Source organism: Medicago sativa, chromosome 5 (genome assembly GCF_051527215.1).
Source record: "Medicago sativa cultivar Bolivia chromosome 5, Bolivia_mono, whole genome shotgun sequence".
NCBI lineage: Eukaryota > Viridiplantae > Streptophyta > Magnoliopsida > Fabales > Fabaceae > Medicago > Medicago sativa.
In genome coordinates this window covers 30,213,483-30,284,842 of record NC_140753.1, presented here as the reverse complement: position 1 = coordinate 30,284,842, position 71,360 = coordinate 30,213,483, and the positions used below count along the sequence as shown (strand labels likewise).

General features: G+C 33.4%; 8 protein-coding genes and 1 long non-coding RNA gene across 10 annotated transcripts; 4 read left to right on the top strand and 5 right to left on the bottom strand.

Annotated features, from left to right (window-relative positions):
* Window positions 1-608: 608 nt before the first annotated feature.
* Window positions 609-2,937, top strand: LOC146921679 (uncharacterized). Its single transcript, XR_015010789.1, has 2 exons — window positions 609-909; window positions 2,636-2,937. It is a non-coding gene; the product is annotated as an uncharacterized LOC146921679 (long non-coding RNA).
* A 1,923-nt stretch (window positions 2,938-4,860) lies between these two features.
* Window positions 4,861-6,315, bottom strand: LOC146921678 (heavy metal-associated isoprenylated plant protein 1-like). The gene is made up of 4 exons (XM_085711363.1): window positions 6,301-6,315; window positions 5,856-6,062; window positions 5,676-5,760; window positions 4,861-5,583 (listed from the first exon to the last, which is right to left on the bottom strand). Exons 1-4 carry the CDS (start codon window positions 6,313-6,315, stop codon window positions 5,381-5,383), a joined length of 510 nt encoding a protein of 169 aa, XP_085567489.1. The 3' UTR covers window positions 4,861-5,380.
* A 7,873-nt stretch (window positions 6,316-14,188) lies between these two features.
* On the top strand, window positions 14,189-18,631 carry LOC146921677 (uncharacterized). Its single transcript, XM_085711362.1, has 6 exons — window positions 14,189-14,549; window positions 14,942-15,245; window positions 15,354-17,310; window positions 17,446-17,665; window positions 18,154-18,497; window positions 18,611-18,631. The coding sequence occupies exons 1-6, from the start codon at window positions 14,189-14,191 to the stop codon at window positions 18,629-18,631; spliced, it is 3,207 nt and encodes a 1,068-aa protein (XP_085567488.1).
* Window positions 18,632-28,163: 9,532 nt separating this feature from the next.
* Window positions 28,164-32,589, top strand: LOC146921676 (uvrB/uvrC motif-containing protein). 2 transcript variants are annotated; one of them, XM_085715005.1, is made up of 9 exons: window positions 28,164-28,248; window positions 28,723-29,120; window positions 29,398-29,457; window positions 30,146-30,240; window positions 30,497-30,669; window positions 30,846-30,958; window positions 31,316-31,361; window positions 31,992-32,032; window positions 32,113-32,589. In XM_085715005.1, the coding sequence occupies exons 2-9, from the start codon at window positions 28,803-28,805 to the stop codon at window positions 32,266-32,268; spliced, it is 1,002 nt and encodes a 333-aa protein (XP_085571131.1). In that variant the 5' UTR covers window positions 28,164-28,248; window positions 28,723-28,802; the 3' UTR covers window positions 32,269-32,589. The 2 variants fall into 2 exon arrangements, with proteins under 2 accessions (XP_085571131.1, XP_085571132.1); XM_085715006.1 differs by having other exon boundaries at window positions 28,672-29,120.
* Window positions 32,590-33,101: 512 nt separating this feature from the next.
* Window positions 33,102-34,598, bottom strand: LOC146921674 (uncharacterized). Its single transcript, XM_085715002.1, has one exon. The coding sequence runs from the start codon at window positions 33,683-33,685 to the stop codon at window positions 33,197-33,199; it is 489 nt and encodes a 162-aa protein (XP_085571128.1). The 5' UTR covers window positions 33,686-34,598; the 3' UTR covers window positions 33,102-33,196.
* LOC146921675 (uncharacterized) lies at window positions 33,763-34,476 on the bottom strand. The gene is made up of 2 exons (XM_085711361.1): window positions 33,958-34,476; window positions 33,763-33,771 (listed from the first exon to the last, which is right to left on the bottom strand). The coding sequence occupies exons 1-2, from the start codon at window positions 34,474-34,476 to the stop codon at window positions 33,763-33,765; spliced, it is 528 nt and encodes a 175-aa protein (XP_085567487.1).
* A 352-nt stretch (window positions 34,599-34,950) lies between the features above and the next one.
* On the bottom strand, window positions 34,951-36,251 carry LOC146921673 (uncharacterized). Its single transcript, XM_085715003.1, has one exon. It carries the CDS (start codon window positions 36,117-36,119, stop codon window positions 35,001-35,003), a length of 1,119 nt encoding a protein of 372 aa, XP_085571129.1. The 5' UTR covers window positions 36,120-36,251; the 3' UTR covers window positions 34,951-35,000.
* A 1,008-nt stretch (window positions 36,252-37,259) lies between these two features.
* Window positions 37,260-40,085, top strand: LOC146921672 (Tetratricopeptide repeat (TPR)-like superfamily protein). Its single transcript, XM_085714996.1, has one exon. The coding sequence runs from the start codon at window positions 37,441-37,443 to the stop codon at window positions 39,925-39,927; it is 2,487 nt and encodes an 828-aa protein (XP_085571122.1). The 5' UTR covers window positions 37,260-37,440; the 3' UTR covers window positions 39,928-40,085.
* A 10,060-nt stretch (window positions 40,086-50,145) lies between these two features.
* LOC146921671 (uncharacterized) lies at window positions 50,146-55,218 on the bottom strand. The gene is made up of 5 exons (XM_085715001.1): window positions 55,077-55,218; window positions 54,827-54,880; window positions 53,700-53,929; window positions 52,645-53,443; window positions 50,146-52,466 (listed from the first exon to the last, which is right to left on the bottom strand). Exons 3-5 carry the CDS (start codon window positions 53,925-53,927, stop codon window positions 50,362-50,364), a joined length of 3,132 nt encoding a protein of 1,043 aa, XP_085571127.1. The 5' UTR covers window positions 53,928-53,929; window positions 54,827-54,880; window positions 55,077-55,218; the 3' UTR covers window positions 50,146-50,361.
* Between the last annotated feature and the right edge of the window lie 16,142 nt (window positions 55,219-71,360).

The window sequence follows — 71,360 nt, the reverse complement described above, 5'->3', positions numbered from 1 at the left end:
TGTTTAGAGTTGTTTTATTTACCACTTGTGTACTACTTGTCTTATCACCCGTTAGGGTTACGTGGTTGACTGGTCAGGTTCATGCCCCCCAGTCTTGTACTTCCTTTCTATTTTAATTCAATTTCTACTTTACCTAAAAAAAAAAATGAATACAAATTTAGAATTATGTTTCTCCACATATTATATATCTCATATATTTTCACATATATACTCAAGGAAAAAGATTCATGTACACCCTTTAGTCTGTACACCCTTTGGTACCACCGGTGATCTGGCATCCTTTGCCTGGGTGGAAATTAAATTATTTTTTATTTAAAAAACAAAATACAGATCAAACCTCACACAGCCTCTCTTTCTCACTTGAAAGACGAACCGACCAAAATTGCTCTGGCGATTCCTATGAACAGTAACCCGTAATGGGTTTGTTCGTCGCTGGTTGTTAAAGTGACTTACACCTCTTCACGGTAGCACCATAGTCTCCCTTGATTATCCTCTTTGCTGTTATCGTCCGGATCATCTGCGCGTTCCTGATTCTCAGTTCGTGTGCACTATTCACCATCTGGTTTAAGAGTGTTTTTCTGTTTGCGGTTGTGTGCTCCTGTAGATTCAAGATTGAGCTGCTTTGGGTTTGATTTTCGAGTTCAGATTTGCCTAATTTTGAATCTTTGCTGTTGCCGTTGCCAGTCTTGTGGGTTCCCAGTTTTAGGTTTGCTCTCAGACTGTTATTTTGGTTTCGAAGATCTACAGCCATGTCTACTCCCTTCGTCTGTCCTTGGCTTTGCTTGGTCTCGGATCCTCCAAAACCTGTTGTGGCTCCTTCTACCTCGGTCAAAAACCGCAGTTTTGCGCAGGCTCTCCTCAACAAAGTTGATGTTTCGTTGAATCAACTCCCTAAACCTTGTTTGAAAGGTAATTCTCTTTCAATTAAAATCTCTAAAGATGTTTATCAGACTGTTCTTGGTAAATGTAGTAATTACCTCCATGGTAGATTAGTGTTGTCTCGAGGGGATAAGCCTTTTTCCTCTAAAGTCTTGCGCGAAAAATTGTTACAAAGATTTATTTGGCTTCGTTCTCAGATGCAAAACATGATTTAAGTTTTGGTATACACATTGCATGATTATTCTGAATTACATAGAGATTTTATTTACAAAGATTTATTTGGCTTCGTTCTCAGATGCAAATTGTTATCGATTCAACTTATGCTCATGACCGACAAATATATGTGTAATATTTAAAGTTGAGTCAGTCTAAAATTATGAAACATAACCATATTCAATAGTATTTCAAAAATAAGTTTTGATGTACATACTACGATTCATGATATGTGTGACCACGATTATTGACCATGGGGTTGTTCACGTGTTGTTAACTTAGTTATTATATATCACTTGCACCCATTCTTTCATTTTTTAACTCTAGAAAGCTTTGAAACATTATTAGTAATTATTTAACTCAATGTTGATTGACTTTTCAAGATTTGTCTTCTATCCTTGCAAAGACCTCCTTGCATAATAATTTTTCTTTCTTTCAAAGGGTGTATGAAGTGCCTTTGGTTTTTTAACCTTTTTGTTAATTGTTGAATTTCGTTTATTTGTTAAAATCGTCAAGGTAAGCTTTTTGCTATTCCTTTGTAGCATTTCAGCCTGTGGCTAGCATTTTCCCTTTTCACCAACATTGTTAATCTTGACTTCTTGCTATGTCAACTCGACTTTTAATTCTGGATGATGATTGATAAGGATATTGATAGGAGTTGAAAAAGTATTCTTTTTGTTTGTTTAAAGTTTAGATTGTAGTTGTTATATCATTATATGGAATGATGACCATGATCATAATGATATATAATGTTTTGAGTTTTGCTGATGATGTCGAGTATAACATCGATGATTTCGTGAATTTGAATTCTCTAGAATAATAGCGTGTTATTATCTTAATTTATTTGTTGTTCTTTTTAGAGTTTCTTGGATGATGGATGTTGTTACTGTTAATGTCTTGAGTGTTTAAATTTGTGTGCTCATTATTTATTTGGAGTTGTGGAAGGAGCTAATATAAAGGGAGGCTAGATGTACCGACCTCTATCATGGTTACGATATGAATAACCTACCCGTATCTGCTATACTATAATGGCAGTAAGACGCAGCTCTGGGAGCAGTTAAGGTGTGTTGATCTTATAGGCGAGCGAGTAGTCATAATTATGGTAATGTTATTCTTTGAAATGGTGAAGTGTATAAGGGATGTCTTGGAACATATTTATGCTTTATATCAAAACATTCATGGCCATTGAATTTGTGTTTGGTATGGGTAGGTATCAGAGGGAACACAATATCATGTCCCATTTTTAGTTTCATCTATTTGTATATAAATGGTGAAAAAAAGTGATATTTTTAGATTGAAAAAGCATCTTTAATGAAGGTGGCTCAACTCATTGAAAATGGTCTATGTCCCTGAGCTTTCCAATACTATAGTATAAGTTTTGCTAATACTTTATCCATTGCAGGTTAGTGTTTCTCTCAGTTTATTTTGCTTATCATTTAATGTATATGTGATTTTACTAATATTGTCCATGAGTTTGACTGATAGGTATTATAATTGTAAAGTTGTCTAATGTCTCCATTATATAAATTGTTCAACTTATCAGTGAAATAGGTGGAAGGCCGGAAGGAATGATAGGTGGAAGACTGGATTTGGTATGGTGGACTGATTTGTGTTCGATTGGAAGGGAATTTGATGTGGAATCAAATTGGATTTCACTGGTAATTCAAAGAGCGCTTGGTAGCAGAAATAATACATTATTTTGGAAGGATTGGTGGATAGGAGAGCAACGTTTAAATATTAGATTTTCACATTTACAGTGTCGGCACAGAGAAATACCATGATTGTCACAAGTTCATGTCAAATTTCTCAAAACTTATGAGAGAAATACCATGATTGTGCCCCTTTATGTGTCTTGTAATGTTTTTTTTTTTGAAGGGTGTGTCTTGTAATGTTAGACTCCAAGAAACATTAAGGGCCCATAAGTTTTACGATTCCCTATTTGTATGCACAAAATTAAGTTTTTGTTGAAAACTAATAGTAGGTAGTTACACATTTGATAAATATTGGTTAAATGCTTCCTCGATTTGGTTAGTATTTGTAAAGTCCGCTAAACTTACAAGATATTGCACCTCTCACTCTATTAACATCAGTCTACTCTCAAGTGTGTCCAAAGCCTGTGAAACAGAAAATAATTCACTTCTCACTTTATTATCATCAGTAAAATTCTTAAGTGTGCTCCTGCCATATTCTTTTCACTTATATCACATGGAGAAATAGTTAGATAGTGACAAATTGGTAATGAAAAAAATGTGGTTACACCTTTGTTAAAAATTGGTTAAGTAGAACACATATTTGGTTAGTTTCTATGAAGTCTGTCAAACATCACAAGTGTGACCATAATATATTCCTTTCATTCAAATCATGTAGATAAATATAAAGAAAGAGAGAAATTGGTAATAAAAAAAATATCTATTCGAGCCAAATTGTTACAATGTGCACATCTATCAATGTGTAAACAATATCTATTCGAGCCAAATTGTCATTGAGATATACAAAGTTAGCACTATTCAGGTTTTCAAAGTGTTCATCTTTACGCACGCAAACCTCTGATGAAATCAAAGACGCATTTTAGACTCCAAGAAACATTATGGTTACACCTTTGATATCACCTCATAACAGTACAAGATACATAAAAGGGGAAAACTCATGATATTTCTCTGATAAATATAAACTAGCCAAATATATGGTATCGTTTGAAAGGCTTTTAATGCAGTGATCAAATGAGATTATGCGTTCGATTCGCCTAAAACGAAGTTATTTACATCTGGGAAATATAAACTAGCCAAATATATGGTCTGTATGACCACATTTTTACAAATACGTGACCACTATTTTTTCAGAAATTAGAACTTATCCGTCTTTAGGCGTGATATACTCGCCGATTGTAAAACATGTTATTTATGGTTGAAAATGCTTTTAGTGCAGTGATCACGCCTAAAGATGGACAAGTTCTAATTTATGATAAAATAGTGGTCACGTATTTGTAAAAATGTGGTCATACAGACCATATATTTGGCTAGTTTATATTTCGCAGATGTAAATAATTTTGTTTTAGGCGAATCAAACGCATAATCTCATTTGATCACTGCATTAAAAGACTTTCAAACGATAAATAACTTCTTTTACAATCTGCAAGTTTATCACGCCTAAAGACGGACAAGTTCTAATTTCTGAAAAAATAGTGGTCACGCACCTTAAAATATGTGGTCACACAAAACATATATTTGGCTAGTTTATATTTCCCATGTATAAATAATCTTGTTTTATGCTAATCAAACACATAATCTAATTTGATCACTACACTAAAAGCAATTTCAACAATAAATAACTTATTTTACAATTTACGAGTTTATCACGCCTAAAGACGAACAAATTCTAATTTCTGAAAAAATAGTGGTCACGCATATTAAAAAATGTGGTCACACATACCATATATTTGGCTAGTTTATATTTACCAGGTGTAAATAATATCGTTTTAGGCGAATCGAACGCATGATCTCATTTGATCATTGCACTAAAAGCATTTCCAACCATAAATAACCTGTTTTACAATCGGCAAGTTTATCACGCCTAAGGACGGACAAATTCTAATTTATGAAAAAATAGTGGTCACATATTTGTAAAAATGTGGTCATACAGACCATATATTTGGCTAGTTTATATTTCCCAGATGTAAATAATTTCGTTTTAGGCTAATTCATTGATATAAAAACATAGTACTTATACCACAACAACAGAACTGAGACTAATCTTCTACTCCAAGACACATGATCCTCAATAAACAATATAATTAAGCATATGGTCCAATAACATATATAAGCATATATATAAACTGACAGTTGAGTTAACACTCCATCATCAAGATTGAATCAAATAGACAATAGGAAACCCAAATCCAAAGTAAATAAACTAGGAATTAATTAATTAATTCTCTTCATCCAATTCCTGCATTTGCTTGAGGACCTCAGCACAGCCAGAAGCAACCTCCTCTGCCATGTACAACATAGCATTGGCAAACCTGTCATTGGAGGCAATGTCGTTGTAACGGGTGAGAATAACGCGTGCAGTGCTTGGTCACGCCCAGGTGCTCTTTCGCTACAACTACGCTCAGGACTGTTTATTAGCTTCACATCACACACTTCATTTGCGCGATCCTGATCCACATAGATTACAGTAATTTGTGAAATCAGATCAGATCTGATATTCCATTATCTCAAAAAGAGTGGTTATCATGTTCTCTATTCCACACCCATAACCAGCACGGCAAGGGTCACATACAACACACCCTTCAAGCAGAAAAGGATCCCCCACCTCCTCCTTCATTTCCTTCCTTCTCACCACCACCACCACCTTCCTTGTCTTTCTTTGGTTGAACTACCTCAACCTTCCTCTTAAGCTTCTGTGATAAATTCTCAACTAGCTTTTTCACATCCATTGTACCCTTCACAATCACATTATCTTTCTCTTTATCAACTTTCATTTCAAGCACTCCTAGACACATCAAAATCATATTCTTCATATCAAAATCATAGAAAAATAAATAAAATCATTTTTATTTTAAATATTGAAAAATAAAAACCCACCTTTGGTTTTCATAACAATTTTCCCAATCTTATTAATACATCCTTGACAGTGTAGTACCAATTTCAAAACAGAAGTAGTAATTGACTGTTACATTAAACAAAAATTATATTAAAAACCAAAAAATAAAAATGAAACAAATTAGAAAAATACAAGAACAAAAAAAGAGAAAAAAACATAACCTCTTTTTTGTCTTCATTTTTCTTCTCATCAGATTTTTTGTTTGGTTCATTTTCCTTCTTGTTGTTATCCTTCTTGGGAAGTGGTGAAATGAGTTCAACTTTCTTCTTAATCTTCTCTCCTCCATTGTTGTTCTTATCTCCTCCACTGTTGTTGTTTTCTTCTTTTTTCTCTCCTCCATTGTTGTTGATGTTGTTGTTTTCTTGAAGCTATAATGAAGGATGAAGATTGAAGAAGATAGAAGAAGAATGAGAAAAGGGAGAAAAGGAAATGGCATGAGTGAGAAAGAGATGAGCCGATTCTTGCTACAGTTGTTTGCTTTTTTTATTTATCATTACTCTTTTTTTTTAATGACATGGATTTGGCCAAATTTTTTATTAATAAAAAGTTGCCAACAGGAAGGGTGTAGAGTGGTATTGCCACCTATGGTGGTATACCTATCATTACTCTGTACTCAAACATAGAAACTTCGTTAGTAATTGTATCAACAAGAACACCTACATGCAATGTCAAGTTTTGAAACCAGCAAACCCTCACTTTGGCTTATTGATAGTGGAGCAACAAGTCATTTAACTTGTGATTCAGAACTTTTTACAGAACTCGACAAATCTTATTCTTCTGTGATCACAGTTGCGAATAGAGCAAAAATTACAGTAGAAGGCATTGGAACAATTGTATTTAAGAATCACTCAGGTTCGAAACTCGTTTTGAGTGTTTTATATGTTCCTCAAGTTTCTGAAAATCTTTTAAGTGTTCCGCAATTGTTGAAAAATGGCTACAAAGTGTTATTTGAACATGAAAATTGTGTGATTAATGACCAAAACAACAAAGAGGTGTTCAAAATTAAGATGAAAAAGAACAGATTTTATTTAGAGTTGACGAAGAATCTAGAAGATGATGAAGATGAACGTGATTCGAAGAAAACTCATGTTAAAGCAGAGAATGAAGGTGCAAGTGAAAAATTGCCTTTCTTTTTAACAAAGGTGAAGAACCACCGAACTGCCATAATAAATGCGATGGTTAAGAGTGTTCAAAATATTATGTCTAGATATATTTAGATTTGAATTTATTAAGAATTGAGATAAAATATCACTGGGATATACCAATTATGTTCTTTTTATGTTTATAATATATATATATATATATATATATATATATATATATATATATATATAATTTTTTTTTACAGATTTTGTGTTTCTGTTTAACATTTTTTTTTCTCGATAATTTGAAGGTACAATTGGTCAATCACTCACCTCTCAAAAAAAAAAAATTGCTCAATCACTCTGTTTCTTTTTAAGTGTCAGTTAACAGTAGATTTATCATTCCTATTTAACTGTCGTTTTCGTATTTTAAGGGAATGATTTGTCAATTACTCTTATTTTTTTCAATAAAACTAATTAATGTTATATATTTGGAAAACTAAAGTTGTTTTTTTAAAACAAAGTTAGTTTGTTTTTTTCCATTGGGAAATGATAACTTGTGCACTGACTGATTAATGTTATATATTTGGAAAACTAAAGTTGGTTTTTTTTAAACAAAGTTACCAACACACGTTGGCTCAGTTGGTAAGGAACGGACCACTTCCTTGCAGAAGGTTGTGTGTTCGATTCCCTCTGCCGATGTGAGGGCAGTGTTGGTGGGTGATCTGTAAGTACCTCTATAAATGCCCTTTGGGCCCGGAGGCATGCCCTGACCCTGGTGGTGACCGGAGCCGAACCCACCTAAACTTTTTGTTACCAAAAAAAAAAAAGTTACCAAAAAAAAAAAGTTAGTTTGTTTTTTTCCTTAGGGAAATGCTAACTTGTACACTTTGGGCACATGTTAAGGAACTTAAAATGGAAATTTTGTTTAGGAAATTGTACCAATTTATTCTTCTAGATATTGAAAATTAATGTTTTGTAATAAATATTTGCCATTTATGAAATCTTTAACATGTGTCCTTAGAGCACAAGTTAGTATGACACTTTTTCTTAAAACAAAGTTTGTTTCTTGTTATCTTCACTACCTATAATAATGTTTCAATGAAGAGTTAAAATTCTATAAATTAGATGAGTAGTAATGTTAAAAATTTCAAGTGCAAAGTAAAAGAACAAATTTGAGAGAAAAAAATAAATGACTCCATGAATATTCAAAAGAAAGAAAGAGTGGAAGACTCGTTGGAAATTGACTTAAATAATTAAAGAGATTTGCACAATATTTAGAAAGTTGAAAATTATTTGTTATGAGAGAGTGTGCAAAAAAAAAGGAATTTCTTGGAAAAAGAGTTAGTAACTAACAATTGTTTGGTACGAGAGAAAGATAACATATTAAATTTATTGAAAAGGAAAAGTGTGTGAAAAAAAATTATTTGTGTATTAAAATGAGTGTATAATAGAAAAAAAATGTGCATAAGTACACTTCACTAATTTGAATGTTAATATTCCAAAACGACACTTAAAAAGGAACGGACGGAGTATCTAACATTTGTAAATTAAGAATGGTGTTTTTCTATAAAATTTTAATTTTGATTAAAATATAATTATAGATGTTTGTGACTTTCAAATTATAACAAATCATATTTATCTTTTGTAATGACACCAACAATATAAGAAATATAATATAAATTTTGTCTTTTTTAATAACACCAACAATATAACATTAATATAAGAAATTTATTTAAGGGTATGATTACAATAATAAAGAAGTCATCCCCAAATCTCATATTCCTTTTATATAAAGTATTGATATAGAATCGATAATACAAACACTAATTTTTTTTTTTTGTTAAAATTATAGTTAAAGATATTCTGTACTTTCATGTTGTAACAAACTATTTGTCAAAAAAATATTGTAACAAACTATATTTGTTTTTCTAAACGTCAAAAAAAAAACTATATTTGTTTTTCTCAATGACACCAAAAATATACCAAATATAATATACATTCTTATTTTTTAAACGACATCAGCTGCATAGCAAATCTATAATAACAAATATTAAACGAATTAGGAGAAAAACACTCTAACGTAGCACAAACAAACTATGAGTATATCCTATTTATTTATAATATTTATAATAATTATTAATAACAACTAGAATTTAAAGATAAAGAATTTGAAATTTATAAAAAAAAAAAAAAAAAAAAAAAAAACTAAGAGAATTACACTCAAACGTAACTAACTAGGAGCAGTATATATATTTACTCGGCTTAAATATGTGATTCGTCCTTGCAAATAGGGGTCGCTTAAAATTTCGTCCCTGCAATCGCTAATCCTTTTTTTTTGCCCCTGCAAAGTTTAATCAGTTAAAAATTCGTCCTTTGACCCAGTTAATCACTGCCACGTCAGCAATTTACCAAAAATGGCATGGGAATTGACGAAAATACCCCTGGCTTATTTTTTTTCCTTAAAAAAAATTTCAAAATTTTGAAATTTTTTTTAAAATTAAAAAAATCTGAAAAAATAATTAAAAATCATAAAAAATTTCGGACAATAAAATGTTAAAATTAAAACTGAAAAAACTGAAATTTTTCGGAGAAAAAATTGTAAAAAAAAATTCAGGAAAAATCTGGAAAAAAAAAATTTTTGAAGGAAAAAAAAATAAGCCAGGGGTATTTTCGTCAATTCCCATGCCATTTTTGGTAAATTGCTGACGTGGCAGTGATTAACTGGGTCAAAGGACGAATTTTTAACTGATTAAACTTTGCAGGGGCAAAAAAAAAGGATTAGCGATTGCAGGGACGAAATTTTAAGCGACCCCTATTTGCAGGGACGAATAACATATTTAAGCCTATTTACTCCTCCATCACTTTCTCGTCAAACTCTCCCTCTCTCACACAAACAAACCCTAGCAGTGACTTCGTTTCCAACTTCTACTCACAAACAAACTCTAGCAATGTCTTCGAATCATCATCATCCCTGCTGCGACATCTGCTTCTTCTTCTGCGTCCTTAGTGCCTTCGGCTGTATCATCGTTCTCGCGTTTGCAATATCCGACTCGGAAACCACCACCAGCCTCTCTGACCTCCCAATATTCCAAGTCAACTCGGTGGGTGCACTCAACTCACTAACTGTTAACGGCACCCAATTCACAGCTGAGTTCGATATTTCAGTCTTCGCCTATAACCATAAAATCTATTCTCGTGCCTATTACAAGGCAGTCTCTGCAGAGCTCTTTTACGGAGGTGAAGGTCTGGTTCTAAACAGAACATCTCTGCCATCTTTCACCACCCATAGGAAGAGTGATAGCGTGATTAAGATGACACCATCGGTTAACATGTCTGAGGATTTTGGCGGTGTAGCAAGCGACGTTGCTCTGAGGCGCAAAGATGGAAGGGTAGAGTTTGGGCTGATTGTGTCGGCTTTGTTTAAGTACAAGAACAGATTGGCTCATTCCGACTGGACATCTTTGAAGGTTGTTTGCAATCCACTCAAATTTGCAGTTTCTCCAAATGTCTACAACACAACAACAAGCCATGGGGTTTTATTGGAAGGTTTAACCTGCACCAGAAATTACTGAACAATATCAATATTCATATGCTATTGACTTAGTTTGCTTATCTTTTTTTACTTTTAGGTCAAAAGTGTTATTTTCTTATTTATTCTGGTAGATATATTATATATTTCAAGACACTTAATTAATTAGTCTATTATATCAGAAGTGTGATTTGATTATGTTTATTTATAGTTTTGTCTTGTTTCTGTAACTCGATTTCTAGTTGATTAATCTCTCCTATTAGGTTAGGGAAAAGGGAATTGTGTCAACAACGAAAGTAAAAAAATCCTTTGTCCATCACTTTTTCAATATAAAAAATGTTTCGTTTTCACTTTTGGGGTTTAGCCTTCTTCTAGTCATTTTCTTTGTTTTAGTGTTTTCATCCTGTTAGTTTCAGGAGGGTAATCATCTTTGTGTAACTTGTGTTATAGGTCAAGTATTCTATAATATTTTTATTTTTTTTAACCTAAAACAAAAAAAGAGCATTCAGCTAGTCATGCTATCCTTTTTTTTTTTCTTTTAAATTTGGTATCGGGTCAAGATGACAAATTAATTAGGGGACCAATCCCACTACTCATTAGCGGGAACACATTAAAAGCAATGTTTGTATAAACTCGCTTACAGATATTGTCATCGAAAAGATTCCAACATGAGACCTTAAAAGGGACGCATTTCATGGTCCCAAACCTACAACATCGGACCTTGGTTTTGATAATTTAACATTACTTCTTTAAAACAATAATTTAACCTTATATAGTCATGTGATTTGCCTTCCTCGGTTATTTTTTTCAATAATTTAAGTTATGACTGGGGAAGAGGTGAAGATTTTATTTCTTTTGTATGATCCAACGATAACTTGCATATTTTCTTTTGTGAGTAAATTTGTTCTTTTGGGCTATAAAAAAGTGACTTGCAGTCCTAATTAGTTTCAATAAGAAGCAAACCCAATCGCATGCATATGCAGCATCAATTCCTTCATTATTTGTAACCTGCCGCTTGCTCTAAATAGCTAACTGCTCCCGCTTGCTCTAAATAGCTAACTGCTCTAAATAGTTTTTTTTTAAAGATGCTCTTTTTTTTTTTACAAAAAGAAAATGATATTCATTCATTCAAATTGATAAAGTACATCATATACAATAACATGTTCAACATCGCTAAAAATGTAAAGGGTGAATCTGTGAACAAACTCACATCATCCAAATTAATATCATACAAGAGCAAAACGTCTACAAATAATATGATAAAGCCTAAGTCACCGAAATATTCATGTTTCTGGATCTGTAGCGTTGACACTTAAATCATTGATAGAATTTGTAATTGACTGAAGCTGATCTTTCAATAGTAAACAAACAAACACTGCAACAAGACCCGAAATCAAACAACGCCGCACAAGACGACGAACAACACAACGCCGCACTTAAACGACAACAAAGATTTTAGAATTTGGTAGAACTCTGACAAAGAAAGGGCATTTTGATGAGAGGGAGACGAGTGAAAGAGGGAGACACGCACATGGCTGGTAAAATAGGCTTTTTAAATTTGGACCATTTATTTAGATCTAATGGATCTGGTTTATTCCTATGAGCTCTCACAATAAACACTCCTCTTATTTGATGTACTCCCTGCATTTTTTTTTTTTGGAGGGGGGGGGGGGGGGAGTGATGACCACAGGAAAATATCTTGGGTGGATTGGAACATTGTTTGTCGTGGTAAGGAGGTTGGTGGTTTGGGGGTTAGGAGAATTAGGGAGTTTAATATTGCTTTGTTAGGAAAATGATGTTGGAGGATGTTGGAGGGTAATGGTAGTATGTGGTTTAGGGTGTTGGCAGCGAGGTATGGGTTGGAGGGAGGCCAGTTGTTGGGAGGGGGCCGTGAGGCTTCAGTGTGGTGGCGTGATATCTATGCATTATGTAGGGAGGAGTGGTTCACCAACCACGTGAGGGGAGAACACTCTCTTTTGGTCGGATGTTTGGTGTGGTGGAGAGGAGTTTAGGGTTAGGTTCAATAGATTATATGATTTATCGTCGTTTAAGGGGACTTCAGTGTCTGATATGTGTCATTTACGATGGGGGGTGGACGGTGAGGCTTGGAGGTGGAGGCGGAGGTTGCTTTCGTGGGAGGAAGGGTTGTTGGGGAATATAATATTATTGCTTCATAATGTGAATTTACAGGTTGCTAAGGTTGATAGATGGCTTTGGACGTTAGAATCATCAAATGCTTTCACTGTTCGAAGTGCCTACAAATATATTACTCTTCAACCTCCTTTAGTGTCTTCGGTGGATGCCTCTTCCTTGTGGCATTAAGATGTTCCGTTGAAGGTTGTGCTCTTTGCGTGACGCTTGTTTCGAGATAGATTGCCCACAAAAGATAACTTGCTCCGTCGTGGTGTTATTGACCAAGCATCTAGGTTGTGCATGTCTAGTTGTGGCTCATTGGAATCATCACATCACTTATTTTTACATTGTAATTTTTTTTGGATCTTTTTGGCACTTCATTTATAGGTGATTAGGCTTGTCAGTGGCAGCCCCTTTTTAGGTGTCGGATCATTTTAACCAGTTTAGCTGTAGTGGTGGTACCACAAAGGTGCACCGCTCTATTCTTCAGGTTATTTGGTTTGTTGTAGTTTGGGAAATATGGAAGGAAAGAAATAATAGGCTGTTTAATGTCAAAGAATGCTCGGTTAATCAGGTGGTCGACAAGATTAAGTCGCTTGCTTTTACGTGGTAAAGGCGAAGTATATTTCTCTTCCCCTCAATTACCATGGGTGGTGGCTTAGTTCGTTTACCATATTGGGAATAGGCTAAGAGTTTCTTTTCTGTTTTTTTGCTCGCTACAGGCGACTATTGTAAATATTGTTTTTGACTCTGATTTCCTTTCCTTAGTACGTCTTGTGCTAGGAAGGACTCTTTTGAGGTGGCAATATAATTCATTTTAACTTCTTAAAAAAAATATATTATACCATTCAATATCGTTTTACCTTATTCATATTTTTTATATTTGACTGTTACACTGTGAGAGTTTATATCATATATATCATCCAAGTAAATTTTTATTGAAATTTAAAATCATTTGATACGTTTTTGAGACCCAACAAGATTAACGATATTCAATAAAAATGGATAAACCGTTAATCTTAGTGGGTCTCAATGACATATCAAATGGTTTTAGATTCGTGTAAAATTTTACATGGATGATTTATATGATATAAACTTATTATCTAACGGTCAAATTTAAAAAATACGAATCAAATAAAATGATACCCCCTCCATTCCTTTTTAAGTGTCGTTTTAGAAAATTAACACAAAAATAGCGATGTGTATTTTTGCACATTTTCTTCCTATTATACCCTCATTTTAATCCATCAATAAATTTTTATTTTTTTGCACACACTTTATCTATCCAATAAATTTAATATGTTATTTTTCTCTCGTAACAAACAATTATCGGTTATTATCTTTTTCTTCCAACAAATTTCTTTTCTTTTTTTTTTGCGCTCTCTCTCTCTCTCTCTCTCATAACAAACAATTTTCAATTTTTTAATATTATGCACATTTTTTAATTACTTGAAATCAATATAAAAATTATTCCAACTTCACATTAATTAAAAGTTAAGAAAAATTAACTTTCTTCCAACTCCTTTAAGTAAAGTTAAGGCTTCAACCAGTGCTAGAGTCACACTTGAAATTTTTAACAATCGCTACTCATCTAATTTATAGAATTTTAACTCTTCTTTTAACCATTGTTTAGAACACAATTTTGTTTAAATTTGAAGATAATAAGAAACAAACTTTGTTTAAAAAACAAACAAACAAACAAACTTTGTTTAAAAAAAAAAACAAACTTTAGTTTTCCAAATAGATAATGAGAGCTGCTGATGACCAGTTGGAGAAAGAAATCAATGTTGAGGTTCTCATCGGGCAGGAAAGTAATAACAACAACACTTCACCAATCAGGACCCATTCTGAAGCCGCATCCAGTGATGATTTTGCTAACAACACACAGCAGGACTTGAATGTTAATGAGGTGACTTACAACACTGCTTCCGACAAGGAGGACGATGAAACAATTAGAAGAGACTTGGAGATACAAAATAGGGTTTTTCTACAACAGTCTTGGGCAAACATTGCAGCAAATGAGGAAGCTGAACACAGGCTGCTCAAACAACTAGAGACTCAAGCACCAGAAGATCAGAACGCCTTCACCTTGGTGACTAACTCAAAAAGTAAGTTATCTAAACCTAACACAACTTTGAAGAGTAACTATGCTACCAGAAACAAAACTGGTGTGAAAAAGCCTTTCAGATGAAGCTTTTATATTGGAACATAAGGGGTATTGCCAACTCCCCATCTAGATTGGCTTTAAGTAGACTTATCACCCAAAACAAACCTGATTTTGTGTTTATAGTTGAACCTTAGATGTCTTATTATGCTTTTCCTGTCAACTGGCTTCACAGGTTAAACCTAAAGCTTTTTGCCTTAAATAGCAGACCAAACAACCTCCCAAACCTTTGGTGTATTTGTTCAACATCCCTTAACCCTATCATTATTCATAGTGATGACCAACAAGTTACCTTCAAAACTACCATTAATAATATAGATTTTTTCTTCACTGCAGTTTATGCATCAACTAGTAACCTTCAGAGAAAACTCTTGTGGCAAACCCTAACATCTTTGCAAACTTCTCATCCCAATGCACCATGGTGTTTTCTTGGTGATTTCAACACCATTTTAGGCGCACATGAGCACTACGGTGCCCTAAACCCGGCAAGACCACCTATTGCTGACTTCCAAAACTGGACCGACAATAATGATCTTTTTCATATCCCTACTAGGGGAGTTTTACACACTTGGGACAACAGAAGGGGTGGTAGGAGACATGTTAAAAGGAGACTGGACCGTTCTATCTATAACCAAGTTTTGTTAGATTTCTGTACCTAAATATCTTGCAACTCCCTTCTCAAACACCGATCTGATCACTTTCCCATCATTCTTGATATCAAAACTGATAACCTGACCTTCACCTCTAGCTTCAAGTTTCTCAAAATGTGGACTTTACATCATGATTGCAGAGATTTTATTGCTAATTGCTGGAATGATAGAGTTGTTGGATGCCCTATGCATATTCTGTCTACAAAATTGAAAAACTTGAAAAATAAACTGAAAATTTGGAACAAACAAGTTTTTGGTAACGTTCACTCATATATTCAAGAAGCAGGACAAAACCTCTCCACCATTCAAAACCAAATTCACTCTACAGGGCACACTGATGAGTTGCTCAACCAAGAAAAATTGGCCCACATAAAGCTTGATGAAGCCCTGACCAGACAGAATGTTTTTTGGCAAGGAAAGACTAGAGTTAATTGGCATGTTGAAGGTGATAGAAACACACAGTTCTTTCATAGAGTCTCAAAGATCAAAAACAAAACTAAAGTAATATCTTCCATCAAAATTGCTGAGGAGGACATTAGTGATCCTACTCTTATAGCTGAACATATAGTTTGCTATTATAAATGTTTGTTTTCCACTAACACTGTTTTGCAGGAACATTTGCTTGTGGAGGAAGTAATCCCTAATTTGATTGACAACAACACAAACTGCTTACTCACCAATCTCCCATCCATAGAGGAAATTAAACATGCAGTTTTTGATCTAAATGGAGACGGAGCACTTGGTCCAGATGGTTTTGGAGCTTCCTTTTTCCAAACATACTGGGATATTGTTCACAAAGAAGTGGAGAATGCTGTGTTAGAATTCTTTACAACTGGTTGGCTTCTTCCAAATGTCAATGCAAACAATATTATCTTGATTCCCAAGTCCCCTGATGCAGACTCCATAGACAAGTACAGACCAATCGCCTTGGCAAACTTCAAGTTTAAGATCATTTCAAAGATTCTTGCTGATAGACTTGCAACAATTCTACCCAACATTATTTCTAAGGAACAAAGAGGCTTCATAAAGGGTAGAAACATAAAAGACTGCATATCTCTAACTTCAGAAGCCATCAATCTTCTTGAGAAGAAGTGTTTTGGAGGAAATTTAGCTTTAAAGATTGATGTCTCCAAAGCTTTTGACACTCTGAGATGGGATTTTCTTATTAAAGTTCTGAAGTGTTTTGGATTCAATGATACCTTTTGTAATTGGATTCAGGTTATTTTACATTCAGCCAAGATCTCTATTTCAATTAAAGGTTCTCTTCATGGTTATTTTGATTGTAATGGAGGTGTCAGACAGGGGGACCCCTTGTCCCCTCTTCTCTTTTGCATTGCAGAAGAAGTCCTTAGTAGAGGAATATCTAGATTGGTTGAGGATGGAAAAGTTTCCCTGATAGCTGGAACTAGAAGTGTTCATGTCCCCTCCCACTGTTTTTATGCTGATGATCTCATGGTCTTTTGTAAAGCCAAAACTTCCAACTTACAGGCTTTAAAGGATCTTTTTACTAGGTATGCCATTTGTTCAGGCCAAATTATTAACATCAATCAGTCTTCAATTTATTCTGGTGGTGTCAGCAATGATAGACTAGATTCAATAGTGAACATGCTGGGTTTTCAACTTGGAACTTTGCCTTTCACTTATCTGGGTGCACCTATTTTCAAAGGGAGACCAAAAGTTATCTACTTCCAACCGATTGCAGACAAAATTAAAGTTAAATTAGCTTCTTGGAAGGCTTCGCTTTTATCTATAGCAGGCAGGACTCAGCTAGTAAAATTAGTTATTCAGAGCATGCTTCAACACACCATGTCTATCTATTCTTGGCCTATTTCTCTCTTAAAAGATATTGAAAGATGGATAAGGAATTTCATTTGGAGTGGGGACACCGAGAAGAGGAAATTGGTTACAGTTTCTTGGAAGAAGGTTTGCTCAGACTTTGATGAAGGTGGTCTGGGGATCAAATCCTTGATCTGTCTTAATGAGGCAAATAATCTTAAACTTTGTTGGGACATGATTCACTCAGATGAAAGTTGGGCTCATTTGCTGAGAAGTAGAGTGATTAGAAGAAATTCTTGTATCTCTCATCATATTTATTCATCTCTATAGAGCAGCATCAAAAATGAATTTCCTACCATCATTGATAACTCTACTTGGCTTCTGGGAAATGGTCAACACATAAATTTCTGGCAGGATAACTGGTGTGGAGTCATCATTGCAGATCATCTTCAAGTTCCAGCGAATTTATTGAATTCCTCTCCACAATTTGTTCATGAATTTATTGATCAAAATTTTTTGTCAATCCCTCTAGATTTGCAAACACAGATTCCACTGCTCAATAATCTTGTGAAGCAAGTTACTATCCCCATCTTCCCCAAGGACGATAAACTGGTCTGGAGACACACAACTTCAGGTAAGCTTCCACTTAAAGAGGCTTTTCATTTCAAGAAGCAACATCACTTGAAGATACCTTGGTCCAAATGCATCTGGATAGAGACATCCCTCCCTCAAAGGCTACCTTAGTTTGGAGATTGATGCCAGGGAAACTTCCAACGAATGATATGCTGGCACAAAGGGGCTGCCACCTTCCTTCCATCTGCTCCCTATGTCAGTCATACGCTGAAACTCAACTTCATCTATTTTTTGACTGTCCATACTCTTTAAGGATTTGGAATTGGCTTGCGGCAACTCTTGATACTCCTCTTCACTTTCAGTGTTTGGAAGATATTTGGAATCTTCACAATAGGTTCTCAAATAAACAGTGTAAGGTGGTTGTCAATGCTGCGTTAGTTTTCACTATCAACGCTATTTGGTATGCTAGGAACCAGCTGAGATTCAACAACATCAAAATTCCTTGGAAAAGTTCAATTTCTTCAATTATATCAAATATTAACCTTGCAGGAAGTTGCACTAAGGCTACTTGTGTCTCAATGTCTGACTTTGTCTTATTAAAGAAATTCAACATTACCTTGCATCCTCCTAAAGCACCTGTCATCAAAGAAGTTTTTTGGAACCCTCCTTCACCTTCTTGGATTAAGTGTAACACATATGGGTCTTCAAACAACAACACTTTAGCATGCGGTGGCTTATTCAGAAACTCCCAGGCAGATTTCGTTCTTTGCTTTGCGGAAAATGTTGGTACAGGGAACGCCTTTCACGCAGAACTCTTTGGAGCAATGAGAGCCATTGAAATAGCAGCTGCTAACAGTTGGTCAAATTTATGGTTAGAATTAGACTCTTCTCTGGTGGTTAATGCTTTTCACAACAATTCTACCATTCCTTGGAGCTTACAAAACAGATGGGAAAATTGCATTTATCTTTTGGGCAGCATGAATTTTATTGTTTCTCATATTTATAGGGAAGGGAACCAATGCGCTGATGCCCTAGCTAATTTTGGTTTATCCCTAAATCAACTCACTTGTTGGAACCTTATTCCTCCCTTCATCCAAATTTTTTATGTTGATAACAAAATAGGTTGGCCTTTGTTTAGGTTTGTTCCTTCCTAAGGAGGTTTTGGTTTGGTCCCCCTCCTTTTGTTTTCTTGTTGTTGTTGTTTCCTTTTTTTATATGGTTTAATTTATTTCTGGTGGTAGCAGCTTCCGTTGCTCCACTTTTTTGCTAAAAAAAAAAATAGATAACATTAATTAGTTTTATTGAAAAAGATAAAAGTAATTGACAAAGGGTATAATTGACAAATCGTACCCTTAAAATACCAAAAAGACAGTTAAATAGGAACGAAAAATTTACCATATATATATAGACACACACACTATATACAATAAAGAAAACAACCCCTTTCAGCACGTTCGGACTGGATTTTTTTCTTCCAAAAATGCCATCAATTTTCAATACAAATAACTCATGTAACAAATAGATAAGAATAAATTTAAGTATACTATATATAAAGAAAACAACACCCCTTTCAGCACGTTTGGGCTGGATTTTTTTCTTCCAAAAATGTCATCAATTTTCAATACAAATAACTCATGTAACAAATAGATAAGAATAAATATGAATATATATATATATTAAATGTAAATATATATATTAAAAAATGTAACAAACACGATGTGAATATATATATATATATATATATATATATATATATATATATATATATATATATATGTCTGATTTTTTTCCTTTATCTTTTAAGGGTTAATAGTGTTTTACCCCCCTGTAATATAGGTCATTTCCGGTTTTACACCCTGTAAAATATATTTTTTGATTTACCCCCTGTAAAATATTTTTGTTTTGATTTATCCCCCTAATAGGTCATTCAAAAACCAATTTTTTATTTTTTTTTCTTCAGAAATTCTGGTTTTTGAATGACCTATTAGGGGGGTAAATCAAAACAAAAATATTTTATAGGGGGGTAAATAAAAAAAAAAAATTTACAGGGTGTAAAACCGAAAATGACCTATATTACAGGGGGGTAAAACACCATTAACCCATCTTTTAAAAAGTGTAACAAACTAGATGAGTATATTTATACTTAACTTTTTATTATCCCAATTATACCCTTAAACAACTTCTTCCATAATAAAGATTGATGATGGTGTCACAAAAAAAAAATTAGATTATATTTTTTTGTTATATTGTTGGTGTTATTGAAATAGATAATCATGTTTAATTTGGTTTGTCATAACTAGAATGCAGCAAACATTTATATACTAATTTTAATCAAAATAAAATTTCATAAAAAAATATAGTTCATAATTTTCAAATTTTAGCGCAGTAAAAAGAGTGGAAAGACGGGCACGTGAGTGTCCGTCTTTTCGCTAGTAAATATAACAGAAAAAGGATATAATACAAACCCTAGATCTATGGAAACAAAATATTTATCGAGAGAAACTCGACACAAAGAAATCAAAACAAAAGCAAAATTGGCCACCCATGCACACTCCAAAAAGAAAGATCCACCACCCAAGCAAGCAAAAAATAGAAGCAGAGACCCCACTTGCATAAACAACACCAAGAGTTGGGAACAACTCGAACTCACAAGCATACATAAAGTCAATCTCTGCCACCAACATTGAACACTATTGACTATAGCAAAGAATTAGCTCAGCTACCCACTCATAATGAGAACATCCGTGATAATGGTGTCTAACCATGTCAAAGAGAGAAATTAGATCCTCTCCATCAATTTCCCTCACGGTCAAATGTTAGACCAAATAAAAACTAAATATACACCTCGCCATCTCTCCTAGCGACAAAAACAACTTATGCAGGCCCAACACACCACCCGGTGAAACTATCCTTGGCTAGAAGCAGGATATTTATGTTTAAGATTCAGATGGATTTTTTTATGTGTATCAATTCCTCAATAGTATTGGTTTTAGAATTATACACTTTGTATGCCTTGATCTTTTAGAGTATTCAATCGGAATACACTTCTAAGATTTGGCGCTAGTTTTCTTTGAATAGACTTGGTTGTTCAAGATATAACAAATATTCAAATTATTGAGACTGGGATATTCTTAGTTCAGTTTTTTCATAAGGTTCATATGATATTTTGTTCATAATAGGTATGATAGGGAACCTGTTCTGTCCATTACATATCATGTCTTAATTATAGTTCTGAGAAATTTTGACTAAGTTCACTTGCTATAGTTATCAATTATGACTAATTCATACTTTTTCCCATAGATTTATCCAGTACCAAAGTGGTTCATTCAAATCAAGGTGAAGAGGTTCTAAAGGTCTAAAAGTGTAAGACAATGTTAGTTGTTTTGAAAAAATGTTCACAAATATTCTTTTCTGGTATGCTTTTTAAAAAAATCTGAGTGATAGTGTGATTCTGGTAGTCTCTTGACTAATTTAACTTGCTGAACTTTATAGATTAATCTTCAGTTAGCATGTCATGGCCTTTTTATACCATAGTCACTTTATCACTCACTTACATAAGGCAATTTTTTTTTCTGATCAGTCATATTTAACAACATTAACTATAAAAACATTGTCCTTCATCTGACCTTAAGAACACTATGAACTTATCAGATTCTTGATAACTATACATATGTTTGTATCCCATATTACAATATAACACCTATCACATAATTGATTTATGCTAAGTACATTATGTTTCAGTCTATCACTTATTAAATATAATTAAAGTAGAGAAAATAGGGGAGAGAGAGTGTAACGCCCTATTTCTATTAAAGTGATAAAACACGCAAATAAAGCATTTATTCAAGAAATAGACGCTACGTCTTCAACAAAAATTTCAACAACATGCATTTTGTAAAAATTCTCAACAGTCGCAGCGGATATAAATCATACATCATCAAAGTATACATGTCATACGATCAACATACATCCATAAATAAAATCTCCAAAACCCGACAAATGGGCAAAATCTCCATAACATAAATAAGTCCAGAATATCATAAAACCAACACCTAATCAGAGCCTAATCTAAGACTCTAAAGAACCGATAACGGAGATTAGCTCCCGCTATCCAAGCAATCACCAAGGAACTCACCGAAAGCAAACTAATCCTGCACTTCGTCTACCCATTCATACAAATAGGTAGGCGGTTAAAACCACTGGGGGGTAAGCTTGACATCAATCATAATCAACATAAACAAACATAAGCATTCAAGGACTTCATGCATAACACATATACATATCCATCCCTCCTAGAATACTAACATCACATGATCATTATCCCCCATTCCATACATCTCAGGCTATCACATTACTAACATAGCATAGCATGCATAATCAATCTCTAATCAAGTCATCAACATAAACTCATCATTTAACAACATCAATCAATGAAGGATTACTCGCTTTATTCTTCACTTAGCATACTTAGCTCAACAAGTACAATTCATCATTTCAAAGTTATAAGCAAGCAATCATCATTATCGAAGGAATCACCAAATCATATATATATATATACACACACACACACATACATATACATACATAACATATACAATTCTCACCTCATTACTATTACCAAAATAATTATCATCAATAGATTCACCAAGTGTATAAGCACAAACAAGTAAGACATGCAATTAGAGCATAGTTCAATTATTCACAACCATCAACAAAATCCACCAATGTACATATACACTGATCCACATAATCACAACATTCACCAAATTTCACCAATGCACAAACTCATCAAGTCACATATTCAATTATAACATGACTCATCAATTACACAAATGCATGCAATGTTCTAGACTCTTCTAGAGGCATGCGGTACCATCACCAACAAAGGTCGTCACCTTAATATGCCAACAGAACATCCTATCCATTGAACACAAAGTATTCAAATCACACCATTGAATATAAATATCCTAATCTCCATCAGTCATGTATGCATGAACATATGACTCAACAACAATGCATATGTTCACACAAACCATTCACCACATCATCACCATTAGATATATATATATATATATATATATATAAATATCCTAAACCATGGAATACAAAGTATTCAAATCACACCATTGGATATAAATATCCTAATCTCCATCAGTCATTTTGCAAATATGCATTCACCGTCAATAAACATATATGTATTTCTCTACATCAAATATATTTAACATATATGCTTTCACAAACAACATCACCATCAAATGACATATATGCATTTACCAACAATATCACAATCAATTTCAACATTTCATACAATTTCTCACAATCCAAGTAAAGGAGAAAATACATCACATTATGATAAACATCATATTCAACATCTATCAATCATTCACATATCTTCATATATTCATATCAAACTATCCACAAAAGATTTGCCAAGCATTTGGTCTTAAAGATTATTTTCGACAAAGTTCGTCTATCACTTTACAACTTTAAGATAATTGAAGCAATTGAACCAAAACCAAGTAAACAAATTCTAATGCCTCGATTATGCATACATTTAGTTCACATATAAGTGCAGTTGAGTATGCACGTACGTTTCACCGGCTAAATACGACAAAATCATGACAATCATAAAGTTCGTCTCTCTTTATATCTTTTCCAAGAAAATTCCATTTTCAAAACAAAACAAGTTAAAATTCAATGAAACCAATCACAACCATTTTTAGAAATCGGACAATTAGTATACAACCTTAACCCTACTCCATTTCCTTGACAAAAACAAGTTTCGGAAAAATCGACGTTCTTGGACAATTTTCAAAAGTTAAGTTCAAAATCACAAAATCAAGTCCAATCCCATCTATGAGATGTTCCAGTAGGTTTAAGAGTATAAACAGTAGTTAAACAAGTTGAAAGAAGTGTTTTGCAAAGCTTGGATTGGTCCCCGAAAGCCCGGAACGAAAATCAAAAGGGTGCTGAAACTGGGCTTGTTCGCTTAAGCGACCAAGTTCCAGTAACTTACTGTGGTTGTTCGCTTACAGCTCGCTTAAGCGAACAGTCATCAGTTTCTGCACAAAACTCTCGGGTTCTAACCCTTTTTCACCCAAAATCCCCAATTTTGATCTCCCAACACCCAAATATGTTTCCAAAGATTGTTCACAGGTTCATGAACTCAAAAGGGCTTTCAAAAACACATGAATCATGAAAACAAATGTCATTTTAACATAATTCTTTAAATCAACCCATTTCCACAAAAACAACAACAACAACCTCTTAAATAACATCAAAATTCCATGATTATGAACACCCAAGTCATGATTCATCAACAACAATATCTCATAACAACAACAACATCATTTAAACATGAATTCCACCACAAATCAACAACAACATAGCATAATTCAACAATTAGAGCTCAATTCACAATATACTCATTTATACATATTATGAACATGCAATTTCATCATAAACAATTCAATTATGAACAATTTCATATCCTCAAACATATCACTAAAACTAGAGCACGAATGTCAACAAATAAGCTCACAATAATCACTTATCCAAAATAAGCACTTATGCAAAGAATTAGAGAAAAGATTACAACTAAGTGATTATGATTGAAATCTAACCCCCCTTACCTCAAAGCTTTACCAACACTAACTATGGCTTCATTCTCCCCTTAGCTCTTGAATTCCACCTCTCCTAAGCTTTGATCTTCTTTCCTCTAAGCTCTTCTCTTGCTCCCACTTTCTCTCTCTACCTCTCTCTATGTTTATGACAACTTGTGATAATGAGAAATGACCTAGTTTTTCTCTTTAAGAAGTATCCTTGTATACACACCACATGTTGGGCTAAATTAGGTTAAAGCTTAATGGGCCTCTAAAACTCATGTCACTACATTCTCAAAAAGTTACAACACTTACTTAAACTGTTAAAACACTGGATTATTAATATCTCTAAATTATTACCACTAGTTATTTCTATCTTAGTAAAAATAATTATTCTCACTAAAAACACCAAAAATAACCTTCTAAAAAAGATTAATTTACCCTCGCTCATCAAATGACCAAAATACCCTTAAGTCTAAAATGACTAAAATACCATTCTTAAGTCAGAATCCAATAATCCCAAATAAAATACACACAGATACAAATAATCACACACAAACACATATAAACACACATTAAAACAAATAAAATAAATATGACGAAAATCGGGCTGTTACAGAGAGAGAGAGAGAGAGAGAGAGAGAGAGAGAGAGAGAGAGAGAGAGAGGTTACCAGTAGTTACCCTACCCATAGTCTTTCCTTTATGGTTTCTTTCAGATTCCATAGTATCTTCCTCTTTCAGAGCCATGACTTAGAACATATTCATTTCTCCCATTGTGTGATGTGAGAAGCCATTTTCCAAATTCTAGAATTGAATCTAGTGTCTTGTTGTGATTCTTACCTGAAATATAAACAATTTCATTCTAGGTACCCGTATCTTTATGGGTTCTATTTTTTTTTTTTTCTTGAAAGACTTTCCCTTCATTTGTGCCTTAGGCTGGAAGCTTTGTTGTTGAGAATTATCATGTGCCTTAGCCAACTTCAATCATCTTCCCTTAACTCAAAATTTAGCATTCTCACTTAAAAATAGGTTCAAAAGTTGTCTTTTGACTTCAAGAAAGCAGTCACCTCTAGCAGACTCTCAGCCAAGAAGAAGTCTATGAGAGTTCAAGAAGCTGGAGAATCATGTCATGTCATCTCACCTGTGACCAAGCATGAATCTTCTCATCTCATTATCTCAAATTTGTTCTTGAACAGAAAAAGATCAAAGGATTAAGCCCTGAGTGCAATTAAAGAAGGAAAGGCAAGAAGTTTTGGAAGCTAAGCTAGAAAAGTTGGCTCAGGTTCAATCTTCCTTGAGTCAAACTCAAGATGTGTTCATGGAGAATCAATTCAAGTTAGAAGCTAAACATGATGGAATAAGCTCGGATATCCAGACCTTGATACAACTTCTGACCAAACAGCCTCAAGATACCCTTTTATTTTATTTTTTTGGCATATTAAACTTGTTAATTTTGTATATTTTGTCACTTTGATTTTAATATACAAAGTCTTTTTGGTCATATCATATTATGATATGTTATATGTTGTTTTTTGTTGATGACAAAAGGGGGAATATGACAAAAAATATTTAAGTTCGAGTCTTAATGAAGAGCCTAGAACTTTGTAACTTTGGCATCTTCTTAATATTTTTGAACTCTGGCAAGTTAAAACACTAAGTTTGAATCTGACGAGAGTCCGTGCCTAAGTTTTTTTAAAAAACCAGACTCTAAATGGAAGAATCATTTATTCTAACATGCTCTGATGCACTTTTATTTGATCAAAAATGACTTTAATTAACCTGGATAAGACTTAGGGGGAGCTTACAAACCTCACTTTAATGGACTACAAGACTCAGGGGATCTTACAAACCTCAGACTCTAAAGTCAACATGTTAATTAAATCAACAACAATTGTCTTAAATACTTGTGTTTGTCATCATAAAAAAGGGGGAGATTGTTGGAACAAAATTGGTTTGTACAATTTCTATAGAGTTTTGATGATAACAAAGTATTGAAGAACAATTGAATATGCTAATATGTGTTAAAATGTTCAGGACCATAGATTAAAATTTAACAAGGTCTATAAAGAGCATCTGAAGCCAGTGGCAGAGCCAAAAAAAATTTCCGGGTGGGCCACTGAAATGAACTATGATATATAAAATAAAATTTTTGTTGTAGTGTGCGTTAAACATAAAGTTGAAAATAAAAAAAATTAAGCAACATGTATTAAAAATATTTGAAATCATATAAAATAGAATCAAAACTAGTACTTACACTAACTTCTCTTTCAATATCTCAAAATTAATGTATTATACACTTCTCAAATATATGAAATATCAACCATTTGATGAGGTAAAAAAGTATATTTGTTCTTAAATTAAACAAATCACAAAGCATTCATATGAAGGTGAAGATAATTGGGTGGGCTAGCTTGAAGTTTGTATTTAAATTTAGTGGTATATTTGTACTTACACACATAAAAAAATTTAAAAAAAATTGGGGGTGGGCCGTGGCCCACCTCAGCCCAAGTGAAGCTCCGCCACTGTTTGAAGCACAAGAGAAGCTAAAAGACTATGGTAGAAGATCTAAAGAAAGGTCAACCATAAGTCAACATATTGGATCAGAAGAAAGAAAGTCACTCAGAAGCTGAAGAAGATCTGCATCAGTCTCTGAAGAACTCAAGTCTCTGAAGAACAGAAGATCTTGAGGGACCCAGAATCCACGTCAAATTTGTCCTCTTCTGTAGTTGTCTCTATCAAATATCTGGTAGTACAATTTGTCTTCTTCTGACCACGAGTAGAAACAAACAAAGAACTTCAAGGACAAAGAGAATGAACGGAAAATTCCAGTTTCAGCAAAGGAATTTTGAATGTCTAACCAACATTATCCATATCAAGCAATGTCCCAATGTTCTTGATTTAAAGTTTCTCAACGACTCTTAATTCACTGACACTCTTCTCCAACATCTCTCAAATCCTTGCCTATATAAGGAGATGAAGATTTGAAGAACAACAACAAGACTCTATTATTTTTAACTATGATCTTACTCTATCAAATCAAAAAGCGCATAGAACACTTTAAAATGTCTTATCAAAGTTTGTATCTTAGAAGCTCTAAGTAAGAGAGTATGTTTTATACCCTCTCTCTCTCTCTCTCTCTCTCTCTCTCTCCCTCCCTCCCTCTCCCTCTCCCTCTCTCTCTCTCCCTCTCTCCCCCTCTCTCTCTCTCCCTCCCTCCCTCCCTCCCCTGAGTACTCCTCAGATTCTGAACTCATTTAAACTCTAACAAGTGCAAACATCATTGGACTGTCAAAATGAATTTAATTAGTATACTCTGTCATTGTACAATTATTTATATTTGTATCATAAAACTAACTTCAAAATGAGTTTAATTAGTATATTATGTCGGTGTGCAATTATTTTACATATACATCCATGAGTTTAATTAGTATATTATGTCAATGTACAATTATTTTACACATGCATCCAATGATGTGTTGCCACATTAATTAATGAATATGAAAATTCATGTGTTTTCGTATTCAATAATTGACATGACATTACATCATTGAATACATGTGTAAAATAATTATACATTAACATTGTATACTAATTAAATCTTTTTTGAATATCTATGTGATTTGACATAGTATACTCATTAGATATTAAAAAGTTGTGTGAATTCCACTTACAAGAATAGAGGTCTTAACTGACATACTAAGTCTTAAGAGATAAAAACTCAACGAGGTACCTATTAGATATTGAGTCTTAAATTGTGAAGACTTCACCATTAGAGATATCTTAGGACTCTTTTTTTAGCATAACCCTTCTTTTTTTAATGAAATTATCTTCGTTTTGAGGCCTCCTTCATTTTTATTCTCACTAAACCTTAACCAATCGTATTTTTATGATATTATAATAAAAAAATTGAAGAAATATTATAATAAAATTTTAGAAGTATAAAACATACAGATTTATTCTGTTATGTGACTGGGAAGCCATCGACGCTTTTGGAAATCTTCTGCTCCTGCTTCTTCGTTTTCTGTTACCAACCTTTTCTTGGTAATTTTTTCCTTCTTTCACTGTATATATTTTCTTCTATAGTTGTTGCATTTGAAGCCTATTTTGATTTTCTCAATATCAAATTTGCATGTCCACTCAATACCCACATGTTATTTTCTTCTTTCATTTGTAATTCTTTAATTTCATCTTATACCCAGATGAAATTAGTTCAGTTAGAGTCTAATTTGGTTATAAAAATCGAATTTTCAGGTTCAAGTTCATTTTTGAGTTTAATTTTGATACTAACATAACATGGGTGCATTTAATTTAATATATGTGATTTCTAAGATGATTATGATTAAAGTTCATTTTTTGGAAATAATTTGACGATTATAATTGATTGACAGTGTAAAAATTATTTACACCCGCATGTAGGCGTTACATACCAGTTAAATCTTTGATTTTATGTGGGGGGATTTGCAGATAATATTGTTTAAGCTTCATAATTTCAATTATGTGTTGCCAATAATTCAGGAACATTCTCTTCAGAAAAGGGTAAATTTGTATTTAGGTTGAGAAACTGAAACACACATCATTCTTTGGATTCACAAAAAATGGTGCAAGGTGTGTCATTGAGCACACTAGCAACATGTGGAAAGAGCAGAATCTATGGTTCACCCTTTGAGCCATTTAAACGATCACATATTACATCTGCCACTGGAAAACACTTGGTTTGGAACAAGTGTGTGAAGAGTTTAGTGTTTATTGGGTACCCTTTTGTGTCGAGGCGAAGAAGTAGTTTAAAGGTTGAAGCGGGATGGATGTTTAGAGGTGGAGAGCAAGAGTTGGATGCAAGTGTAGAGCAGAGTGAAAGTGCTAATGAAGATATCTTGATGTTCTTTTTTCAACTGGATTTAGCCACAAGAGTGCAGGTTTAGATGCTTTTACTCTTATAGTCTTATATACATAACATGGCTTTAGATTGAGGTTGCGCTACGAACCTTTATATTGCAAGTAAATACGGCTGTGCAGTTGAAATTGCGGTTGCGATGCTGATGTGGAGAACTCAATATCTTTTATGTTACGGCCGCAATTGTGGTTGCAGACCACAATTTAAAACCATGATAAATAGTTAAGTGGTGTAGTGCATCTGTCATATCTATTGAAGATTTCTTAATGCTTCATTTGTTTGGAATTTCTGAATGTCAGTGTGCTTTAAACATGGAAGAGTACGACATTGCAAAGCAGCTGCGAAACAAACTTACTGAGGTTAGATTAGTTAGCCACTAATACTGTTATTGTATCCTATACCAAGCCATGTGGATTGTGTTTACCAGGCCTACTCGAAGTAGGTGTGTGTGTGTGTGTGTGTCTAACATTTTTACCAATGTTGTTACATAGTGTCTATACGTTACAACATGGAGAAATTTAAACAGATTGCTACAGATTGCTCTTGTTTGCAATATGCTTTTCAGTACTAAATGTTGTCAAATAGTGGCGCTATAGATTTGAATAAACCTCTATTTTCCGCAATTTGTGATTGAACACGTTGGTCTTTACTTGAAATTCAAGTATGATGTAGAATTCAGTGTAAAACTTTTGACCTAATATAAAATCATTCTAGTCAAATGAAGTTTGGAAGCAAGATAAATTTTTATATAAAATAATAAGCTAAATGAAAATCACATTTTCTCGGAGGAAAATTACTTTTCGTATCCCCGTCATTTACCCAAACACGCACATATACTTTTCAAGTTGTGTCAATGGTTTATTTTATTTTTTCTAATATCTGTTTTTTTACCCTTTTATGACCCTAGCCTCTCGATAACTTGAATCGATGGCAAGTGTATTGGTCGGTGTATGTCCCTTCGTGTATATGTTTTCAGATCATCTAGTTTTTCTGGTATTGGAGTATTGAATGGCAAGAAACTTAATTGATAAATATTGTTTATCGAAGGTTGAAGAAGAGGTAATTAAGCAAAAACAATCAAAAAGGGGAATGTCGTCAAAAAGTGAAGCTCAAGATAAAGCTCTAAGTATTATACGTCTTCGGTGAGATTTCTTCATCATTTATTCTAGGCTAACTTGTTCGAAGTGATTAAGTGTGTGTGTTTGGTTATGCATTGGCATGATTTCCAGAGCATCCAAATGTGAAAATAGCTGAGTTGAACTGATGTTTGAGGGGTTGGTAACAGTAACGACAATGTTAAAACAAGCTCACTCGAGCTGGCCGATTTTTTGTCTTTCCTCCATATAATCTGTTGGTCAGCTTGAGCACTGATAGCAAGTAATCCAATTTCGCTTGCAGTTCAGATCTTCAGAGTGCTATCGAGAATGAAGATTATGCCTTGGCTGCTAAATTACGCGATGAAATTTCCAAACTTGAAGCAGAGTCTCTTGCTGCATCAGCTAAAGCTTTGGCACATGAAAATGCACAATATGTCTTCCGCTTGGGGCAGAAAGTAAAGCATAAAATGTTTGGTAAGTAATTTAAATATCTCCTATCAATACGACAAATTATTATTAAATTTAATTAGCAACATATTGATAAGGCTGAATATCTCAAATGTGGGAAAAATGTTTTCCTTTCCTCCTTGTTCAAAAAAACAAAGTTTTCCTTTCATCCTTATATTTTGATTCCTCGATGTACCGTGCAGGCTATAGAGCTGTAATCGTAGGAATGGATCCAGTATGCAGTGAATCAAGTTCATGGATGGAAAATGCACAAGTTAAGAAGTTGTCTCGTGGTACCGCTCAACCGTTTTATCAGGTTTGATTAGCTTCGGAATATAAATTTCATTTCTGTGAATTATTCTGTTTCTATATGGTCATATTTAATTATTACCGAATAATTTTAACTCTAAGCATTTGATTCTTCTTGTACTCTTCAATTCTTATTATTACTGGTGGTACTTCAACCTGCAGAATAGATCATCAGGCAATACAATGCTTCATTTGAATGAAATATTATTTTCAATCTTGTATGCAAAATGAATATGAATTGTAAATGTATTTATGGTTTTCGATATGTTGCCTTATATGATTTTGTTATTGTATTAATAACTGGAATGACTTTGATTAATAATTGTTCAGACCTTTGATTGGTTTCCCTTTTTCAAATGTCTAGGTTCTTGTTGACGTGCGTGCTGAACCAGATCTACTGGTGGCATATGGTAAAGCTGGATTACTAAGCCCTGTTTGGATGAATAATTTCATTAAGTGTGTATAATATAAGTGCTTATGCATAAAGCTATTTTTATAACAAAAGATAAAATAAAGTCAAACTGTTTTTTTTTTTTAAGAAGCCAAACTAGCCCACCGAAATTGGCACCAGGGAGAATCGAACCTAAGACCTTATGAGGAACACACTCCAAGGTCCCAAGTCAAACTGTTTTCTTATAAACAATAAGCTGTTTTCATAAGTTATTCTAGAGAGCTTATGGAAAAAGCTGAAAACGGATTATGAAGTGTCATAAGTTATTTTCATAAGCTCTCCAAAACAGTCTCACATTATATTTGATGGCACTATTCATATAATCTTTCTCGTGCACAAACAACTTGTTACTTTTGGTCACAAAAAAAAAAAAAAAAAAAAAAAAAAAAGAACTTGTTACTTACCTACAAGTGCTTTTCTGTACATTTCTTTCTACATTTCACTTACCAGTTACATTTACCATTGAACCAATTAATATTATTACTTTGTTCGCGTTCCTGGTTTCTGTGGTATGAAGTTCCATGTTGTTCTTGGTTTCTTTCTGTAAACAAATACATGTAGATTGAATTTTTCTCCTTCTCTTTTGCAGTTGCAGAGGAGAATCTTTTAGTACCTGACAAACCAGACAAAGTAAGTGTATCTATATTTGAAATGAAATGCATTATGATGTTATTTATGTTCTTTAATTGGTGCTTTATAACTGTTTCCAGGGAAGATTTGATCACCCCTACATGTCTTTTCTGTTCTATGGAATGGATTCAGCTGGAGATTTCATCCCTATTAAGCAACTGCGGGAGAAGTACAATAAACCGCGGCACGAAATACCCTTTGACCCACCAAGTGACGAAGATGGAGGGAAAGCTTAAAGTTCTAATGTGAGACTATATGCAATGCTCATCACTTTTATTGGTGACTGAGATTGAAAATGTTGAGATGATATATTGAAAAAATTGGTTGAATCGCGATGGTGAAAAGTAGAAATGGTATGGACCAGAAAGCACTCCTTCTGTTGCTTGTACAATGATGGCTGCCTCTCTCCAATGTTACTCACATTGCATTCTATTGTAAAAGTTTTTTTATTTGTATGTTTATCTGTATTGAAAGTACTGGTTACTGAAACCTGCCTTCATCGTATGTTTGTACATAAAGTTAATGAGAAAAGGTTACCTACTATTTCCATCCTAAAATTATAGAGGCTGGGTTTATAATTGAGCATGTTACTCTATTTCCATCCTTTCTCCTTAATAATACCACCTATCATCTTCCTTTGGGTTGTTAATGCAATCAAGTAATCAACTGCCACTTGACAGCCAAAATAGAAAGTGCAAAATCACTGATGCACATGTCCTTTCAAGTACAATTGTGATCTTTAGACCATTTACAATGGTCACCAACATTAAACACCCTTCAACACCCACTTTTTCAATTCCCAACACTCCACATCATCTTCTCTCTCTTAATTCAACACTCATTCAACTTTAACCTCTCCAATGGTTTTTTTTCATTCAACACTCTACCCCACCACCTTTTATTTCTTATTCTTATTTAATTTTATATTTTTGTTTTTATAATTACATAAAATTACAATTATCGATTATAATTAAATTAAAATAAAGAAACACTTAACATTTTTTTTTTGTAAAAACAAAATTTATTTAAATAATTTATTTTTATTTTCTTAACTTAAAATGCAATACAACAAACTAAGCACGCAACACACAAATAACTTAAAATGCAAGGAAAAAAAAAGCACACAACACACAAGCAATTTATTTAGTACGATACAAATCATCTTCAATCACGAAACATTCCAAACTTTGTCCATATGTGCTTCACTAGATCTGCTTGCAATTCGTGATGAACATTTGGATCACGCAACTCGGATCTAGCACGCACATGATTTGCAAAAGTGGGTAACACCTCGGTTGAGTATGGTTGCGGTGTACTAGATCCACTTCCCTCAGATTGCTCAAAATCAGTCCAACGTTGAGCATATGTATCTCGTTCATCCTCAACAATCATATTATGTAATATGATGCATGACCTCATGATGATACCCAAATCAGCTATGTCCCACAAGCGAGCTGGTTCACGGATGATTTTAAATCGAGTTTGAAGCACTCCAAAAGCACGTTCGATGTCCTTCCTACAGCTCTCCTGTTGTTTTGCAAATAACTTATCGGGTTCACTTTGAGGAAGTCTAATCGATTTGACGAAAGTTGGATAAGAAGGGTAGATACCATCAGCTAGATAGTATGCCATATTATAGGGACGTTGATTCATAAAGAAATTCACCCTTGGAGCCTTACCCTGTTCCACATCATCAAACACCGGTGACCGGTCTAGAACGTTGATATCGTTCAATGTTCCTGGACATCCAAAAAAGGCATGCCAGATCCATAGATCATGAGATGCAACTGCTTCAAGAATAACTGTTGTGGTTCCCTTATCCCCCTAGTAAATTGATCTTCCCATGCTTTAGGACAATTTTTCCACTCCCAGTGCATGCAGTCAATACTCCCGATCATCCCTGGGAACCCCCGCATTTCACTAACATGTAGTATTCTTTGAAGGTCATCTTGGGTTGGTGCTCTCAGGTACACTGCCTCATACAATCGTATGATTCCTTTACAGAATCTACGTAAGCACTCCAATGCTATAGTACCTCCTATTTTGATGTATTCATCGACCGCATCTGCTGCCACACCATATGCTAACATTCGCATTGCAGTTGTACATTTTGCTAAGGGTGATATACCTTCTTTGTCAGTGGCATCAACTCGCTGGGTGAAGTAGTTATCACTACTTGAAAGGTCTCCAACGATTCGAAGGAAAACGTGTTTTTGCATCCGGAACCGACGACGAAACATTGCATCGTCATATGTAGGCTCATTGGCAAAGTAGTCGTCAATGAGTCTTTGGTTTGCCGCTGAATGATCTCTATTTAAATATTTTCTACTACGAGATCCACTACCTTCCTCTATTTGTTTTCGACGCTGAATAAATCGGTTGACGATATAAGTGTCTTCAGCATCACGGTTTTTGAAGTAGGCTGTGAAATCATAAGGATCCATTGATAATTTTTGGTGATATTGGAAGTAGATATGAATAAGATTTGTGATATTGGAAGTAGATCTGAATGCAATTTGTGATATTGGAAGTAAATATGATAATTTTTTGTGATATTGGAAGTAGATCTGAGTCCCTATATATAGAATATGTGTGGTGGACAGTGATGATAATTAAAGTCACGTATGCATAGTATGTGTAAAGCAACTACTGAGGAATACCATGGGCTGTGATGCATAGTATGTGTAAAACAAGTAGTTTGGAATACCATGGGCTGTGAAATTAAATTCAAGTATCCATAGTATGTGTAAAGCAAATAGTGATGAATACCATAGGCTCTGTGAAATTAAAGTCACGTATGCATAGTATGCATAATTATTTGAAGTAAACATTGGGGACTAGACAACACTGACAATTATTTAAAGTAAACATTGGGGACTAGATAACACTGACAATTATTTTAAGTAAACATTGGGGACTAGACAACACTGACAATTTTGACCGAATACAAACAAATATTACAGTGAAATTAATTTCCATACAGCTCACGCTCCAAGTTTTCCAACATTTCTTTTTTCCTGTCATTGAGATGCTCTTGGGAACTTAACTTTATGTACAATTTCATTTTCTTCAATCTATTTTTCTCTTGTTGCACTGCAGTGTACTCTTTCATTTCTGCAGTGTACTCTTTCAAGTGTTCAATCTCTTGCACCTTCATTTCTTTGAATTTAACCCACTCATTTTTCTCCTCCTCCAAGGCAGCGTCCTTGCTTTGCTTTTTTCCTTTTTTTTTAGCTGCCTCCCTACCCATTGGACGAGCACTAGATCCTACAGAGTCCTCGTGAGATCTCTTAGATCCACTACTTCCTGAGCTAACATTTCCTCCTACTTGACTAACATAACGTGGTTGATCACGGAGAGCGCGCCATTCTTCCTTTAAAGTAAACTGAACATTCTTCCCACATGCATATAATTCCTGGGCTTTTGCCTCCACATCATCTTCCGACCAACCGCTTCCTTGCAAACGCTTAGCGGCATCATAAGCACCAACCCATTTATTTATTACTTTGTTCATGTAATTAAAACGGTTTCGACATGCAACTAGATCACGGGGAGAATCAAATGAGCAATACTCATTACAATACTCAGCAATTTTACCCCAATATGTTTCTCCTCTCTGGTTTCTCCCAACAACACTGCTTGTTCCATATTTTATCCATGCACTAATTAGCACCAAATTTTGTTGAGTGTTCCATGCTGGTTCCTTACTTTTCTTGCTCTTAGGAGTTGAATCTTCAGTGCCTTCATCAGCAACTGCCATGCCACCAGGAGTTATTTGTGTTGAAAATTCAGGATATTGAGATGCACTACCACTGGGAAAATTTTCATTCTCCATTGGCATATAACCATGAAACGGGGGTGTTTGAGATGGATATCTCATCATCGATCCATAATATCCCTGAAAGTTTGGAACAGAGGATGACTGGTTGAAATTTGGTGTAAAACCAAAATTAGGTACGTTTTGAGGTATGTTTTGAGGACGTTGGTTGAAAAATAGATTTGGATTTGGATGATTGTTGGGATTTTCGTAGTAAAATGGGAAATTAGAATAATTTTGGCTGTTGAAAGGGTTATTATTGGGATCCATTTCACAAAAAAGAAGATTAAAACTTCACTTAGTTTGCTAATAGAAAGATAATAATGAGATGAAGATAGTGAAAAACTTGGTTTTTTTTTCTGTGTCCAAATCAAATGAACCAAGTCTCTATTTATAGAGGAAAAAAAATCATGAATTTTGGTATTTTTTTTTTTATAATTATTTTTCACCGAAATAATTGATTTAAAAAATTAAAATCATAAAATCTGCGTGACCAATCAGAGCGTGACACGTCTGCAGGCTTATCCAAAAAGCAATCCCTCTCTCTTCTGGTCTGCAACTCACACGCTGCTGTCTGCGCGTGTGCTGCACGCGCCTGTGCGGTTCAATTGCACGCCGCCACGTGGCATTCTGTGGCAGATTAATTGGTGTTGAATCCGTTAATCCTCTCTCTCATCCAGCAGTTCATTCAACACAGCTTCAACATGCCATTGCAGTGGTTTTCCTTGTTGACTGTCAGGTTAAACACTCCCATTGCACATAGTCTTAGAGAAACTTGTGTTCTGTTCATATTGCACTTACATTTATCTAAACCCTCCATAATCATCATCCAAATTTCAATACATTTTTTGAATTATTCCATTTTAAAAGGATTTTGTGTTATGACAAAAATAAACCATTCATTCAAATTTGGGAACTATTATTCATTCATTTCTCTTTTTGCTCTTCTTCTTTTTTTCCAAATCCTCGCATCCCCTCTCCTCTCCTCATTAACTCCCAAACATAGAAGGTAAAAGTGATAGTAGAAGTTGTAAGATATGTTATCTAACCAAAAATAAATAACTAATGCAAAATAGTCTCTCATGTGGCAACGGACAATGACGTTGCATCTGTATTGAGTACCATACATACGCTTACATTGTCACCATGTTAAGTCACATGTAGAATTATTAAAGTTTGAATCCCAATTGAAAGAGTTGTCCACTATTAGTGTCCGACATTATCTAAATATATATCGTAACCCTTAGAAAAATTTACCATGAATTTGTTAATTTGGCATTTCTCTGACTTTCCATTAGCTTTAATCATTTGAATCGACTATGAGACTAATCTCTACGTGAGTGTTTAGGTCGCAACTTAAACTCTTTTCCCTTTCCAAAAACATGTTATAGAGGATATAATCTTGATTCTCCCCTACAACTTTAGCTTAATCAAGAGAGTCACATTCATTACTCGTTTACGCTAATAAACTTGTTGATTTACTCATGGATAAGCTTTTCAAGCATGTCAAACAAATTCATTTCGTTTTTTTCAATTCCTGCTAAGCTATATTAACAACATAAACAAACACAATACACAGAACAAAACAACAATGACACTTTACATGCCATTGTTCAGAACATGTTCAACCCTACGCCATCTCACACAACTCCACGCACACCTCGTCGTAACTTCACTCCACAACAACCCACTTGCTTCCACAAAGCTTCTTGAATCATACTCCCAAATGGGTTCTCTTCAATCATCAAGACTCGTTTTTTACACACACCCTTCACCTGATTCATTCATGTTTAGCGTCCTCATCAAATGCCATCTCTGGAATCATCTTTTTCGCGAAGTTCTTTCACTTTACAATCATCACATTCATATGGGTTCAAAATTGACGAAAAATTGTGCTTTTTTGTATCCTTCTGTTATTAGAGCTGTTACTGGTGTTGGTGAGTTGGTTGTTGGAAGGAAGTTACATGGAAGGATTTTAAAATCTGGGTTTTGTGAGGATCGCGTTATTGGGACTTCGTTGGTTGGAATGTATGGGGAGTTATGTTTTTTAAGGGATGCCAAGAAAGTGTTCGATGAAATGTGTGTGAGAGATTTGGTTTTATGGAGTTCGATTATATCGTGTTATGTTGAGAATGGGGTTTGTAGAGAAGGGTTAGAGATGTTTCGTTCGATGATTTGTGAAGGGATTAGACCGGACTCGGTTATGTTGCTTAGTGTAGCGGAGGCTTGTGGTAAAATTGGTTGTTTGAGGTTGGCGCAATCGGTTCATGGATATGTGATGAGAGAAGGGATGGTTGGTGATGGGAGTTTGAGTAATTCGCTTATTGTTATGTATAGTCAGTGTGGTTACTTGTGTAGAGCGAAAAGGTTGTTTGAATGTATTGATGATCGGAGTACTTCTTGTTGGACTTCTATGATTTCGGCGTATAATCAAAATGAGTGTTTTGAAGAGGCTTTGGATGTTTTTATTAAGATGCAAGATTCGGAGGTGGAACCGAATGACGTGACGATGATTAGTGTTCTGAATTCGTGTGCTAGATTAGGTAGGTTAAAAGAGGGGAAATCGGTTCATTGCTTTGTTTTAAGGAATGCAATGGGTGTTGCTGGTCTTGATCTTGGGCCTGCATTGATTGATTTCTATGCAGCGTGCTGGAAAATGAGTAGTTGTGAAAAGCTTCTTCATTTAATAGGAAACGAAAACATTGTATCGTGGAATACACTAATATCATTTTATGCTCGAGAGGGTTTAAACGATGAAGCCATGGCATTCTTTGCATGTATGGTGGCAAAGGAGCTAATGCCAGACTCATTTAGCTTAGCAAGTTCAATTTCAGCAAGTGCAAGCTCTGGTTCAATACAATTTGGACAGCAGATACATGGTCATGTCATGAAAAGAGGTTTCTTTGATGAATTCGTTCAGAATTCTTTGATGGATATGTATTCAAAATGTGGCTTTGTGGATTCGGCATTCACAATTTTTAACAAGATCAAGCAGAAAAGCATTGTGACATGGAACTGTATGATTTGTGGGTTTTCTCAGAATGGAATTTCAGTAGAAGCACTCAGCCTATTTGATGAGATGTTCAAAAATCGCCTCGAGATTAACGAAGTAACCTTTTTAAGTGCAATTCAAGCTTGCTCCAATTTGGGTTATCTTGACAAGGGAAAATGGATTCACCATAAGATCATCGTAACTGGTAATCATAACGATCTATATATCGATACAGCTTTGGTAGACATGTATGCAAAGTGTGGAGACCTTCAAACAGCCCGAAAAGTTTTCGATAGCATAGTCGAGAAAAGTGTGGTGTCATGGAGTACCATGATTGCTGCTCATGGCATACATGGTCAAATAAATGCAGCCACCTCACTCTTCCATAAGATGGTTCTCTCAAATATCAAACCGAATGAAGTAACCTTCATGAATATCTTATCTGCCTGCAGGCATGCCGGATCAGTGAAAGAAGGGAAGTTTTATTTTAATACTATGAAGGATTATTATGGCATAGTGCCTAATGTAGAACATTTTGCCTCCATAGTTGACCTTCTAAGTCGTGCCGGTGATATCAACGGAGCCTATGAAATAATTAAATCGATACGCACGCCAGTGGCGGCTAGCATATGGGGAGCATTACTTAACGGTTGTCGAATACACGGGAGGATGGACATGATTGAGTACATCGCTGAAGAACTCGGAGGAATAAGTACAGATGATACAGGGTACTATACTTTGTTATCTAACATATATGCTGAAGGAGGAAACTGGTATGAATCAAGAAAGGTGAGATCAAAGATGGAAGGAATGGGCCTGAAAAAGGTACCTGGCTACAGTACAGTTGAGATAGATAGGAAAATCTATAGATTTGGATCTGGAGATACTTCTGAATGGCAAATGAAAGAAATTTGCATGTTTTTAGAAAATTTTCAAAGCTTGGCACAGGAACAAGGATCTGATGTAGAATGCTTTATGTATAACAATACTACTACTAGAGATGGTGTGTTTTTTGATGATTTTAGTGTATATAACTTGCAGAGAGAAGCAAGCAATCACATTGGGAATAAATCAGTCCTACTTTAGAATTATACCAATTTATTAGGATTCTTAGAGATTTTATCCTTATGGTAGTTCTGTTAGCCCGTAATTTCGAAAACACCGGTAAACAAGTTCATGTTCTGTGGAGAAATGATTTATCAATCATAGATGATGAATATTAGTAATGCACTCTTTTAGAAACATTTTAACACACATTATTGATCTATTCTCTGAAAAATCAGTTTAAAGAAATTCACTGAATTCAGTAGCTCACACCTTGGTTTTTGTGCTACATGCTCCATTTCATCTCACTAGAACATTTGTAATGACTATGCCCCAATCTGTATCAATGATAAACTTGTAAAAGGTATAGCACGATTAGAGAGCTTTTCGGTTCGGGTAAATTTCTATGGCTTCAACTTCCTATCTTCGAATATTTCATGATTTTTTGAATGAATTATAAACTAAAACTAATGTAAATTTCCAATTCTATTGCTAAAGTGATGTTATTTCATGACTTTAAATTTATATTATTTTTTGTCATCAATCCATTGGAAGTATACCGACCAAATACAGAGAACATTGTTCTTACATCGTTGTTGTTTTAAAGTTTCATCTTAGTCAACTTAACATGTCTATTTGAACCAATTGACGAAAGAAGATACTCAACACTAGTCACCCTTCTTGTACTGAAATAGCTGAGAAGACCATTCATTTGATTCAGCTTGTCCTTCCAAATCAGACAATGTAACATCATCATCAATCCTAAACAAATTAGATTGTCTCGTTGTGAATTGCAACTAGGTCAGTGTTCATTTTGATTAGGTAAGGTTTATGTGTTGTGAATAAATGAACCAAACACACCAATTTATTCAAGTTTGTGTATTATAGATTGGTGTATTAAAGGCCACATTGTTTTACAAGTTCATATTCAAGAATCATGATGCGTAAAACACACCATTCATAATGTTTTAAATGCACTTATTTTTGTCATTCAAAATGTGTTCAAATTTTAGAATCAAGACGTGTGAAAGAGGTGTTACAAGGTGCATTAACCAAATGTAGTTCTGACCTTAGGAACTGAATTTTCTGTGGTAAAGTCATGAACCAAATGGGTTGCTTAATTTTTAAGTTTACTTAATTCTTAAGTTTCTCCAAATTAGTTACAAACTCTCCCTATAAAAGGAGAGCTCGCCTAGTTCAAAAATCACACCAAAAGTTTCATTGAGTTGTTGGGAACTCTTTCTCTCTTCTCCCTTTTTTGACTTGTGTTGACGAGTCTTTCTTCTCTTCATCTCCTTTTTTCTGTCCCTTCGAAATTAAGAGTGTTCTTAAGACCATAGTCCCTTTTCGGTTTAATGTCCCTTCGGAATTAAGAATGGTCTTAAGTTCATAGTCTCTTCGATATTTTCATGTCCTTCGGAATAAATAATAATTTAAGATCATAGTCCCTTTTTCGATATAATGTCCCTTCAAAATTATGAATGATCTTAAAATATATTCTTCTTCGACTCTTGAAGAAGTTAGACGTTAGAATGGTGTAAAATCATATTTGAGTGATCATAGTATCATAGTTGGAGAAGTTAATAATTAGAATGGTGGTAACACCATATTTGAGTGGTCTCAGCACCATAATAGAGTGGTAACAGTACCATATCAAAGTGGTTTCAGTATTAAAGAGTGGTCTTAGTACCATATTTGAGGGTGTAATTCTCGAACGGTTTTCTACAGTGCAGTAGTTAACCGCACAGTTGTAGCTGGGCTTGTTTTATCCTGGAGGCGGCGTGGTTGATAGTCTGCCTTGCACAATTTTGGGCAGTGCCACGAAACGTCTTAAAGAGAGCGACCTGGTCGTGACTCAACCTAGTAACAACTTCGGTAGATAATAGAATTTGGAAATTCAAATATAACAGTTTGGAAATCCAAAAACAACAATATATATATATATATATATATATATATATATATATATATATATATATATTAAGTCTATTAGCTTAACAACATGGCCTATAGCGTTAAGCCTTTGCTCGACTAATTTCGCGGGTTGTGTGTGTTAACTCCCTTGCTAGTGGAATCTTGGCGCCCCACGTTCAGCTTTAGTCTCCTCTTCTCGGCATGATCTATTAATAGAGTCTTTGGTACGCAAATCCACTAGTGATCGTATCTTCAATGTGGTTTGTCGTGCTAAGAACATGGAGCTTAATTTTATTAAATCATTGTTCAATCTCACTATATTTTAACTCAATTATGAGTCTTTGAAGATTTACATTCTGAGTTAATGGTCTCGAAGAATAATCAACTCACTTGATTTGGAGGCTACCTCGCTCACCTATTTATGTGTAAATAATAATAACTGAGGAAAATGCTCTCAATAATTAACCTTGCATTAAATTTTAAAACGACAATTGAATCGGAATAATTTTCTTCTACGAATACATCAAACGAAAAAGGAAAGGGAGGAAAGTATTTACATATTTGTTAAAGTCAAGTATTTATTTGCCCTTTTTTTTGAAGGAGAATGATTAATTTGCCTATTCACTAAACATATCTATATCAATTTTTTTAATTATCATTAAATTTTGCTTAGTAGTGTAATTATTATTAGATCTTTATTTTCTATATCAATTTTTTTAATTATCATTAAATTTTGCTTAGTAGTGTAATTATTATTAGATCTTTATTTTTCTTCCGTGCACATTATTAGATTTTTAATGGTTAAAACATATATTCTTTTAATTAAAATAAAAAGTTAAGCAACCACAATAATCAAGATAATATCTAAAACTCAAGTAAAAAATAATAATAATAATAATAATTTTTTTTTGCCTGCGGTTCAAACCTCAGACATTATATATATTATATGTTGTCCTTACCAACTGAGCTAGACTCAAGAGGATAAGAGATAATATCTAATATAGTTTTTTTTTTTTTAAGGAATCTAAAATAGTACTTTAGAATGAATAATTATGACTTTACATATGTAAATGTTGATAAATAGGAAAAATGAATTATTTAATTGATTTATTAGAATCAAATAAAGGAATTGGTCAAAGAGGAAGCTAGATTTGACGTGACAGAGGAATGGAAAGATAGCTGATGGAAAAGGACAAAGCAGCAGCATCGCAGAGACAGAGAGGACAGAAATGGGGTATCAAATCAAGTTATCTTATGTTAGGTGTGTGCTTTGAGGAAAGTACATACGTGTCTCCTTTATTAGACTATACAGAGACATGGTTTATTTTGGTTGTTTACAACTACCACCAAGTACCTACAATTAGAATGAAAAACGCTGTATGTCTAGATCTACACAAATTAATTTTTGAAAATTGATTTTACTTAAAATGAGTTAAATGAGTTGAGTTTAAATTTTTAAATGTGATTTTACTCCAAAATTTATATAAATCATATGAGTTGAGTTTAAAATGATTTATATAAATTTTGGAGTAAAATCACATTTAAATTATAAAGGTACAAATCAAAGCTATCAAATTAGAATCAATTTCATAAGTAAAATCATTTTTTTCTCAATTGTAATTAAAAATGTTAAAATGATTTATCTTCAAAAATTAATTTTCTTCAATTGTAATTAATAAAATTGCTATTGACGCTCATTTTAACACATTTTTTTTAACGCTCATTTTTTTATTTGATGAAATACATGGATGTGGATTCAATCACTTTATGTAGAACCTATTTATAAAATGGCATGATCCGCGTGTTTTCACTCAATAAAAGAGCGAAGGTTAGAAATAATATGATAAAATGAGTATTATTTTTTTAAAATTATATAATAGGAATAAATATTGTCAAATTAGCTTATCAATTGGGACAGAAAAAAGTCCAGGAGTGACATGTATGAAGGAACCGATGAAGTAATTTGTGTTTTTTCTGCTTATAAATAGGATAGGGATTATTTCTTATTATTGTAGATGATGAAGCTAGGAGGGATCAAGTTTCTCCATGAGTTTTACTTGAATTATACTTTACTTTAAAATTCACTATAAACAATGAATTTTGTCAATCCAACCGTTTTCTCATATTTTATTACTGATTAAACATACAAAATATAAAACAACATGGACATTTATAGCTATGTGATTTTGTAGTCAACATTCAATCATAATCTTGAAATGTTTAGGAACGCACTTAAGTTATGAAGTATCAAATAGTTTTAAAATAACAAAATTATATTTTTAGTCCCTTAACTTAATTCTAAGTTACAGTTTGATTATTTATCTTTTTTTTTTCATTTTAATTTTGTCTTTTCGATCAATTTGCATATGAATTTTCAAACTTTAAGTTCATGGTTTTATTTTCTTACGATCTTTCAATCTTTAAATTTATGGTCTTCATGTATGTCTGCATAATTTTTTTTTTTTGAGGGAACAATAATATTAGATTTGAAGCTTCAAAATTCAAATGAAAATTGACCAAAAAGACAAAATGGAAATGAAAAAAAGATAAATAACCAAATTATTACATGAAATTAAGTTAAGGAACTACACATGTAATTTTTCCTTTTAAAATTTTATAATAAAATTGTGTGGTTCATATAACTTATACTTTCAGGGCCGGATTAGTGATATTCAATGTCTCTAAGAGGTTTATTAAACGAATTAACTTGAGTCAATTTTTTTGACAAAACTTGAGTCAATGTTATATACTGAATAACTTATCCCTCCGCATTTTATATATGTGAGAGGTATTTTTTTTATTTTATTTTATCAAAGCGAGAAAAATTAAATGGCAATTAGAAGGAGGTCTAGACCTTAATACATCATAGAGACCCTAACGTCCCTAGCCAAGCAAACAAGAAACAAACAATAAGCAGGCCAACTAAAACCAATGTAAAGCTAAATCAAAACTATGCTATGAATATGAGGGAAATTCAAAGTTGTGCTAGATATAGAAAACAGTTGATGCACCTAAAGCTAAACCCCAAGGTTGAATGCGCATCTTGGTATCTAAAAATCCAGTTGAGCCAAGAAAGTGAAGTGTAACATAATAAACGAAAAACACTTGGGTGACATTGGGGTGCAAATGTCATGTGACATTGGTCAACCACAATGTTACAAGTGTACAAAAAGATAAAAAAAAATTGTAAGTGAGAGAGAAGAAAACTATGAATTTTTTATCTTTATGTACACTTGTGACATTGTGGTTGGTCAATGTCACATGACATATGAACAGGGGGAATACACCACCCTACAAAAAAGGATCTTAATGGTTGAATCACTTTAGAGGTGCTCTTCTGGACACGGGTTCTCATTCCTACTGAGTTGAAGCTGGCAAACTTCTTTTGTTTCTTGTTGGTTAAAGAAGTTTTGGGAGATACTTGAGAAACGTGTGACCCAACAATTCTACCCTCCAAGCTTCTTGGGCAGTCCCTGCAACATATTGCACCAAATCCCCGCAAAGATATTTTAGAATAGTTTCACTTTTTAACATGGAAGCATTGACATAATAAAAATTCTCTGGAGGAACAGACGGGGAACTATTGCACATTGACATGATGCTAAGTTCTTGCATTTCTATGACTATAGTAGGTTGATTATCTAACACGTTGAATGTTGGTACAAAATTTTGTTTGTTAGAAGTATGTTGTGTATTAGTGTGTCTTTCTGAATGTTCCAAGTCCTCTTGAATATTAGTGGAATTGAATTTTTTGCACTGATGAATGGTGTGACCTAGCATCTTACAATGAGCACAATAAACTGGTAGTTTTTCATACTGAACAACAAGGAAAGCATGCCCCTCCCAATCAACCAACATAGTATCATACAATTTCCCAGACATATCCACATCAACAAGAATTCTGGCATATACACTGAAAAGTCTAGATTGTCTAGCATCATCAATTGTTAGAGGATAGTCACATAATTCGTGGCACTAGCAGGGAACCACGAACCGATTCACGCAAACCGGTTTGCGGTTCTTTCTCAAACCGGTTCACAGAAAATTCGTAAAGAATTTGCACTAAACCGGGTACCCAACGAACCGGTCTTTTACGTGCCAGAATAAATGAGAAATAAATAATAATTAAACTAATTTCATTTGAAATGAGCATGAAAAGTCAGTGTCACCAATACTAATACACAGAAACCCAAGAATATAAAAAAAATAAAATACAAATAAACAATAAATAAATTTTGAATTAACATCGGAAGTGACAGAGTCACTAGCTCCCAATTGTACAACAACATGCGTTGCTTTACTATGAAGAGGTGTCTGCTCCCTCTATTTACAACTTCTTTTGCTACATTATTTCTATTTCTATCTTTATCTTTAACAAATTGACAAATACTTTACATTTTCACTAGTATTACGAATTGACGCATACCAAAACTCTATATCCCGAACTAATTCTTCAGATTTATCCTTTCATTTTTAGCGATGTTGAATGATGTATTTTTTTCAATTTTTTTTTTTGGTACAAAAGAGAGGGCCAACGGCCCTGTATTTTATCAATTTAAATAAATGAATACGTTTTATTTTTATTAAAAAAAAACAAACTTCTCAATAAAAAGGATGCAAATCCTAAATAAAATATTAAAATAATACAGTTCAAATTTCTCTTTATAAGTGGAGAGTGTAATTTACTCTAAATAAATTATTAATCTCAATCTCTCAATTGGAAATGCCAAAAACTCATTTCTATCCTAATCTATACTTCTATACTATATATAAAAAAAAACAACCACTTCAGCTCTTTTGGGCTGGCTTTTTCTTTCCAAAAATGCTCTCAATTTTCAATACAAACTAGTTTAGAGACCCGGCGTTGCCCGGGTTAGATATTAAATAAGTTTTATAAGTTTGTGTGCACGAATACACGTGTCAGTATATTAGATTGAATTTATTTAAATTTACAATTATAATAATATCATAAAAATAAATATAAATGATGAGATGAATGTCCAATGTAAGAATAAAAAGTGTAACAAAATCAATAATGAATTAGTCCAAGTGGTAATAGTTTTGGGTCCTTTAAACATCGACTATTACTTTCTCACCTTATTGCCTTCTCCCGCGCCCTGTAAAATTTCTAAAAATGCCCTTGTGCATTCCGGATTTTAAAATTCGGATTCATGTTTACTATTTCGGATTTTATAATCCGGACAATTCTTATGTATAATCAGCCATCAGACTCTCTCACATTTCAACAGTTTTGAGTTTTCCTTTTAAAAACAAAAAAAAACTAAGTAAAAAATGCTAAAAACCTGTCAAATAAAATCATAAAAATATAAAAATAGTACCAAAAAATTCTAAAAATCAAATAAAACTAATGGAAATTTTTTCGGATTTTTCTGAGAATATGAAAAATTAATAAAAATGAAAAATGGGTCTAAACGTGGAATTTTGGATTTCGAGGGGCGGAGTCCCGTAAGAAGTCCCTTCTATGGGAGTCATGGTCCTTGAATTTTTTCTGATTTTCTGGGGATGTTTCGGAGCAATCCGATCAAGTAGCCCGAAAACCCGATTTTTGTTAAATAAAATATTGGTTTTTAAAAATAGAAAAAATAATAAAAATATTGAGAATGAATGTGGAAGTGACATGTGGCATAAAAAAACCTTACTTTATATATATACTATTGATTGATTGATTGATGTGTAGTTTGTTGAGATAAAAAATACTAAGTGCATAAGATCAAAAGTTTGTTGAGATATTTATGTTAAATAAAATAGAAAAAATAATAAAAATATTGAGAATGAATGTGGAAGTGACATGTGGCATAAAAAAACCTTACTTTATATATATACTATTGATAACACATGTAACAAATAAATAAGAATAAATTTAAATATTAAAATAAAAGTGTAACAAACACAAATGTCCAGTTTTTTTCCTTTATCATTTAAAAAGTATAACAAACTAGATGAGTGTATCTATATTTACTTTTTTATTATCCTAATTATACCCTTAAACAACAACTTTGTCTATAATAAAGATTGTTCTTGGTGTCATTAAAAAAAATAAGAATTTAGATTACATTTTTTTATATTGTTGGTTTCATTGAAATATATATTCATGGTTAGTTTGATTTGTTATAATTTGAAAACAAAAAACATTTATATTTTTACTTTTAATCAAAATTAAAAATTTCATAAAAAACACCGTTCATAATTTTCAAACGTTAGCGCAACAAAAAAGAATGGAAACACGGGCACGTGTGCCTGTCCTTTCGCCAGCGGTAATAAAGTAACAAGTTAGTGACACTTTCCTCCTTGGAGCATCTTTTCTCCAGAACTGCCATTCTTATAGAGAAATGATATTTTGACAACCACTTTTTGACAACTTTTGGACAACTTTTTCTCTCATACTCATATGATGTTGTATCCTCTCTCTTCCTTTTTCTCTCTCCATTGTTTTTGACCAATAAGAAGTGAGAAAAACAAGGTTGTCAACAAAGTTGTCATCAAATGGATGTCAAAATATCATTACTCATTCTTATATTAACAAAATCCTTTTCACGTCCTTTATAAATAAATAAAATAATAATATTACCTTTTTACCAAAACTATAAGCCCCTTTCCATATAATAATAATAATGTTCTTTAAAGTAATTAGGCCGTTTCTTTATATATTAGTAAGTAAATCTTAACACCAGCCTAAGAATACAAAAAATGTCATTATCTACCTTCTAAGGCATTTGTGACATCAATAAATCTCCTATAAAATGACACCACTTAATATATTAAAATAAACAAATGATTAATTGTATATAAAAGCCATAGTCATAGTCATATTATATAATTCCTTCAAAAAATAGTCATATTATATACTTAAATAGTCATAATCATTGTATATAAGAAAAGTTTTTTTCTTGAAGGATAAGAAGAGTTATTGTAGTCCGTAAAAAAAGTTGCTATAGTCACTCTCATATAACTATTATGACTCTTATCTAATAACTATTTTTTATTTGAAATTAAGAAAAAATAAATATAATTAATCAAATAAAAATAAGCACATTGAAGTAACGTGCACATTCTGCAAATAATTTTTTTTGGAATCTTGTCATCTTTACTTTTCCTTCCTTGCATTGACCATGTGAATCAATCTGGTATGCAGTCAGAAAATGAATGTATCAAGACCACAACACTTCCCTTTCACTATAGTGAGTTAAAGAGAAAGAAGAAAAGTAAAAGAACAAAGGAGGAACATCTTTAGTCTTCCTAATATGGACAGTTGTATATGTAGACAAACATGCTTGTCTTCAATTATTTTGGTTTTTTGATTCTTCATATTATTGTACGTATAACATTACTTGCATTCCTTGTCAACAAAACAAAAATAAATAACTTGCACAAGTTTTACACTTGTAATTTTTAATTGTATGATGTTGCTCTTATGTTCTTTTATAATTGGACCTACTTTTTAGTATGGATTGATCAGACTCAAATGATCATTAGTCCATAATTAAATATACAAATTCAATGAAGATGTCAAGGAACCTAACATAATGATTATGGTCATCTTAAAACAAGGACTTTGGACCTAACAACCCTTACATGATATTTTAATTTAATCAATAATCTCGAATTCAAATCCAACTATTTTGTGTAAATCGAATTTCCTACGTCTGCAACTGCAAAGACTAACAAACTTTGTTGAATTCAAATCCAATTCTAGAATTCAAATCCAATTCTAAAAGTATACAACACCGTTAACACATTTGTTAAAAAACTTTACCATTTACATGATTCTATTCTTATCCGACTCAAGAGATTAATCGACTCAGTTGCGTTTGTATTTTTTTTTTTTTAAAAAAAGCAAATATTAAAGTAAAAACATATTCTGTCTTCCTTGAAGATATAGAAAATTTTCCCTATTTTTTTTAGTATAGTACCTCGAGTTTTTCCATCAACCGATGTACAACATAGGGAACAAATGGTTCATGTGTCACACTACAAAGAGCATCTTTCTCAAACTGACAGAGGGAGAAGTGCATTGCACTACCACATACTCCACATTTGAATAATTCAGGGAATGCAATATAATGGGAAAAAAGTTATCTGCACTTAATGTTGTTCCTTGATAGTTACCAAATATAATCTAGAAAATAATTATTTACACTATAGAATGAGCTTAAATTGATAACAATATTAACATACATGAATCCATAACTAGGATTAAATCTAATACTATGCAGCACAGTACTACCAACTGTAACCAGTAAATCATTAGAAAAATCCAACAAACTGAGAAATCACCAAATTGAAGAGAGCACAGCTATATAATATATCAAAGGTTCCACAAAGATATAATCAGAAGAAATTATTCAACATTATTTAAGAATAATACAAGTTGGTATCATCCAAATACTGACAACAATCAAGTTTATACTGGAATAATGGTTGAAGAAATTTACAAGCGAAATCGCCAATGCTTGAGAACATCATGTGCTCCATCAAATATGGAAACTGCCAATCCTTACCTCTATAAATTCTCATCTAAAAATTTTAAGCCTCTTATGATGATTATGTTATTGGAATCAACGGAGGATTACCAGCCGGTGGACCCCTTTGTCTTCGAGGCCTTCGAGTTGTTTTACCCCAACCTGTTAGGCTCCTATCCTCCAACGCCACTTCAATGTTATTGAGTTGCTGCGTCAACGGAGTGCTGCTTTCATTGGTGACCACAGGTGGCGAGGAAGAAGGGGTAACCGGTGTTGGCCGCCTCGGCCTCCCCCTTCCCCTCCCACTACCGTTCCTAGTCGAGCTTCTTCTAGTTAATCCTGATTGCCATGAATGACCTGTCGCTTTCATAATCCCTCCAAATGTCTGAATATCTTCTGTTACTTCATTCCTTGATAAAGGTACAAGACCCGGAAGGATGTCCCTCTGGAAGTCTCTCTTCTGCCTTCCTCTCCTTGCAGGCCCCTTTCGTGTCCGAGTAGGTAAAGTACTTGCTGTTTCTTCCACTTTGAAGTTTTCCGGAACAAGAGGCTTCGGCATGTAGTCTTCTTCTTTCATCTCCTCGAGTGTCAATGTCATGGACTCAAAATAATCCAATCCTTCATCATCCTCGCCGTCTTTTCCCTTCGAATTATTGCACTTGCTTTCAAGATTATCTTTACATGAGGAAACTACATCCACAAACCAACCTAGTGGATCCTCCATTGAACTTTCAGATGGACTATCGATCACAGTGTGCACTTGATCATGGGAAAAAGATGAAAGGACGACAATTGCTTCAGCTGCATTTCTCATAAGTTCATCCTGTGGCTGTTCAACAGCATCTTGTGGAATTTGGGGTGACACTAGAGAAGCATCAAGCTTGTTTTCTTCTGGAATGAGATCCTCCTCTGATTCGGGAACTGCAGGGGCTTCCAGGTCTATCTCATCCTTCATTTTTGTATCGGCACTTGGAATAGTTGTGAATGATCCTTCATCCTCGCTCATGCTTAAGTTCAGATCAATTTGATTTCTAGAATCTGCTTCTGCTGTAGGAGATCTTGTCTTACTAACAACGGTTTCAATGAAACCTTCTTTGTCAAACTCGAGATCATTAGCATCACAAGGCAAGTTGATATCAAGCATCCGATTTTTGTGCTTATTTTCCACTACTTCTGCTTCAGATGGAGCGCGAATCGACACAGAGGGAGAAGTGATTGAAGACAACTCCTTCTTGGGAGAGATACGAGGCATATCAAATATCGGAACACCAAGAATTTTCTTAGTACTGGAGCTTTTACTTACCTCAATCCTCCTTTGCTCAATATTATTAGAGCACGAAACTGAAGTTACACCATGCATAAAATTCCCACTAGGCCCTTTTCCAGTTTCACCTTTCATGGACAAGGAAGCAGTATGAAGAAAACTTGTCTCTTCTGCAGTAATGGAGCTTCTATCGGTATTTTGTGCTTCATTCGTACGAGCGGTTTTTGCTCTAAGCCATGATAACGCGTCTCCATCCATTATCCCAACACTTGACTCAGGAACTAAGTTGTTATTGTATGAACCATTCATAAGAATCACATTTAAGTCAATGTCTTTTCCAGATTTCTTTTCATTATTGTGATTTGGATAGTCAAAGCTAATGGAAGACATATTCATCGATGGTTCCTTGGCGCCAGATGAAGACCCTGGATAAAATCCATTCCGTAACGGTAGATCACACTGAATACCTGGATTAGGCTTGGAATTGATATTTAGAGGCCAACAATGCTCCAATTTCCCATTACTCTGTTGTGACTGGAAATTCCTATTGATTGAACCGGACAAATTTAGACATGAAGGTGTCTGAACTGACATCATCTTCTGGCTTAGGCTGCAACTCGCCATTCCCCAAGAAGCAGCAGAGTGAGACCAAGACCTCGATAAATCATAGGAAGGAGCAGCTGGAAAAAGACCAGGTCTATGTAAAGGTAACACGGACTCGGTATGTTTATTAACGGAGTATTCATGGTTTCTTTCACTAGCTGTCTTTTCCGTCCACGCATCAGCCTTGTTTCGACCATCTACATAATCAGATGCAGGTTCATGTGCTTTCATGTACGAGTGCTGCATTGTTTGCGAAGATAAAAGCAATTTCTCCTGTTTGAGGACTTGCGGCACAGGTTGTAAGTTGTTTTTAGCATGCCCTGTCAACAAATGGAAAGTTAGTTTCGTGGCATAAAATGCAATCAGATGTCGACATCATTTTTTCTATAATTTCTTTTAGGAACATGTTCAGCAGTGAGTGGTGAAATTGAACATGCCTAAGTCTAAAACAGCTTATGAAGAAAAAAAAAATTGAAGCAACTCAATAAGAAGCCTAACCTGCCTCGGCCACCGAGGGAATTCCCCCCTTTCCATTCCCATTATTCTCCAAATATCCATTGTTTCTAGCCCAACTGTCAGTTCCCTGACGCGAGTTTAGTAAATGTTCTCTGGACGAACCAAAAAACTGTAACTTTTGTCTGGCACTAGCAGTGAGATCGGAGCACTCAGTTGCGGCAACTGAATTACTCGGAACATGAACAAAAGGAGAATCATATGTTTCATCCACTTGAACAGGTTCATTTAAGTCGGCAAAACCGTTTCTTCTTAAAGACTGCTCAGATCTTGAAGTGTCCTGGCAACAAGTCTTCCCTCGATCATCCTCCTTTCCGTTTTTACAACTTCTATCAGGAAGAAATAATGTCGAACCACTTGTCTTTTCATCGCTGAGCTTTTCATCACTTTCGTCAGAATCAACGTTTTCATCAGCAGGGAGCGAAAGGTCAAACATTTTTCTTCTCACTTTTGATGGTCTGGTGGACTCGAGCATGCCAACATCTTTTAAACTACATCCATCTGGCGATGGAAAGGGACCGGCTTGGTTGCTTATTCCTTGAACAGAACCTAAAGGAGAATGAACACCCGCAGCACCTGAAACAGTTGTCTTAGCATAAGCCGAATTTCCCGTAGGAAAGCCAGAAACATGCCATTTTCTTCCATCTTCAGTTGTTACTTGAGATGTCAAGGGACCTGAACAAAACGATGCCTCAACAGGCATCTGGTTTCTGAGTAACTCTTTCCTTTTGAAATCATTCATCAAATCCCTTTGTATTCTGTATAAACGGTGGAGTTCATAAACCTGTTTGACAAAAAAAAAAATATATCAATAAGTTCACCAATTATAACTGTATTTAAAACTAAGTAAACTTTGCCCGGTTTGAATAAACAGCTACATAGGTGCCTATACATAAGCGCTTATCATATAAGAGTTTATGTGTAAGCTATTTCTATAATAAAAAAAAGGGCAGCCCGGTGCACTAAAGCTCTCACATACGTAGGGTCTGGGAAGGGGTCCTACCATTTTAAATGAAAGTTAGAAATTAGAAGCGACATACCTGATTCTTAAATATAGCCTCATGTTCAAGCATCATCCGCTTCACAACATCCTTATCATGCACAGAACATGCATCTGTGGTAGCACTTGGAAGATAACTATCATAATACTTCCCATTTGTTGGTGTTTTATCGCCATAAAATAGCGGCCAGCCACAACTGCTGGATTCCTCATTAAGATCTCTCATCATTGAGTAATATCCTGGGAGACTCTGAATCTTGGTTCCCATTCCTGATAATTGATCACAGTTAGCACAAATTAAGTACCGTAGCACAAATTATAATAAGCAGCCAACGTAGAAAAACGGTATAGACTTCAACAAACAACTTCAGATTGATTAGTTTTTCTGCACTTTAGTGTCTATTGCAGACCGCAGATAATAACAGTTTGTTCAAATTCTGCTAATCAACAATGATATAGAGCTGAATCGCATGTTTGCTAAAATCGCGCTAGGCTATAACGACAATATAGCCGTTATTTGATAACGCCGGATAAATGCTACAAAGATATTTGAATATTTTGTCGTCAACGGGTACAGTTGTGACGCACATTTATATGGACCAAACTTATCAATCCATGGCCGTTAGAAGCAAAATCACATCCGAAGGCGACAAACTTTGCAATTTTAAAAAATCTTTTCAAAGGTACATATCTAAAAGCACTGAATTATGAATGAAACAAATATTGAAAAGAACCAATGATAAGACAAAATTTAATCAAAAAACAGATCTAAACAACAATTATCTAAACCAAAACCAAAACAGAAACAAATGTTTTTCAACCAGAATAATCATTTCAAATACTAAAATTCAACACCAGAACACTCCATCAATAAAATTCAAAGTCAAAATTTTCAAAGTGAATAAAATTATTAATTAATTAATAATTAATAATAAATAAAAAAACAAAAACAGTCAAGTCAAGGAGTTCATTTGGAATAATCTCCTCAAAACAACATGAACCAAGAATTAACCTCGTACTCAAAACAAAACCAGATATAAAATACAAAAAAAAAAAAAAAATTCAACAAGATTATAAAAAAAAAATAAAAAAATACAAGTGATTAATCATTAATCATACAATATAATTAAAAAAATTAAAGATTAGAGAATTAATAAGAAAATTTACCTGAAAGCTACATCCTCTTTAACAGTTCCACCTTAAGAATCTCTCACATGGATTCTGCCATTGAATTGAAGAAGATAGATAGTACAAACAACAACACCATGAGAAGCAAAAAGGAATTCAGGGTCTTTTAGATTCCAACTATTTAAAGCTAAAAAAGGTAACTAACACTAAAAAACAAAATAATAATTATAATTAATATTCATAATTATAAGAAGAAAAAAAAAAAACAAAGTGGGTGTTGTTGAAAGACCATTGAAGAAGCTTAGATCGTCATCAGGTTCAAGAAATATAGAAGAAGATTTTTCGATCTACTGGGCCAGCCACTCTTCTCTTTCTCTCTCTATATCTATATGTATATATATGAGATATATTTCTCTCTCTCTCTATAATAATAACAAAAAACACACAGAAAGAGAGAGAAAAAATATTTAGAGAGAGAGAGAGAGAGAGATCCAAGATAGATAAGAAATCTTCACACAAACATTAACAAACGACCTTCTAAGAACAGTGACATGAAATTTGTCAACATCCGGTCTCTTTTTATTCTCTGCTTTTCTATCACTCCTCTCTCTTCCTTTCTTTACCATTTATATCAATAAATATTTTCATCTTTTTCGTTCTGTTTTTTTCTTTTTTATTATAAAATAAAGACAAACGACCATTTCTAGATTCTCTCCACCTTCATTGCTTTTCCTTTCAATTATTATATATTTTTTATAAGATAAGTTAACAGTTGTTTTTTTTATGAGGTAGCCTAGTGGTTAGAATTCACTTGAATAAATAGAGTGTCCGGGGTTCGAATCCCGACCCTTGCATATAATAATGCATTATCCTAACAATTGTTATTAATTAAATTAATTTAAGGTAACATAATTGTATCAAACAATAATTATTATGATCTAATTCGTGGAAGAATTCTAATATGTGTCACTTTCATACAGGGACGGTCTTGAGATTTTTTTCATCATAGACGAATCAATAAAATAAAGTTGTCTATTTTAATTATTTGAATGTTATATATATATATATATATATATATATATATATATATATATATATATATATATTATTGTAAAAAGATTCAATCATAATCAAAATCATATAAAAATATATTTTTAGTAGATTTAATCAAAACGAGGTAAAAAGAAATATGGTTATGTATATAATACTATTACTAACTACATGGTAAAAATAATAATTTTGATGATCCTTAAAAAAAGTGTCCTGGACGACCGTCCCTCGTACCCATGCTTAAGGGCACTCTTGTCTTCATAAGTGGTCCACCGTGCACCAATACTTAAAAATTATTTATACTCCAACGGCAGCATATGTCGTCTCTTAATGATAGATGTAATGGTTCTTCTCATTTTTACGATTAAAATCGGTTTGATTTAAACAACGGAACATAACTATGTAGTTCATATTGAACTGATCGGAAAAAAAAATCAAGTTACCGTCTTAGAGGTAAATATGAGAAGGGCAATGAATTATTTTTTTTTTAATAGTATCGTCAACTACTGTTGGAATTTCTTATAATTTTAAGTACTGGTCCACGGTGAACCACTTATGAAGATGGTCTGTCGAAGAACTCAGCTCTAATTCATATACACTGTCAATGTCAAATGTTTTTAAACTACATATTTGTTATATTTAATAACTCAAATTTATCAGAAAAGATAGAGTATCTTACAATGGTTTGAGATCGATGGAAGAAAATGTTTTGTTGATGGAAGCTTTTACTTGGAATCCTCGTCAAAAATGATGTCTGATAGTGGGGGACTGAGGGTGTAAACTAAAGTCAGGAAATATAATACTCGAGGTGTGTGAGATTGAGAAGTTTAGAATAAAGATGGGTAGTGGTATGAAGCTTATATAGCCGAAAGATATGTAATATATGGTTGAGAAATGATATTTGTACAATCATTTTATAACAATTTTTGTGACAACTTTCTCTTTCATACTCAAATTATATTTTTACTTTCTCTCTCTCTATTGCATTGGTTTTCGTGCCAAGACACACTTTTATTTGTAAAAATATGGTTGTCCAAGAGGTTGTCAAATAAATAGATTTGTGCTCGCCCAAAAGTCTACACCAGAATAATAGTATTAATTAATCATTATCGTTAAATCATTAGGAATATTTAACTTTTATTCTATTGACCATATAAAACTTTTCACACATACAATGCATATAAATTAAATTTAATAATTATGAATTAATATTTTAGATATTTACATTTGTATTTTTTTAAGGAATATTTAAATTTGTATATATAGTAGAGTTTAGTCAAAGAATATTATTTTGATAGAATTATAATGTTATATATACTATTATCATTAGTTTGACAATATAAATCTGTGTCATACTTTTAATTTATATTATTATTTTTTGGAAAAAAATTTATATATTATTATAATTTTATATATAATTAAATATTATTCTGACAACATTAAATATTGGTCAAAGAATATCTAATATTTCCTCTGGACCTTATTATAAGAAAAATATTAAAAAAATATCTTTAGTTTTATATATAAGAAAAGTCACAATTCTAAAGTATATTTATTATTTAAATTGCTTTTTTTATCCCTCAATTAATATTTATCTTTTTCATATTAAAGATTTCACAAATTTCTATGAGGATATATTTGTAAAAACATTAAAAATGTTACAAAAAATAATGATCGTCTTGATTTTAATGTTTTTTAGTTTTTTTCTTCTTATAATAAAAATCGGATGGTTGTATAAAAAAAAAATCGGATGAGTAATAAGTTAAATTCTTATAATTAATGTTATCAGATCTCAAAACGTGTATATAGCAGACATTAATTATTCTGTATAAATTTTTACCTAAACTGTTAATCTATACTATATACTTTAATCTGATGATAGAATTATATTTAAACATATAATATAATGAAATTTTTTATTAATCATACTATATGTATAATGTATATGCCATAATTCGTTGTGATTAATCTCAACTACAGAATCCATTTGAACACACAAGATAAAGATAAAGGCTCCATTTGTTTCAGATTTTTTCAAAAAAATTCTATATTTTTCTTTAAAAAAATCACTTTTTTCATTTTTAAGTGTTTGTTTTGGATTTTTAGAAAAATCATTTTATCAAAAAAATCTATTTTGATCTTAAAATGAAAAGCTATTAGGATTAGCTTTTCTCAAAATCTATTTTTTTGAAGAACAAGGAGATAACACATGTACAAGTTAAAACTTATTTTTTAAAAAATGAATTTTTATGGATAGCAGACAAACAAAAATAACTTTAAATTTTTTTGAAAATCTCTAAAAAAAAATATTAAATTCTTTTAATACAAAATCTTTTTTCTTTAAAGCCGAAACAATACCCAAAAATCTTACACTCTCAATCATATTTCTTTATCTCCTTTTAAAAAAATAGCAGATTTTTATCTAATCAGCCACTATATTAACTATCAAATTTTAGTGCAGGTGGTCGATGACAAGAGTGCCGAGGGTCATAAAAGTAACATATAAATTAGGGTTAAATATGTTTTTAGTCCCTATAAATATACCAACTTTTCGTTTTAGTCCCTCTAAAATTTTCCCTCAACTTTTAGTCCCTTAAAATTTTTTCATCTTCACTTTTGGTCCCTCTTTTAAAGCAAACTCATATATAGAATTAATATTTTTTAATGAAATTTTCCAGAAAAATTGATAATATTATAATAATCTCTCCCAAAAAAATTTAGAATTTTTTAACAAAACATGAATTTAATATGAATTTTTTTCTATTTTTTAAGGTTAAAAATTCATATTTAATTTGTGTTTTGTTAAAAAATTCTAGTTTTTTTTGGGTAATTTTTTTACAATATTCTACACATTTCTGCACAATTTCATTTAAAAATACAAAAATTAACTTAAAAATAGGGACCAAAAGTAGTAATTGAAAATTTTATAGGGACTAAAAGTTGAAGGAAAATTTTAGAGGGACTAAACGAAAAGTTGGTATATTTATAGGGACTAAAAACATATTTAACCCTATAAATTAATACGATTGATTTGTATATGAAGCTTTTTTATATTGTATTTGTTTTTTATTAAAAATATTGTAATTGAATTTATTATATAAGTAAAACTTAAAAGTATTATTTACACCCTCCGGTCACAAATATAAACAAAAATTTACTTTTAAGGTTCATTCAATAAATGATATATGTGGTCTATTTAATAGTCCACATGCATCATTTATTGAATGAACCTAAAAAGTGAATTTTTGCTTATATTTGTGACCGGAGGGTGTATTTATTTATAGTATTATTTTGGAAGGCTTTGATTGTTTTCTATTGCATCAACGTGGACGGTTATGCAAAAGTGGAATAAATGTATGGGGCCAAATGGTGCGAGTATAAGATTTGTTTAGTGAATGTGTGTATGTGACTCCAACAATAATAGGCACAACAAACTTGACAAATCATATCTTTCTCTAACCTAGTTGTTAAGGTTCGATTAGGACTAATTTAATAATGTCAGTTTTTCTATCTGACTTCGAGGCATTTGAGGTAAAGGATGTGAAAAAAATGTCATTTTTTAAGAAGGATTTTTAATTGGCTAACATCATTACAATAAGTGGGTCCCTTCAAAGATGAGGTTGGTCAATAAGATTGCCCTTAAGGGTAACAAAGATTTACAAAAATGGGAATTTTGGTTTGTGTGGGGTACTTTTGGGGTACATTTTTACGGTCCAAACCTTTTGATTGGTTGAGAAAGGATCCTCTTTCTTTGCCTCAGTGTAATTCGATGAGTACTTGCTTACTTTACCTCGTTACACAACAAAAGATATAATTGCAGAAGCATCGCAGATCGTGATCCTCCCTTACACGTGGCTGTTTTTTTTTTAATTATGGATAGAATTGGATCGAATTTGTAGTGGAAAAATCTTAATATAGAAATATCTCTTTGAAACAATTGTTTGTTTTTAGATACTTCCGTCGTTTTAAAATGAGTGTTGTTTAATGATTTTACATTCAAATTAAGAAATATGATAATAATGTCAAAAAAACATGAAAAATTTCTTAAACCAGCATTGTTTACTATTACATTCAAAAGTGCCACTAACATTCATTTTAAAATGGAAGGAGTAAAATTTTTACTTTAAGAACTTGTAGGTACTACGTAAATTCTGATCAAAAAGTATTTGCATTAGGAATCGAACTTGGATATCTTCGAACAATTCATCATAGAGGAAGATCATCAATCACTTGAGTTTAATATCTTGGTTTACTGGTTTATAAATTTTGTTAAAAGAAAAATTATATTTGTTCATTCATTCAAGTTGAAAGTAAATTGAATATAACTATAAATTCTTCATTGTTTAAAGTTAAAAGGATAAATTTATCTCCTCAAGCTCTCATGTTTGATTTTCGTCGATGATAATTTAGGTGCACTAATTTAACTTTTTAAAAAATTGTGAATTCAATTTTTTAGAAGTTTAAAATTCATTGTAATTTCTAGGAGAAAACTATTACTTTTTTTTTATAGCCAAGTTGACTAGTGACTAGAATTTCACATTTTTGACTTTTTTTAACAATCGCACATTAAGACACTTATTAGCATAACCTAAAAAGTGGTTACAAAATAAAAAAGTTTTACTGATTAATAAATCATATTAGTCGATATGTCGATTCTTTTTAGACTAAACTGCAGTTTTGACCCCCTAACTTTGACAATGTTGCGATTTTGACTCCCTATTAAAAAAAATGAAAATTTGAACCCCTATGTTTTAGCCCCTTTGCAAATCAGACCTTTTGGTCAATTTTGACCGGGTCAACGCGGAGGTGGCATGCCACATGTGTATTTTTCTTTTTTTTTTTTAATTCAAAAAGCCACCTGTGTAATACTTGAATAAAAAAAAAGTAAAAAAAATAGGTGGGGGATTGGAACGTGATGAAGGGAATCAATCCCAGACCTTCATCATCAAAAGTTAAAAAACCAAATTTTCTGGAAAATAAAAGAAAGTGAAAAAAATGAAATTGAAAAGAACAACAAGACAACAACACAGCACATCATCATCATCATCTTCATCCTTCAAAACACGTCATCATCATCTTCATCCTTCAAACCAAAATCATAATCATCATCTTCATAGTTCATCAACCCTTCAAAATAAAAATCATCCTATGTGCCTCTTCAAAATTAAGAACCATATGCATTTAAACATTACTGGGTCTTCAAATTAGAGTAGGATTGAAGAAAATGAATAGCTTCAATTGAAAAGATACAATGTTTCTTTCCAATCATTCTCCTGCATCTACGAAATTGAAAAGCTTCAAATATCATTATCTCTTTCTTTGAAACCCATAAATCATCTCTATCACTGTTTGAATTGAAACAAAGAAAGAGGAAGAGTAAGATTGGTGATTAGTTTCGTTTGAGGGTTTGACAGATGATTGCAAAAGTGGTTTTCTAACACCAAGCTTAGCAGCAAGAGAATGATCATACATTCCAATAACCTCTTGAAGAGCCAACTTCCTCAAATCTTCTTGTGGGCCATCACCAGTAAGCCACCCACGAAACACACCACGATCCAACAAATACGCAATTCGTTTCATGGTCATCTCCCTCTGTTGCTCCATGGACTGATTATAATCAGGATTCACAAACACCCTCCCGTCGACTTCCCGACTGTTGAATAGTCTGATTTGTATCATCAACCCAAATAGCTAGTCGCGATCTTCCAAATTGTGGCCGTCTAAGAGCTGCCGCATCGCGAAGGTGTCGAATGTTGTTGGATCTGATTCGGAGAGATCGGGAGGAGAGTAGCTGATCCTTTGCATATTTTCTTTTTTCTTCTTTTTTTTATTCAAGTATTGCACAGGTGGCTTTTTGAATTAAAAAAAAAGAAAAATACACATGTGGCATGCCACCTCCGCGTTAACCCGGTCAAAATTGACCAAAAAGTCTGATTTGCAAAGGGGCTAAAACATAAGGGTTCAAATTTTCATTTTTTTTAATAGGGGGCCAAAATCGCAACATTGTCAAAGTTAAGGGGTCAAAACTGCAGTTTAGCCTTCTTTTTATACGTATTTAAACTCAATAGTCTTAAAATTTACAACACTCGCACACTCTTGCCACCAACCACTTGCACTAAGCTTCAGATCTTTTTTTTAAAGAACAACAAACTTTAATTTTATCGTATTCAGAAAGACTTGTGCAATAATAAAGTCTTTCAACAATTATTTGAAAATTGAAAACAAGAATAGAGAGATTATGTTGTTGGGGTTAAGTTTCCTTAGCTAATCATCTAGTGTTATTTCTTGATAGATTATATGCTCTTCTTATTTCAATCATACCTTCACATATCGCTCTTTGTACATCTTGATGTCTCGCAGATAACAGGAGATCCATTATATACTCTAACCGTCGAGGTCTAACTCAATTCACTGATAGAATTGTATTACATTCCGATAATGTATGTAACTATAAACCTAGCTCGATGTCTCACAACTAGAATATACAAATGCCTTTATCAATTTCTCTTACAAGGAAAGTGTATGTCTAGAATTTGCTAAGTCAAAATATCAATTTGAGTTTGCACATCTGATGGTTGGATTAAGCAATAGCACCAAATCGTTTACCAAGTAATAAAGTGATAAGTAGAGTATCGTATCCACAAGGATTGTCGTTTCGTCCAAACAATTCACATTGCGTATTTGAGAACAAAATTATACATAAAGAGATATGAGTTTAGAGTTTTGCAAAGTTAATATGTTTGCAACAGAGCAAAGTTACTTGTCTTGATTGCAAAATGTTAGCGGTGGTTAAGATTCTTTGAATCCCCTCTATTCATTTGTTGGATTTACGCAACAGTCAAGTCTTATTCAAGTTAATTAACGTAAGGGCTATTTAAGTGATGAGTTCGTTGGGACGTGATAACATAATTAGTTCTTCAAGTTACACATGTTGGCCGCATAATGATCCTTACGTGCGGGGTCTTACTATCTCGGTCGATTTAGATCTATCCCTCCGCCTGTTGAGCTGCACCTGCTGATCACACAGTGATCTTTACGTGTGGGGTCTATATCACTCAGGGGTAATTGAAACATAAACTTAAGTTAGAGTTCCTAAATTTCCAATGGTATGACTTTCCAATGTTCCTAAAGGTTCCCTCATCTATGAATCTTAGAATAGCACACTCTCCCTCTCAGTAGTTCTACAAACGGGCATCCCTATCAGCGTCTACCTTACGAAGGAAAGAGAATGGAGTTACTAGGCTGATTTATATCGTGAAGTCATAGTTTCTTTAAGTACTAACTACTTACTATCTGATTACAACAGATGTTCATCAATATTAGGCATGTCACCTCCCTAAGTACTTAATATCAGGATACACTCGCTTTCGGTTTGTTTAACTAGTTACTAATTAACTACTTCCTGGTTAGACAGATATAGATATCAATATTAGGCTATGTCACTACCTAAGTTCCTAAATCAGGGTTATGCTCCAGAGGAGACAAATCTTACGCACGACAGTAAAACTTAATAGCGAACGTAAAATAACTGAATAAAGGCTTTAAATTAAATAATTATCCAACAAATAAAATAGAGGTTCATCTTAGAACCCTAGCCTAAAAAGATTTAGTTACTCATGATAACTAAAGACAAATTACAAAAGAAATAAAACATACCCTATAAAACCATGGAGTGAGGAGAGAGAAACTCCTCCTTGGAAGCTCCTAGTACATGCATTCCTCTTGAACCGCTTCATTCTGAATGATAAATTGTGAATCGTGAATGCGGTATTCGTAGGGAAATTTTCCACCTAATTTTGGGCTATAAACACAGGCTTTTGTGCACAAAAAGTCACAAAACATTGCTTGTGAGTGCGTCTGGTGCTGAAAATGCATGTTTCTTTGCCTTTTTAGGTGCTGAAAATTCACATGCTTAATCATCTGCTTTAATATAAATTCCAAACCAAATTAATTGTTTTTCATTTACAATTTATGCACCAAATTCAACTGCCTAGGACACAAGATAAAATTTAATACATCCTTTCTGTTAATGAAATTGCTAAGTAGAAGTTAACAACGGTCCTCGTGGATACAAATTTATTTATTACTTCGACAATTTTGGTACACTTGCCAAATATCTATCATAGAGTTTGCATTTGCTAGGCTAATTGTGCATCATTATATTTTGTGTGATGAATGTTTATGTTGATGTTATTTACCATGCTAGTATGCCATGTCGACTGTATTTTTGTAATTATGTTATTTTTAGGCCGTGACCCTATACTTTAATCTGTGGATCAGACTTTGCCCCAAATCCAAATAGGGAGTCTAATATGCGGGTTTGACAAGACTTTGGAGGATTATCAGTTTGGAGATCAGGCTTGATGCCATTGGTGGGATCTTGTACCCTGTCATCCCATTTCAGAGTTAAGGATCAACTTAGATGTTTTCTTATAGAGTCTTATATGTATTTTCTCTACTTTGTTTTAACATCGTGTAAATGATACTGCCATGAGAAATGAATACTCATACAGTATTTTATGTTTTGAGTTGTATGATTTGAAGTTGAAAACTCATTGCCTAGTGTTGTTTTGTAAAATGTAGCATTTGATTCAGATCGTTATTGTGAAAAATGTTTCAAATAAATATTTACTCTAATTTTAAATTAAAGATGATTGTTAAATCATTTAGCGCAAGGTATTAAGTTGTTTTAAAAGAAAAAATGCACTCTCGTTTTGAAAATTGGGGTGTTACATAGTAGTATCAAAGCATGGTAGTAGATTTACTTCAAGGGCTGTGAGTCGGGTGTCCTAGGTTGATCAAGAGTCGGGTTTAGTGGGAATTAGTGATTGTTGTCCTTATATGATATGTGTTTTGCTTTGGGTCAAGCATGATTTGTTTATTTCTTTAATTATTCTTTGATGTGGAGTAATGTGTTGTATAACCTTAGTATAATGAGTAGCTAGAACTTAGAGCATTAGTCGATTGTAGTCGACGATTGGTCTTGATCTCTTTTAGATGCAATGGTCTAGAGAGGACAAATTTGCAAAAAGTGTGAACTAAAAAGAATTTGGAGTAGTACCAAGGTTTAGAGGCTACTTTGATTGGGAATCGGTCAAAAATGTAAGTTCGGATTAGTGAACGCCCGATCGATGAAAAGTCTAAAGTAAATAGCAAAGTTGGGGAAAATTTGAATAATGATTAGATATCTGTTCTGGTGAGTTTTAGGACGAAACTAGATAGAGTTGATAATGTTGAAGTGATGAGACCATCACAGGTTGATGCATTAGATAAAACTATCATTTGTGACAAATGTCGAGTCTTGGATATGAGCTAAGGTGCTTATTTTGGAGCTAAACGGGTGCCGCATGTTGAAGTGATCGGACTTTGTAATACGAAGTAACGGATTGAAAGGTAGTAGTTGCCTTGGACTGTGATACTAGGTGCCTGAGCTAGTTTAGATTCGGGACTTAGGTGTTTTAATGATGGATATCTTGAGAAGAAAGGTCTGAAACCAAGTGTTTTGCGGATGGGTGTTGACTTCTGTATGATCTAAGAGAATACGAAGTATGGATGTGGTTTGAGAATGAGTTTTGAGGCGTTGTGCAGTTGTGCGATTGTATCTTGTTGGATACTGCTATATAAAATTTAGGAGTCAATCTTGGATCTATGAACTATCTTCTATTACAGGATAATGATCGGAAGTATTAATTAGGAAAATAGTTGAAATTTGTTGTAGTGCCAAGTCTGTAGACTATTATGACTGTTAGGCACCAGGAGAGTCTGAATGATCGGAATGCTTGGGTGGTGTTGGAGTGATGGTTTGATGGATAACCCTGAGGTGGTTTGATCTTAAGTTAGAGATTTTATCGGCTAGATTTGGGGTGGTGAACCAAGAGATACCTTGGACTTAAGATGTAGTGATTCATCTTAGATTATGTGGAAGTGAATTGAATGTTAAGGGAACTGGGATATGATTTATTCCACGACTAATGGTGAACAATGTGTTTCACTTATCAAATTGTTTCGTGGTTGGATGAAATGTTCTTGAACAAGTTAAGTGTTGAGATTTTGGTTAGGAGTTTCAATTGTTTGTGAGATAACTGAAGTGCGTGGTTTATGCGGTAATCTGGTTTGAAATCAGAGCAGCGGTTAGGATTCCAAATTGTTTGTGATAAAATTTCTAACCGCTGCTTACTTTTCTGCAACCAAAACAGGTAAACTTGCTCTGTTGCAAACAAATAAAAATTGCAAGTCTCTTTAACCCTTAACTTTTATATCGTTAACTTAATAAAAATAAGTAACGTGAATTGTTTGGACGAAAGGACAATCCCTGTGGATACGATACTCTACTTATCACTTTATTACTTGGTAAACAATTGGTACACTTGCCATATAAAGCCTACCGATTCAGATCGTCAAATGGACATATGGTTTGCGACGTTTCGACGATGGATGAATCTATTGTGATTTTCTGAAAATAATTTGTGTTTGAGCTAGCACTGGAAGTGACTGCTGACACTTTCAAAGTTCAAATTTTAAATGTTTGAACTCCTGAGTAGTGAAAATTGTTTGTCTGTGAATTTGTGTTAGGTTGACTGAGCCAGAGGCTCTGGTATACGATGTAACACAAAGGAGACCTTGTCGAAAATTCGTCAGAATTATCTTCGTAATTTTTGGGTGGTTTTGAAAAGAGGTTTCAAAACAGAAAATATTTTGAAGTTTCATCTGGGATGGATAAATATTTTATCAATTGTTTTGATCTTTTTAAGATCTCTTGAGAACTTAAATTATTTGAGAAAATATTTCCCTTGGGTGATTTTAAGGAAAAGTGATATATCATTCAATGTCATGGAAATATTTAAAAATATTTTAGAAACGCTACTTCGTGATCGTATTATGAATGTGTACTTGCCAAAGTATAATAATTGATATTAGGGTTTAGTATTGTATTTGTCACACCTTGAGAAGGCTCTCAACAGTTGTATTTATAGCCCTAAAGTTTTATTTGATATAAAGAAACTATTCATCATTATAGTACTAGAATTGTAGACATCAAAAATATAATTTCATTTTCTTCTCAACATAATCAGACATATTTTTAAAAAAAGAATGTAATCAGATATTGATTTTGTTTTTATATTAAGGATATTGTTTCTTACTAAATTCTTATTTTTGCTAAAATACCTAAAAGATTAAAAGTATATTTTTCCTGAACCAAACAGAAATGTGATTATTTTTTTAGGAAAATGTTGAATTGGGGAAGCAATGATATGAAATTTTCTTACTAGGATGAATAATATTTTAGTTTTTAATTCTTAGTAATCGTGTGTTTTTCCTCTATTTGGTACTCCAAAACAGTCTATAAATTGTAATCATTTCTGCACTTTTCACTTCACAATTCTATACCATTACATTTTCTCGATATATTATATTAGTATTTTCATATAAATTATGAAGAGTCTATTTACCCTTTTAATGTTTTTCATTGCTTCACATTGCTTGGGTGGTAGAATAACGCGTGACGATGGTTCTAACTTTAATGTTCTTACATATGGTGCCATCGGAGATGGCAATACTGATGATTCAAATGTATATATTATTCTTACTTATTATTTCATTTTTTTTATGATATTATGATGGTTATACTTTGTATTTATTGTATGTATACTGGATTTTTTTTATATTAATACATCTCTCAAATCTAACATCAATTTAAATTATTTTGCACCTTACAAAGGCTTTTGTTAAAGCATGGAATGATGTATGTGTTATACCCTAATTTTGGACCTAAAAATACTTGTTCAATTCTTCTTTTCTTGCATTTCAAGCCATTTAAACTGTCTCTGATCAATTACATCTTTCTCTGCATTTTATTTCAATGATTATCTGCAAAATTCACATGCAAGGGTATTTTAGTCATTTCCTATGTCAAAATTTCTCTCAGTCTTTCAAAATTTTGTTTGAGTCCTTTCAAATAGGTTGAATAAGTCTTTGTTTCATTCTGTGTCAAAATCCATTCCAAAAATTGCATTTGAAGTCATTTTTTTGAGTCAGTTTTGCCCCTAGGGGCATTTTAGTCATTTCAAGTGTTAAAACTCTGTTTAAACCCTCAAAATTGCCTCTGAGTCTATTAATTTTGCTTATATGAGTCTTTGATTCAATTTCTGTTAAAAGTCCATTTTTCAATTGCATCTGAGTCATTTTCAGCCCCAGGGGCATTTTAGTCATTTCACACGAAATTTCGGCAGAGAGGTACTTTAAAGTACCTCATTTAGGCCATTGGTTCGTTTTAGTCCGTTTTGTCAAATTTTAGACGTTTCACTTTACGTTCAGTCAAATTATCATTTTTTATTTTCAATTTTATTTTTTAGTTTTTTTTAAGTCCAAAGTGTCCAAAATTGCATTTCAGTCCCCCAAGTCACCTTATTTTCTTTAAGGTCCTTTTTCTTTATTCGTTTTTTTTAAAGTCAAAATTTTTAAATCTTTTGGTCAAATTACATTTTAGTCCAGATTTCTTAACAATTTTGCAGGTTAGTCCCTCAATTTTTCAGAATTGCACAAAGGTCCCTGAAGTCCAAAACACAGCAAGGCCGAAGCCACCTAAGCTTAAGTCCACATGTCAGCATTTTATTGGTCCAGGAATACACTTGGCAGCCTATAAAAGGCTCCAATCATTGCCATGCCACTCAGATTTCAACAACTCATCACAAACAGCTTTCACATTTTCTCTCTCCTCTAACAGAATCCAGAAACGAAATTCTTCAAGGATGAAGATGAATCTTCATCTTCTCCATTGAACCCTAACTCAATTCAAGCTCAATTCTTCACAGAACCGTACCAATTTCATCACAAAAAGTTCAAATTCAACGAAAACAATTCAAGATTGAGGTGATTTTGCTTCACAATTCTCAGAGATTCGAAGGAATCATCATCATCGAATTGAGAACTCTGCAATTCCAACACCGAATTATCAAGAGGATAAACGGTGTGATCACAGAGTTTGAGGAAGAGAAGAAGAGAAATCAAAGAATCAGAGAGTACGAAGAGTGAGAAGACGAAGAGAGCTTCGATTTATTTTCGAAGTTCGAATTCAGGAGCTCACCAGAGGCAAGAAGAAGATACCAGATCATCTTTTCGCCATTCTTTCGTTCGAACCTCCAAAATTCTAGCAGGTAAACCGTTAAACTCACCTTTGTCCTCATAATCTTGTATTCTTTTGATTACGAACACTTTCACGTTAGGATCCATGTAGATCGTAAAGAATCAGTGTGATTTGGAATGCTTCGAAGTAATTTCATCAAAAAATATCAGGTTTAAAACGTTTCGAACTCTTTTCTTCGAAAAACATCTGGATTGAAACATCTTAAACAGTGTTCTTCAAAAAAAATATCCAGATCAAAACGTTTCGAATAATTTTCCTCAAAAGTAGCAAGATCGAAGCATTTCAAACTCATTCCTGTAAGAGATAACAAAATCGAACGTTTCGAATGACTTTTCTTCAAAAAAATACAAAGATCCGAAACGTTTGGTCCGATCTACATAGATCTAGGGTTTCTTTGCGATCTCTGACGTTTGATTCATGTTTAGAACAAAAAACGAACGGTGAGAAGCTTTAGATCTTTGAGTTTAGGTGAGTTTAAGTGACGGTTAGGTTTCCGGCAACGGAATCTTCGCCGGCGGCGGTGAAATCCGCCGGAGAAGACGACCAGAGGTCTAGAGAGAAGGGAGAGCGTTTAGGTTAGAGAGAGAGTGAGAAGAGTGGAATGAATGGTGGACCGGTCCATGTGTTTTTATAAGGACGTGAACCAGACCGGTTCACCTGAACCAGTCTGGTTCACCCCTGGGCCTGGAATCTCCACCGTTAGATCTAGGTTTAGTGTTCCTGGATCAATCCTACGTTCCACAGGCTCCCTTGTGATCCAGGATCCATTTGTGTTTGGGTTTGGGCCTTAAGCCCGTTAATTTTCTGTGTTTTATGTACTCTCTTGCTATTTTCATACTATTGTTTGCTAATCCCACCTCTGGCAGGCTTTAAATCTTTAGAAAATTCTTAAAAAAATTTGTGAATATGTCTTGACACACTTGTGATAATTTTGTGTTGTTTTTACGTAATAAAAACTGGTAAAAAAAAATGTGATATTTTTCTTGCTTATTTTTGTGGTGTGTTGTTTTGACTCTTGTGAAAAATTACATGATCTTGTTTTTTTTAATCTTGATGCATGATATTGAATTGTGACATGTGAGTTTGTGATGAGTTTATCTCTGTTTTGTTGCATATGTGTGGTTTGTATTTGTTTACTTGCTTTACAAGTTACTTTTGTGTATGAATAAATGCAAGAAATACCAAGGTTTACTTTGTGAATGAGAGATCATCATGTGCCTTTAATTCTTGTATTAAAATCTGATTCCAAATCTTAAAAATTTCCATTGGAATACAAGAATTATAGGTTGCATGATTCTTGCATTTTTATAAGTAAGTTTTGGCTTAGTTTTACACTTGTTTAGTTTCTTTTTTCCATGCTTTTATCATGACCTTTTGCTTGCATTATTTCACCCTATGCTACTAACATTTTCTTGTTTCATGTCTCATATCTCCCATAAGCATTCTCATGTCATTCCATATCCATCTTATATCTTACACTTTAAGTTTCAATTCCATACAAAAATTAGGATGTAAATACTTAAGAGTTTTTTTTTGTAATATTTTTCATGTCATTTTAATTTCTTGGCAAAGAGGCCATAGAATGTATCTAGGGTATGATGTAAAGGACAATGGACTCTAATAATGTACACCGACACAAGCACCGACACATGCACACACATCACTAAGTAGCTAGAATATGCATGTTTAGATGTATGTTTAGGATTGTATGCTTAGATGTATGTTTAGGCTTTATACTTAGAAAAACCAACTTTCCAAACAAATGTGAACAACTTCACTCAAACCTTTTCCAAATAAACCTTGGGATCCAATATCCCATTGTATTTTCCTTTTCCATTTTCTTAATCAAAAATTCAATGAACTCTAATCCTACTTTGACCATATTTTGCAATTCACTAATCCAACCTCACTATTTCCTAATCTCATGCCCTTGAGGCCTCTTTCTATTCTTCCAAAATCCATTTTCAAACTTAAAATCAACCAACAAAAACAAAAACATTTTTTGAAAGAGAACTACGGTGGATTTGATCCCTTAAACGGGTACGTAGGCAAGGAACAAAATTCCTTCAATTCAACTAAAATAAAAATCCAAAAACATTCTTCTCCCTCCAATTCCTCACTTAGCAAATTTTAGGTGTAAATAACATTTTCAAATAGCATTTAAAAATAAAGCGCGCGCGTAGAAATTAAAGACGGTTCCTATAGGTTACTATAGTCGTTATGGGTGCCTAACACCTTCCCGTAGCGAAAACAACTCCCGGACCTCGATTCTCAAGGGTTTTGCTTACTTTTTCCCTTCCCAAGAAAAAATAAGATATCACCGGTTTAAAAGGTTCAAACGTAATCAATGTTTGACACCCGAAAACCAAGATAAAACAG

What these genes read in the sequence shown, in the direction of transcription:
- LOC146921678 (XM_085711363.1), bottom strand. An exon ending in AAAATGAAGACAAAAAAGAG is followed by an intron (nt 5,761 to 5,855) that starts GTTATGTTTTTT and finishes TTAATGTAACAG; the next exon opens with TCAATTACTACTTCTGTTTT. An exon ending in AATTGTTATGAAAACCAAAG is followed by an intron (nt 5,584 to 5,675) that starts GTGGGTTTTTAT and finishes TGATGTGTCTAG; the next exon opens with GAGTGCTTGAAATGAAAGTT.
- LOC146921677 (XM_085711362.1), top strand. Translation starts at nt 14,189, where the DNA reads ATGAGAGCTGCTGATGACCAGTTGGAGAAAGAAATCAATGTTGAGGTT. An exon ending in TCTATCTATAACCAAGTTTT is followed by an intron (nt 15,246 to 15,353) that starts GTTAGATTTCTG and finishes CTTCACCTCTAG; the next exon opens with CTTCAAGTTTCTCAAAATGT. An exon ending in CTCATTTGCTGAGAAGTAGA is followed by an intron (nt 17,311 to 17,445) that starts GTGATTAGAAGA and finishes AATTTCTGGCAG; the next exon opens with GATAACTGGTGTGGAGTCAT.
- LOC146921676 (XM_085715005.1), top strand. Translation starts at nt 28,803, where the DNA reads ATGGTGCAAGGTGTGTCATTGAGCACACTAGCAACATGTGGAAAGAGC. An exon ending in TGCGAAACAAACTTACTGAG is followed by an intron (nt 29,458 to 30,145) that starts GTTAGATTAGTT and finishes TGTTTATCGAAG; the next exon opens with GTTGAAGAAGAGGTAATTAA. An exon ending in CCGCTCAACCGTTTTATCAG is followed by an intron (nt 30,959 to 31,315) that starts GTTTGATTAGCT and finishes TCAAATGTCTAG; the next exon opens with GTTCTTGTTGACGTGCGTGC.
- LOC146921674 (XM_085715002.1), bottom strand. Translation starts at nt 33,685, where the DNA reads ATGAATCAACGTCCCTATAATATGGCATACTATCTAGCTGATGGTATC.
- LOC146921675 (XM_085711361.1), bottom strand. Translation starts at nt 34,476, where the DNA reads ATGGATCCTTATGATTTCACAGCCTACTTCAAAAACCGTGATGCTGAA.
- LOC146921673 (XM_085715003.1), bottom strand. Translation starts at nt 36,119, where the DNA reads ATGGATCCCAATAATAACCCTTTCAACAGCCAAAATTATTCTAATTTC.
- LOC146921672 (XM_085714996.1), top strand. Translation starts at nt 37,441, where the DNA reads ATGACACTTTACATGCCATTGTTCAGAACATGTTCAACCCTACGCCAT.
- LOC146921671 (XM_085715001.1), bottom strand. Translation starts at nt 53,927, where the DNA reads ATGGGAACCAAGATTCAGAGTCTCCCAGGATATTACTCAATGATGAGA. An exon ending in AGGCTATATTTAAGAATCAG is followed by an intron (nt 53,444 to 53,699) that starts GTATGTCGCTTC and finishes TTTGTCAAACAG; the next exon opens with GTTTATGAACTCCACCGTTT. An exon ending in TCCCTCGGTGGCCGAGGCAG is followed by an intron (nt 52,467 to 52,644) that starts GTTAGGCTTCTT and finishes ATTTGTTGACAG; the next exon opens with GGCATGCTAAAAACAACTTA.